At 50.1% G+C, this 62272-nt stretch overlaps 2 protein-coding genes across 3 annotated transcripts; one reads left to right on the forward strand and one right to left on the reverse strand.

Annotated features, from left to right (window-relative positions):
- Positions 1 to 16870: 16870 nt before the first annotated feature.
- Positions 16871 to 27025, forward strand: LOC133283170 (ficolin-1-like). The gene is given in 10 exon segments (XM_061479685.1): positions 16871 to 17996; positions 18796 to 18809; positions 18811 to 18928; positions 19668 to 19721; positions 20900 to 20933; positions 22246 to 22283; positions 23741 to 23868; positions 24262 to 24415; positions 25327 to 25461; positions 26349 to 27025. Coding segments are annotated over 10 exon segments (1062 nt in total). The 5' UTR covers positions 16871 to 17857; the 3' UTR covers positions 26597 to 27025.
- A 3407-nt stretch (positions 27026 to 30432) lies between these two features.
- On the reverse strand, positions 30433 to 60662 carry LOC133283199 (dual specificity testis-specific protein kinase 2-like). Of its 2 annotated transcripts, XM_061479787.1 has the most exons (9): positions 60606 to 60662; positions 44331 to 44530; positions 40946 to 41067; positions 40752 to 40800; positions 39908 to 40057; positions 37852 to 38025; positions 37217 to 37300; positions 35457 to 35543; positions 30433 to 33940 (listed from the first exon to the last, which is right to left on the reverse strand). In XM_061479787.1, exons 2-9 carry the CDS (start codon positions 44517 to 44519, stop codon positions 33839 to 33841), a joined length of 957 nt encoding a protein of 318 aa, XP_061335771.1. In that variant the 5' UTR covers positions 44520 to 44530; positions 60606 to 60662; the 3' UTR covers positions 30433 to 33838. The 2 variants fall into 2 exon arrangements, with proteins under 2 accessions (XP_061335771.1, XP_061335772.1); XM_061479788.1 differs by lacking the exons at positions 37852 to 38025; positions 60606 to 60662 and having other exon boundaries at positions 44331 to 45067.
- Positions 60663 to 62272: the final 1610 nt, after the last annotated feature.

A 62272-nucleotide genomic window follows, 5' to 3' on the forward strand; every position in this document is an offset into this window, starting at 1 on the left:
AGCTCTGTCCCCGAGCAGGATGTGGCCACCCGGAGGGACACCGTGAAGCAGACGCTTGTCCTCAGGCAGCCACTTGGAGCTAATTGCAGGGACAACAGAGTTCCCATGGCAACAGGAGAGATGTTTGTTCTTGTCATCCCTCCTGTCTGTGTGTAGCTGATAAGCTTTATTTGCCTAGGGCCAGGAAGTGCTGGGGTGGTCACGGTGCCCAGCTCCAGCCCACCCCATTTCCCATACTCTGCAGGCCCCAGTCTGGTCCAGTCCCCATGTTGCCCCAGGGGAGCCCAGAGGGAGCCCTGCTGAGCCCCACTGTGACATCAGAGCCGCCAATCTTGACTCAGAACTGGGCACCCATACAGCGTTGTGGGGCAGGGAAAGAGCCCACAGCTGCACGTGACTGTTGCCCCGGGCAGGGAAACTCCCGTGGAAGGGCAGCGTGGAGCTGCTGCTGGAACTGGTTTTCCTGAGGAGCCCAGACTGCTGAGGCTTAGGAGGAAGAGCTGAGCAGGGAGGCTGCCTTTGCCCAGAGATGGCAAGCAGAAAGGCACCACGGAAAAGAGACCAAGAGACCTTAAATGTCTCCTTGGAGACCACAGCTGACCAACGGTCAGCACGAGAGGCTGCAGGGCGGAGCCACAGCCAGGCGAGTAGGTACGAAGTTGGCTGCTCGTGCATGGGGCATCAGCTTAGGACGGTAGCTGGGACACGGCCTAATACAGCCAGCAGGTCACGGATCAGCATGGGGAAGCTGACAGACGCTTCTGCGCAAGAGCCCTGTGCATTGCCCGCCCCCCTTCTGGTGGGCCGTGGCTGAAAGCATGGCTTGCTCTCCCAGCAAGCACTGCGAGCAATCGGCATCTTTTTTGTTTTCCTCCCACAGGAGCCTTTTCACAGAGGTGGAGCTGGTGAAACGCCTTCCTCAGTCCACTCCCAGCTCATCCTCTCCAGGGCCACCCAAGCGTCATGACAAGGCCACTGCACTTGCAAGTAAGCTCAGCACTGGTTCTTGCTGCAAAGTCCTTGGGGTGAACTCCGAGCGCTGCACTGTGCCAGAAGTCTGGCAAAATGTCACAAGTGGCTGGAGAAATGCAGGCTGCTCTGCTCTTCACCCCAGAGAGGTGGTGCCTAGGCCTCAGTGCTTGCCTCCCTGCAGGGAGCCAAAACGCTCTTGGCTGAGCATCCTGGAGAAGAGACCTCAAGACAGAGGCCTAACTTTTCCCTGGTTTCTTTGCCCAGGGACGGTCTTCAGCCTTGTTTGCCATCCGGCAGGTACCCTTGCATCCCTGTGGAGATACCTGCTGATCGTGTGTATCTTCACTGTGTACGTACTACCTGTTTCTGCTGTTGGGCTTTTGGGGAGGCGGTAGCCTCATGCTGCAGGGGTCAGGGTGCAGGGAGGGAGCGGGTGAGAATTGGGCTGTGCTGCCGGCTGTGCTTCGAGCAATGGGGACTGCTGCTGCCGCCCCCAGCTTCTTCCTGTTCCTGCGCTGCAGGCTGCATCTTTGCTGTCAAGCAGAGATGGGGAAAGGAGTACGTATGTACTCCGTGTTTCTGTGTTGGACATGGGGAGAAAGGAGATGTCTGAGGGCCAGTGCAAGCAAAGGGGAGAGCAAGGGGTGTTCCTCAGCCAGCTCCCCACTCTCACAAGCACTGCTCATGTTGTGGCCGTTCTCAGGGAGAGCCAAGAGTAAAGCCACTGGGCAGTCTCCCTGCCACACATTCACCAGAGGCCCAGACTTTGGTCATGGTAGGACAACCTGCTGTGTAGCCAGACGCAGGGGTGCGGAGGCGGAAGTCTTGATTTGCTCAGCCTCTTTACTTTCGGGGAGTAGTGAGTCCTGGAGTTCTTCTTTGGGGGAAGAGCTGCTGGCAGTTTTGAAAGGTGTGGACAGAAAGTGTTCCTCCTGGGCTCTTCCCTGGCAGCTGTCTGTCAGCAGCAGGCTTCCAAAACAGTGGCTTTCGTGCCTGGAAGTGGTAATCCAGCTGGTTTGCTCGAAACCTGGCTCATTGACAGACATAGGACACCCTCCTTTTTCAGGCAAAAGATGGCCGTGCACAAGAAGAGGTTCTTGAGATTCATTGTCTTCTTGCTTCCAGTGGTTCTTGGTGAGTCTGTGTGAGCAACCATTTGAGAGTAACAGCCTGGTTGTGCTGGGTGCCAGCTTTTCTTTTTGGCCCATATGTGTGGAAACTCGCATGGTCCAAGTGCTTCTGGTGTGCATCCTTGACAATGACTTGCTTTTTAGCTACCAGTAAGACTGGTAGCTTCCCAGCCATGCTGCTGCACTGGCCACAGGACCAAAGGGCTTGCTTAGTCTCCAAGCCTGCGAGAGAAGGGAGTATGTATTTCCAAGCCTGAACTGGGGGATACCCAGAGGGGCTGTGCAGGGTGACTGATGCCCCTCCTGATACCTCTCCTGGCTGATGCAGCCTGGTCTCAGGGCTCACAGAAGCAGTAAGGGGAAATGGGAAAGAGCTCTGGGTCACCGAGCACACCTGAAGCTCATGGCTACACAATGCCCTGAAGCCTGTGGTGATGATTTCCAGTCAGAGGCACGTCCTGTCTCTGCACCCTGTGTTCCCCACCTCCTCAGCTTAGCTGCTGCCCCATCCACAAGGCAACCAGGAGGAGACCACGGTGCTTCAGGGACCACTAGCAACCCAGGTCAAGTGACTGTCTCTTGGTGATGTGAATTGCAGCTGGTGTTTACTGTGGGACCTCACTGCCAGCGTGGACAATGCAGGCAAAGGCACAGAGAGAGGTTGGTGGACCCTCTGGGACAGGCAGCTCCTGCAAGGGAGCATTGCTGACAGTGGCTGGCTAAATCGTGGGCTTTTCTGTGTCCACACAGAGTGAGCCAAAGAAGCAGTGGCTTTTGCCGGGGCTTCCTAGGGAAGCCTCTCCTGGGAAGCCCCAGCAGCTCTGGTGGTGGATACTCTAACAGAGAGTTTTTCCCTTTCAGGCTCTGACACGGGCAGCCGCAGCAGAAACAAAGATGCTGAGGTAAGAGATGTTTCCTGAGCTGGAATTGGACCTATGCAAACAGCATCAGCCAACCTGTCATGGTTTAAGCCCAGCCCGTAACTCAGAACCACGCAGGCGCTCGCTCACTCCCCCTCTTCTCTGTCCCCCTGCTCCCCGAGGAATGGGGAGGAGAATCAAGAGAATGTAACTCCCGCGGGTTGAGACAAGAACACTCCAGTAACTAAGGTGTAACACAAACCACTGCTGCTACCACCAGTAATAATAATGATAAAGGGAATAACAAGGGAAGAGAATACAACCGCTCCCCACCGGCTTAATGGTTCCCAGCCCGACCAGAGCCGTGATCTAGCCCTTCCGGGTAACTGCCCCGTTTATATACTGGGCATGACGTGCCGTGGTATGGAATACCTCTTTGGCTAGTTTGGGTGCAGTGTCCTCTCTCTGCTTCCTCCCGGCTTCCCCTCCTCCCTGGCAAAGCATGAGACTCAGAATGTCCTTGGTCAGAGTAAACATTACTGAGCACCAACTAAAACCAGCGGTGTTATCAGCGCTGTTCCCAGGCTGAAAGTCAAAACCACAGTGCTGCACCAGCTACTGAGAAGGAGAAAAATTCCTGCTACGGCTGAACCCAGGACAACCTCATGCTACCTGCACCCATTTTTCTAACAGCCACGGCTCCTGTACTTCCCTCTGGCCATTGCCTTTCTTTCAGCGTGGGGAGGAAGGGAAGCATTCACAAACCAGAAAGCCCTGTGTCTCTGCTCCTTGCAGAGGGAATGGGCTGCTCTCTGACAACATCTGCTTTCCTGTTCCTGCAGGAATTTGCACACCTTGTTGACAGAGCAAACCCAAAAGTTGCAGCTTCTGCTGGAGGAGGTGGCTCAGCTGAAGGTGGAGATAAGCCGTTTGAAGAAGGTAACCCTGCATTTTGGAGAAGAAGGCTTGGCTGGGCAGAAGCCCTGAGGAAGCACTACCTGGGATTAGTAGTGGGCTCAGCCTACTGAGCGCAGCAAGCCAGCTTGTGCCAGGGGATTGCTGGGTGAGCTTTGGCACTGCCCAGGCCCTTCTCTGGGCCCAGGTTAACTGGTGCTTCAGGCAGTAGGAATCTTCCAGCATTCTTCCCTTGGCACGGGCACCTTTGGCTGCTCTGGCTGGGCCCTGAGCAGCAGGGAGACCCAGGCCCACTCCCATGGCCAGCCTTTGTGGACATGGCCTGAGCATGGAAGGTGGGAACAAGGCAGTGAGGACCCCATGGTCGTGGCCACATATACTGTGCTTGTGGCTCACGTCAGCTGCAGTCTCTCAGCTTACTGGACAAGGCTTGCCTTGTGTTTCTGACACTGACCCTCTGCCTTTCTGGGTGCTGGTAGCCATGCTGAACTGACTGCTGACGTGCTCATTTTCTGTGCTTGTTTGTGTCTTTCCCAGGAGAGGCAGGAGGTGAACCAGGCAGCCCTGGAGTTGGCTTCGGAAGTCTACATCAGAAGATCTGACTGGGCCCTGAAAAGTTCTGGTATGGACACAGCAGCCCATTCTCCTTGCCATGCACTTGTCTGTAGCACTCACCAAAGGAGGATGTCCTCCAGGTGCTGCTCTCCTAAGCAGGGGAGCTGAAAGCAGGGGAGCTTCATGAGGTCCGAGAGCATGTCTGTGGCAGTGGCTCTCTTGGATTCCCTCCTGGTCCCGCTTCTGCACAGGTGCCTCTGGCACTGCCCCCCCCACATTCCAGGGCTGACGGAGGGGCTCTCTTCCTCATCAATGCATTTGGAAAGAGAACGGATGGGTCATCCTTTATTGCCCACACAGCAAGCCCTCAGCTTTGGTCTGCCCTCATTCACCAGCACCCTCAGGCCTTCTACTTGTGGCGCTGAGAGGAGCAGACACTAGGCATATGGGTGCTGTCATCCTGCTCAGCTAGGCACCCCTACCAGCATGGAGATGAGGAGAGGACTGACAGACGTGGAGCTGTCCAGCAGCATCAGAAAGGGCGTCTGAGCACAGGGTCCTCCTACTCGGTGGCCTCGTGCAGTCACCTGCTCTCCCTTCCTTACAGGTGCCACCATTGACATGCAGAGAACTTCAAAGACCTATGACTGCAAAGAGAATTGGGGCTGCAGGGTTTTGTGGTTCTTCCACACTCCCAACCCTCCTGATACGATTTTGGAGGTATTGTAGCAGAAACCACCAGTGCATGTTTCCTTCCTGCGAAGCTGGGGACTGACCTTGGGCATTGTCCTCTCAGTCCAGTGGTAATGCTCAAGCCCACAGTGCTGATCTGTTGCCTGAAGCCAAAGCTTGGACTCAGGGCTGGCCTCGATAGAAAGCAGTGGCTCCCCTCAGGAGGGGAACAGAGCTCAACTGCGGCATGTTGCCCACAGTCCTCAGTCACAGCTGGGTGAACGACTTTCTCCCTGGTGACCTCATTTCCATACTCAGCCCTAACAGTTCCTTTCTGGGGTGGGAGGCAGGGGGTCCTCTGCAGAGCCACTGGGCAGAGAGCTGTGTCTGTAAGGGCCTGACTAGGTTGGCTTAGTAACAGGTATTCTCCTCTTTTCATAATACTGAGAGGCTGCTGCTTGTGTCTCATTTTCAAGCCTCATTTTCAAGCTGGACTAGACCCCCCAGACACACCAGCACCTGTGCTTCAGGCTACATGAGCAGCTGTGTTGAACTGAACATGGGCTCACGTTTCATTAACTCTCACATTCTGATTGCAGCCGGATATTTCCCCAGGAAACTGCTGGCCATTACAAGGGCACCAGGGCCAGGTGGTCATCAGGTTGCCAGCACGAGTCCATCTGACTGCTGTCAGTGTGCAGCACACCTACAAAGAGGTCTCTCCATCTGGGACCGTCACCAGTGCCCCCCGAGACATCGCTGTCTTTGTAAGTCTCTGCTGGGTGCTTCTGGCTGGCACGTGGCCCTGGGGCAAAGCCGTGACTGGAACTTGCTTGCTTTGTGCAAGCTTTGTGCAAGCAAGTCCTTGGAGATTTGTGTCCTGCTTTCTCCTAAGCCCTGCAGTGCACTTGCAGGATACTTCAGGGGCTCTAGGGGTTCTATCCCTCTCAAGACTCATTCTGGTGAGAGCACCTCAGGGCTCTTGAATAAAACACAAGGTGGAGACAGTGCTTAACTACTGCTAGAGCCCCAGGAGAGGCTCAGTAGGTAACAGCCCATGCAGTATATGCTGATCCAGCACATACAAACATCCTCTTTGCCGGGACAAGTCTGAGCTTCTCTCCTTCCTCCTTGTGCTTTTCCCTTGAGGGATTGAATGCAGACAGAGAAGAGGAAACTCTCCTTGGGATGTTCGTGTACAACGTGGCAAAAGAGGCTATTCAAACCTTCCCTCTGAAGGTACAGTCTGTGCATGAAGGCAAGATGCCCAGGAGAAAACCAGCAGTGCCTGCAAGTCCGTGGCAGGAAGAGCGTGAATGCTCTCTCCCCTGGCGCAGGGGCCCAGACCACTGCCGAGGAGGCCTGGTGGAGCTGGGAGGACTGAGTAGCATGCCGTGGGGGTAGCAGCAACAGGTTTGCAAGGGCAGGGTTGTTCCTGTGGGAGCTTAAGTCCTGAGAGACCCCTGGCTGCAGCTGCTGCCTTCAGCAGAGCCAGCTGCACACATGGCCTCTCCACCAAAGCAACATCTTCGTGCCAGGAGAAATAGGGATGCCTGGTGGGGAAAGCTGCCGGGCAGCACTATCGCTCCACCCTGTGGCCTGCTGACAGGCTGGACAGTGTCCTTTCCTCCCAGCACAACACGTCCCTTTTCTCCTGGTGCCCCCACACCTGCCAGGAGGAAGGCAGGCAGAGAGCATGGCGGGAGCTTAATGAACTTTCACACCAACTGTCTCACGCATAGGAGGACCTCCCCAGCCTCTCTGTCAGCACACAGCAAGCTGCAGAGGGAAAGGGGCAAAGGGAAGGGAGGCGCAGTCCCCAGCAGGCCAGGTTCCAGAGGGTGTCTTCTCCCTTCCCGTGCCTCCAGTCTCTGCAGGAGCCCTGGTACCAGCAGTGAGCCTCAGATGCCTACAGCCACTCCTACCCACTTTTGGAAGCTTGTTCCTGAGCAGGAGCAGGGCAGGCAGGGGGAGAAACGTCAATTGCACCGTCACACTTAACACCTCAGTTTTCTTGTCACTCTCTTCACAGAACACGCACAGAGCCTTTGCGCACATCAAACTTATTGTGAAGAGCAACTGGGGAAACACGGCCTACACCTGCATTTATCGAGTGCAGGTTCATGGAAAGATGGAAGAACAAGAAAACCTCAGCTGAAACCAGACAAGAAAAAGAACACAAATAAAAAAGAGAAATGGGGGAGGAGGGATAAATGGTTTGTCAGATCAGAGTGGTGTAGAGGATGTGTCTCTAAAGTAAGGTGTGCAGGAAGGTCCACTGGGGGATGGGTAGCAGCACCCGCTGACAGGGCTACAGGGCAGCCTGCAGGCAGCGGATGTGGGTCACCCACAATCCTTGGGACAGCTCCTTGGGGCTGCCAGGGGCTTGTGAGCTTCCTCTTTTAATTTCCCAGTAGCAGGGCTGGAGAAGCATTGGATTCCCCAGTGCACCATCAAAGGGGTGTGTGTGATGCCTGCCTTCTCCCGGGGGTGGTTTCAGGGGTGTGCAGCCAGCTGTGCAGCCAGGGGTACCGCGGGTTGTCATTCCAAGTAGGGTCCCTGCACCCCAGGGGCTGCGAGTTGGAGCAGCCTGGGTGAAGTCATCTCCCTGCTGAAAGAGCCAGCGCAGGGCAGCTGAGACCAAAGCTGATGGACAGGTGAGATCTTCTGAAAAGCTCTTTGATATCTCGTGTGAATTTCATTTGACACAACAGCCCCATATGCGCTCCTGCCGTGTTCCTCTTTCCTTACTGCTGGAGGGCAGGACTGGCTCTGCCAGAGCCCCAGCAGAGCCCCCTCCTTCCAGGGACACCCTCAGCCTGCACCAACCAGAGCTCATGGAAGGGACCTGCCAAAAGTCTTCCTGAAACCAGAGAAGAGGCAGTTTCAGGGTGCTCTGTGAGAAATGCATCAGGTTTCACCCAGAGAATTCTCCCCTAAATTGTCACTGTCCTTTCCCTTTTGGAAAGCCCCCCATAACAGGCTCAAGCAAATGTCCAGTGGCAGCTCCGTCACCCACTTCCTCCTCCTGCCATTTGCAGGCACGTGGGAGCTGCAGCTCTTGGATGTCTGACTCTTCCTCGGCATCTACCTGACTGTACTCCTGGGCAACGAACTCCTCATCACCACCACAGCCTGCAACCAGTGCCTTCACACCCCATGTACTTCTTACTCCTCGACCTCCCCGTGCTGGACCTGTGCTTCATGTCCACCACTGTCACTAAAGCCATTGCCAGGTCCCTCTGGAACACCAGGGCCACCTTCTTCCTGGGATGTGCTGCCCAGGTCTTTTTCTTTCTCTCTTCAAACACAGACGAGTTTTATCTTCTCACCATCACGCCCTACAACCACTATGTGTCCATCTGCCAGCCCCTGCATGACGGGACCCTCCTGGGCAGCACAGGTTTTGTGTCCACAATGGCAGCAGCTGCCTGGGCCAGAGGGTTCCCCAGTTCTCGGCTGCACACTGTGGGACTTTGTCACTTCCCTCTGCTAAGGCAATGCCCAAAGGACCAAAGCTGGGGGTGCAGAGTGGGTTCCTGTCCCCTCTCTGCCTGTTCTGGGACAGTTCTGCCACTGTCCAGAAGCTCTGGGAGAGCTTGGGAGCCCTTCCCTGAGGCCATGTATGAGGAGATCGGTTACAGCTCAGCATGGAAGAAGCAGGCAAGGTTCAGTTGCCCATGTTCAGTGGCTCCCCTCCATGGGGCACATCTGCCAGGCTTTTCCCCCTTACTCCCTGTCCTGGGTTCAGCAGTAGCAGTCATTTTTCTCCTTCTTGGTAGCTGGTGCAGTGCTGTGTTTTGACTTTCGGCCTGGGAACAGAGCTGATAGCAATGTTTTGGTTTGGCCAAGGACTTTGTGAGCCTCATGCTCTGCCAGGGAGGAGGGGAAGCCGGGAGGAAGCGGAGACAGGACACCTGACCCAAACTGACCAAAGAGGTATTCCATACCACAGCACGTCATGCCCAGGATGTAACTGGGAGTTAGCCGGAAGGGCTGGGACTGCAGGGTGGGAGGAGGTATGGGTCGGTGCTTGGTCGGGCCTGGGGGGTGAGTTATCGGTCGGCTGGTGGTGAGGTGATGTATTCTCTTCCCTTGTTATTTCCTTTATCATTGTTGTTATTGGTGGTAGCAGCAGTGATTTGTGTTATACCTTAGTTACTAAACTGTTCTTATCTCAAGCCGTGGGAGTTGCATTCTTTTCGATTCTCCTCTCTGTCCCTCCGGGAGTAGGGGGAGAGCAAGAAGGGGGGGGAAGTGAGTGAACAAGCTGTCTGACTGGGTTTAAACCACGACACTCCCCCACCCATGGCTGACCCCCTGCGCTGGGGTCTGCGGGCAGAGCAGCAAGGTCCTGGGCCCAATGTCCTGGGCCCTTCATCTCACCAGTTCTTCCTGTCCAAGCCAGGGACAGCCCCTGTCTGTGTGCTCCTGCCTGCTGCGTGACACCTGAGGGTTGAGGGAAGGTCCTGTCCCAGGGCAGCTCTGGGAGACCCGTTGAGACAGGGCTTGTCCCAGGGGAGCAGGGCGAGTCCTGAGCCCTCCTCCCACTCAGCCTTTTCTCTGTGGGTCCCCCCAGCAGCGAGCACAAGCTTCGTCACCAGAGCACATCCCATAACATCACAAGGTTCCTATTCAAAGAGGTCCCCGACTTCCAAGATTCTAGGAGTCTTTCAGACTGTAATTTGCGATTCTCTCTCCTTAACTGTTGGTGTTCCGGGGGACTTGTCTGTGGCATTTAACCCATGGCAAAGGTCATGCAGAGCATCTGCGCTTCTGGCTACACCCTTCAGAGAAGCCACCTGTGTGCACTGCAAAGGGGAGTGTTGAGATGGGCTGTGTCCTTGGCGAAACCCCTGTTCCTGCGGGATACACAGCCCTGCCTGGGAGAGAGCATGTAGAGAAGGGCTGTGCTGCATTCACAGGGCAGTGTTTAGCTCCACTCAAGTGACATGATGCTCTCAGAGCTCTCTGCCTTGCTCACGCTGCTCCTCTCCCTTCGTCCTCACCTTGCTGGGTTTTGGCTGCGGCACAGACATGGAATGAAGACAGACAGTCATCCTCAGCCATGCACACCCCCTCGCACTGCAGCTGAAGGCAAGAGACCAGCTCTTGGGGAGTGTTCTTTATTAGACTCATATTGGAAGTAGTAGAGGAGCCATGCAGAGGGAATGTCGGAGGCCAAAAGAGAGAGCAGGTATTCCAAAACTGAATACAAGAGACTGTATAAAATGTCAGTGTTCAAATGTCTCCTTCATTCATCTTTTAGAAAAAGAAGAGGCTACTTTATATTAAAACACGGCTCACTGTTGCTCTGTGGGAAGGCATATTGACCCTTGCAGGAATACGAATGACTTGCCAGCATGTAAAAAAAATCAAGCCATTTCTAGAACTGCTCACTGTAATTTTATTTATGTCAGAAATTCCCAAATTACTCACTTCCAGGGTAACTGCAAGACATACCTCCTCTCTGGATTTTAAAGAGAAGTCTGCTGAGGACAAGGCCTGCTGCATGCAGTATGTTTTGGAACGAGGTTTTGGTTTTCCTCTACTTTTTGTTATGGAAGCTGCTGCTCTTTAGCAACAGCCCTGCTGAATTCCTCACCCTAGGGACTGGTGGTGAAAACACAAACCTAACTGGAGATCCTCCAGCACTCTGGTTCTACTACAGTGCTCAGAAATAACCAAAAGACAGGGTCTACAGCAACAAGAAGAAGAAAAAACTGATAAATTAATCCCTCTGGGTAGCCTAAATAAGTGTATAGCAGCATCCTTTAACAGCATGGTACAAGACCTCCCACTGGAGAAGATACATGCTCTCTATGAGCCGTTGGCTGAGCAGAGGAATTCCAGCAAAGCATGTTTTGTCAGTTTGGGGGCATCAGTAAGATGTAGCTTCTGTTTTCTTCACGCTCAAAAGTCCAGTCTGTGAACCTGTGCCACAAGCTACACACAGCATCATATCTAGAAGACATGTACCTTCCATTTGGAACATCTGGATTTCTCCTTTAGAATTAAAAAAAAAAAAAAAAGTTATCTCTTTTGCTGGAGAAAGTGTTGTGTATTTTCTGAAAGACTGCAAAGCACCTCAAACCAAAACAGCAATTGTCACTTACAGGAGTTAACCCTGCAAGCCGTGTGCACTCTGAAGGGTCCAAAGGAAGGCTATTGGCTTTATCCTAGCCCAATTTCAGCATAAAGTACCAGAGCTCAGGGAAGGGACCTGCCAAAAGTCTTCCTGAAACCAGAGAAGAGGCAGTTTCAGGGTGCTCTGTGAGAAATGCATCAGGTTTCACCCAGAGAATTCTCCCCTAAATTATTACAATTTCTGTTATTGTTGGTATTATTTATATTATCACTGTATTTTACTTGCTTTCAATTATTAAACTGTTCTTACCTCCACGTACAGGTTTTCTATTCTTCCGATTCCCGTCACCGTCCCACCAGGGGATGGGCGAGCGGCTGCCTGGTGCTGAGTTACCAGCTGGGTTTAAACCAGGACAGAGGGACGCTCCAGTTTGCCCTCATCTGCCCTTACCTGGGGCACACGGTGTGTGGGAAGGGAATCTCCTTTACACAGACACCACAGGAGCCCACACTCCCTCAGCCACTCTGCTCACTGTGGTGATGCAGCCAGAGAGGATCCAGGCATGCGGCCGCTGGCAGAGGAGAGGGGGCACAGACACAGGCACACAGAGCGCAGCTTTGCTGAACGGGTTTATTGATCATGAGAGGGAAATGGCCCAGGGCTCCCCAGGGCTCAGGTGGGGTCCTCCAGGGACGACCACCTCCTCATGCCGCTGGAGGGGGACACGATAAGGATGTCACCACCACTTCCGGTCCTGAAAAACAGATCCCAAAATGAAACAGTCGCCCATGGTGTCTGCTGGCACATGAGAGGGGCCTTGTCCCCAGTGTCTCTCTCTGCAGAGACCTGGGGAAGGAGAAGGGAATTGGAGACCCCAGTAAGCCTAGGATAGGGCTTGGCTCTTGTGAGATCCATAGGGCACCCAGAATCCCTTACAACAGGATGCCTTGAAACCTCCCGGAGCCCTGCCCAGCCCTCACGGTGATCCTGGGGGTCTGCATGGTACCAGAGCCCTTGCCTGTCCGGCATGGTGATCCTCTGTGTCTGCAACGTCCTCTTGCAAGTAATAGAGGAGCCAACAAGGAGAGGTGCCATGCTTTATCTTGTACTCACCAAGGAGGGGCTGGTTGGGAAAGGGATACTCCAGGGCAGCCTTGGCTGTAGCAATCACGAGATGGTTGAGTTTGAGATCCTCAGGACAGTAAGAAGGGTATACAGCAAGCTCACTGCCCTGGGCTTCACGAAAGCAGACTTTGGCCTCTTCTGGAACCTGCTTAGTAAGGTTCCACAGGATAAAGCCCTGAAGGGCAGGAGGGCCCAAGACTGCTGGTCTATATTCAACGATCAACCGGCTTGAGGAAAGGGATGCTTGTATCCTGACCTACAAACTCAGGAGTGTTGTGTAAGGACTAGAAGGAAATGTGGCAGGAAGGCCAGGAGACCTCCATGGGTGGATAAGAAACAGCTGAGAAAACTTAGAAGGAAAAAAGAAGCTTATAAAAGGTGGAAGCAAGGACAGGCAGCCTGTGCAGAATACAGGGACATCGTCCGGGAAGCTAGGGACCAGGTTAGGAAAGCTAAGGCCCAGTTAGAATTAAATCTGGCAAGGGATGTGAAAGATAACGCGAAGGGCTTCTATAGGTATGGAGCAAACAAAACACAGACTAGGGATAATGTAGGCCCTCTCCAGAAACTATCAGAAGAACTGGCTACCCTGGATTTCGAGAAGGCTGAGGTTTGCAATGACTTCTTTGCCTCAGTCTCCACCAGCAAGTGCTCTGACCACGCTGCCCAAGTCTTGGAAGGCAGACACAGGGACTGTGAGAATGAAGACCTTAGGCCCACTGTAGGAGAGGATCAGGTTCAAGATCATCTTAAGAACCTGAACGTGCGCAAGCCCATGGAACCTGATGAAATCAGGACAGAGCCTTGGGCGACATGATCTAGGGTGAGGTGTCCCTGCCCATGGCAGGGGGGGGGAACTAGATGATCTTCAGGTCCTTTCCGTAACTATTCTATGATTCAATGATTTTATGATTTGTACTGGACTACACATAAGAAACTTCTAGACTCTGTCTTATACAAGACATGATAGCAGAGTGCTCTGGGGCACCAGAAGGATGTGTTATTTACAACTTAATACAATAGACCTTGAACTGACTTTAGTTTTGGGGTTTGGGGGGGGTTTGGTTTTCTTTTTTTTTTAAGGTTCTTTCAGTGAAATGCAAAGCTTTCACTATAGGAACAGGCAGGCAGTAATCTCAACTGCCTGCTCAGGTCCTCTGCAATCTGAATTTCAAGAGCTGAAAGATGAGCTCAAAAAGCAACATACCTTGTCTGGACCATTTATCTCATTTCCATCTTCTGCCCTTGCATTAAGATCTGGGGCAGAATGCAGGAGGTACTGGGTTACCTGGACCCCTTCCTCCCCAGGAATCGATGCAGCCATGTGGAGAGGAGTTAACCCCCCTAACTGAAAACACAAACATAGCATTAAGACTCCTGTTTACCAGAAGCAGCACTTAAGTAGTGATAACTATTATTTTAAGAATAATCCAAGCTCACTCTTCCCATACGCTGTGCCTCATGAATGGAATGGTTGCCCAGGGAAGTTGTGAATGCTCCATCCCTGGCAGCACTCAAGACCAGGTTGAACGAGGCCTTGGGTGATATGGGTTTAGTGTGAGGTGCCCCTGCCCATGGCAGGGGGGTTGGAACTGGATGATCTTAAGGTCCTTTCCAACCCTAACTATTCTATGATTCTATGATTCAATGTTCCTGTTCATCTTTACAGCAGTTCACTAGGGTAAACCATCACAGAACAGTCAAGGACTGAGTGGAAAACCACTTGTTTCTTAACGGAAGTTCCTTCATGTCCCAGTGCCTTTTCTGATTATTGATGAATTTGTATTTTGCAGCACTGAAAAACTATTTATATATACTATTTGCACAGTAAGTCTCCAGCCACCACTGTAGGTCTGGAATCAGAACTGAATACTGGGAGTGACAACTGGATCTCAGTGTTGGGGAGCGAGGTGGCATAAAAATACCCCACTGGAGAGGAAGGAAGCAAATATTATTATGCAGCAGTCACTAAGAAACTGGGACATTTGAGGCCTGAATGGGCATAACAGAAGTATATACAAAACCTTCCCCAAGAACCAAATAATTCACCTCATGCAGGTATAACTCCCAGCTGTGCGACATCTGTCTGGTCTAACAACAGGCAAATAGTAGAAAAAATTATTCTGCCATTTAGCCCTTGCTGTCCTTGCCCTTTTGGTGTGCATACCCTCACCAGATGCCTCTGCAGCAAAAGCCTACTTTGCCCCCTCCCTGAGCACATGGCTCATCCAACCAGTTGTGCCAGAGCAACCAGTCCCACCTATGTCTCCACTGCTCTTTACCTAGGAAAATTAATATTAGGAAAGAAAAGGGGCTTAAGTACTCCTTAGGATTCATTTGAGCAGGGAGGGTGCAGGGCAGCTTCTGCCTACCCTATAAATCACCTCTGCCTTTTTTCCCTTCTCTCATGAACGGCTACAAGCCTTTCACAGGTCAGAAGAGCTGTTACTGGAGATTATAAAATAAGTGAAAAATGGGATGCAGCAGGAAATATCTCGTTGAAACAGAGGCTGATAGAGAGGTTGGTAGGAAAGAAACCACTAATTGAAATCCTTTCTGGGTGGGCTGTCCCAGTGTATCACCATAAAGAGAGTTAAGCAAGGCTCCCCCACACCAGCTCCTAGAGGAAACCAAGCAAATGCCAAACCAAAGGTTCAGCAAGTGCATGCAGCTGGTGTGCAATAACTGATAGAGATCTGTCCTAACTGAAATCAGGAAACCACTGTGCCCCAAAATCAGTGTGTAGAAATGTGGGGAAGAAGCCCCTAAACGCAAGTTCAAAGTGAGTGCTCTGTGTTCATAAATCACTGCACTGCCTGGCTGCCCAGTACTGAGACATGCTACAGCCATCACCAACTATGGGAAAGACTGGTTTTCCTCTGCCCAGCAGGAAGGGTCTGTGAGCACCAGTGAAACCCGCAGCCTGACCTCCTTACAGCCAGGAGTTTCCACTGAAGCTGCAGAGAGTGAAACCTTGTTTTAGCAACACAGCATGTGAAACACAAGGGTGAGTGTGCTTCCCCACATTTCCCCCACTTGGCAAGGACAACTATCTTTAGAAAACCTACTAGTTACCTGTGCCTTTTTGAAGCCTCAGTAACTCATTTGAACTAGTTTTGTAGTAAGGATGAGGGAAATGTGCAGCAGGGCTGTTAGCACTTAGGAGCTCAGGCACTCAGAGGTGCCATATGTTCACAAAACCTAGAATCAGGAAAGGGAAACCAAGAAACATATTTTGAAAAAACTGCTGCCTTAGCTTGGGCATATGTCCCCACCACAGATACTAAGAGTGGTTATGGACTGAAGTCTGCTTTGAAAATACAAATGTTCATCAAAAAAATCCCTGAAAACTCAGTTATTCACACATAGTGAAGAGTTATAAATAGCACAGCCGACAAAAGGTAAAGCTAGAATATCTTTTCTTGTTGCTCTGGGTGATAACCCATCCTTGCAGGTTGACATTACTCCTTTCTCAGCAAGGCAAGTCTCCAAACCATGTGGAAGCTCCCCTTCAGCACCTGCAATAGTGCCAACTCTCGAGCAAGCTCTTACTTCACACCGGTTAAAGTCAGATCCGTCAGAGTTTACCTCCCAGCTCCCCCGTGCCAACGGTCTGCCCTTCTTGTAGCTTTAGGAGTTGTATAGCAACGTCCTTAAGTCAGCACAGAGCAGAGGAATGCAATGACTGGGCTTGCTTGTTGGTTTAGGTACTTCCAGCTTTTGCAGCTTTCCCCATCCTCCCCGCGCAGCTCTAACCTCCTGGTGGCAGCAAAGCCCCAGGACACCACTAGGAGCTAGGATTTCACAGAGAATTTTGCATTAATAATTTCTAAATCTTCTGTAGCACACATTATGATGCTCCCATGTGAACTTTTTGAAGCTCTTCTGTCATCTTGCCTTCTGCTTTGCCAATCTTAATTTCTTGGGGATTTGCAGATCAGTTCAATTCTGGGGAATTTGCTCTTGCATTTATGTCTCTAGAGGTGAAGTGACAGGTCACAGTGTTCAGAGGTGCTCCCCATAAACCAGTGTGCTGAAAATCCTTGTTTTCTCATCCACAAAGTGATCCTGGACTTTCAAGACTCACAGGGGAAATTTCCCAGGGCTCGAGGGAGAATCTACAGATGGTGTAAGTGATCAGCCCTCTGCAATCTTCACTGGGTCATGGGATGAGGAAAAACAAATAAGGACATATTGATCACTGGGCCAATTTCAAAATCTGCCTTCAGGGGCCTGACCTACTTTGGACTAAGCTTGTTTACTGGCAGTTTCTCCCCGTGCTCCCTGCATCCACAAGGACACTGCTGCTTTCCTCAAATGGAAGCAGGGTGATATCTCCAGGTATCCCCCAGGCTGGATGGAGCCACAGCTGATAATACCTAACTGGATGCATCAGGATGAGCAGATATATGACATTTGCCTACACAACATGCTTCTCAGCCCAACCCAGACCTAGCCATCCAGCTAAGTGAGCATCAGAAAGAGCAGAGCAAAGCCATTCTTACTACTGGTTTTGGCAGGAAAGATCTAGCAATTATGACAATGCAGTAATCCATAAGGCCATTGCTTTTTTGAGTGATAGATCAAGTGAAACAGCTGAGGACAGCAGCTTTTGCCTCCATAGAGTTAAAACAAGGTACTGCAGCCTTTTTCAGGCACAGAGCACAGGATATGAGGCACTGGGCAGAAGGCTTCTCATGCTAGGTGCTGGCTCTTCTTCCTCTCCACCTGCTCCATAGGGCAGACATGAGTCCATGTCTCTGAACTAGCTTTCAACAATAAGGAGGATGAAAATGTTAATTCTGGCCTCTTCTAAAATTCATATACTTTACAGGCTCTGTGTCTGAGGGTAACATGGGGGTCAAACTGAGGCAGTCTGGACCTAACACAAGTGAGCAGAGCACAAGGCATATAACAAAGCAAAACCAAAATCCTCATCACTATTACAGTGAACAGGGACTGGAGAAAAAGAAAAACAGGAGGGAAAAGAAAAAATCGGGGAGGTTGTGCCCACCTAACCTTGCCTGGATACACAGTGTTTTCACTCTGTATCAGTCATGGATCATGTATAAATTGAAACCTCTGCTTGAAGGACTGCAAAGTGATGCTAGGATGCTAGACAGCATGAGCTAAGGCTGTGAAAATTCTTTCTGCCAGTGGCCTCAGCTGACCTTGTGCTTTTTGGCTCTCAGTGCCTTGGTTTCCCCATCTACACACTAAGCTCTTTGTAAAGAGTCATTTGTAGCAGGCAGGATGAGGGGAACTGCCTGCACTTAGCTAAACTTATGATTTTGCTGGTTCATTTCCTTTAGAAATAAAACATGGGAGGGAAAAGCATCCAAAATCTGCAGAGGACAGAGGCGAGGCAGGCTGGAGCAGCAGGACAAGAACTTTCCCATCAGACTTGTGAGAAGTGGCTTATTTGAGAAACACTTTGGGACCCAGCTCAAGTCCCAGACCTGAGAGCAGGCAGTGGGCAAGCGCAGAGTTGGAGCTTACACTGTTTTTTTTTGTTAGATATAAAAGGCTTAGGTGGATCAATGCTAACCACAGTGCCTGGAATGTGGATGAGGGGAGCTGTGCAGAGAGCAGAGCCTGCCATGGGACAGGCAGCCCAAATCTTCCTGTCACTGCTCAGCCTAATAGCAACTATTTGTGATGCCCAGGACACCTGCCCAGGTGAGTGAGGCACAAATCCTACTGCAATCCCACTGAGATAGCCTGCTTCAACTTCCCCCATAACACAAGGAGATTGGGTGAGGGTGGAGGGATGTGATTAGTTTCCTTCCGTGCTTTTCTTAATTCAGCTGTAAGTGGGAGGAGGGTAAGGGAGGGGGCTGACATCTCAGCAGCCACTTTACAAAACTGCTAGCTCCAACCAAAGATGTGGCATCCTCCTCAACTTACCAGTGTCATCTCCAGGAACAGGCTATCCCAGTTGAGGTTTTTCCATCCTGGTGAAGGGGTTTTTGTTCACGGCACCTTGGCCCAGTTACTAAAGGAAGCAGTGCAATACAGAGGATTGGTCAAGTGCTTGCTGGGTGCCAGGAACCCTGGCAGCTTGGGGATGCTGCACAAAGCTTTTTGTCTATATTCCTTAGGAAGGCAATAAGGGCGATTTCCAACTGACCTGCTGTCAGGAAATTTAGTAGAACTTTTACTGTCCACAGATCCGTCAGTGTCACTTACTCTGCTGTCCATACTCCCTCAGGGCACCTCTCAGGTTTTTTTTTAATTAAGCTACAGTGTATTTGTCATGATTATAATGTCATATATAACAGCCTCCTCTCCTACTGAACTCCCCTGCAGCCAGAGGTTCATTGTGTAGATCCTCTAATATGAGAGCTCTCAATGCCATCGGTTGATCCACACACCTCCAAACTCCCACCCTCATTTCTTTTGCTTGCACTGTTTCTCAACTCCAGAGGGTTCAGTTTCCTCTCCAAAACATTTCAGAGCCCTAATAATCTCCACAAAGACTGTCTTCATTTCCTCAGAGGTGAGAATAGTGGGACTTGGTGATGCTGACCAGCTTGCCATTCTCCAAGGATGCCCAGGAAACCCAGGTGCCTCTGGTCCAAAAGGAGAACCAGGTCTCCCAGGAACAAAAGGTGAGACCCCAAAAGCCACCAGTGAACACTCTGAGATGAAGTAGCTTTGTTACTTTGGGTAGGGGAAGCTTATAATGGAGCAGTGGCTGTCCTGGCACTGGCTTCTGCAACTGGAGAGTCAAGAGTGGAAACACTATGTCTAGAGATGCACTGGTACACATGGAGTCACCTTTTTTTCCCTCAGTCCTGTCACAAGTCTGAACTGGTCCTGGGGTGTGAAGTGCTATAACTCAACTCATTTGTTTCTTCTACGGTGAAAACATCTGTTTATTTTCTGAGCCTTTATAGAACTGGTGGTTAGGAGGGAAGCTGTGATGCTCCTGCGTGTTTACCAGGAACTGCTGGGGAGCTGTGCAGGTACCCCATACCCAAGGAAGCAAGGGAGATGGGAGTCCTTAGCGGTTTCATAGCCAAGTCATGGAGAAGGTGAATCACATTAACAGAGGGAAGAGATCCACAGCAGCAGAATCCATGGTCTGGCTCCAGGATGCACACGGGTTGTAAGAATTCCTACATGAACTGCAAATTAGGATTTGCAATGGCAGTACCAGTGTAGTGTAGCTTCAGCAGAAGAAAAGTAGTTAGGTTGCAGGATTGAATCTAATTAGATTGAATCTAATTAGCAAAACCCAGCTTCCTTGTTCCTGTGAAAGCCAAGGCCCAGCTGCCTGGGCTTCTGTATCCCCTCCCCTCTGGTCAGTTTGCTATGTGCATGTACAAACTGAGTCTTTCCTTGCAGGAGAAAGGGGAGCCCAGGGACTCCCTGGGAAAGCGGGACCACCTGGTGTAAAAGGTAATGTGCAACGTATTCAGGTCTAATCCATAAATCTACCCAAGTTCAGGACATACTGGGACACACAGTCTATAGAGATGAACTGTAGTGCTGGTCATAGTCCAAGAAAGAGCCCTGAAGTAGTGTTAAGTAAAGCAGAATTTGGGGGTATGGATCTTGCATGTGTGATTAGTAGAAAGAGTGTCTTTAAGTGGGGCCATATTACAGAGGAAGACATTACTCTTCTTATCAAAGTTCCCCACTGACACTGTCCACCCTAAAATCAGACCTCTCCTCATTCCCACCCTACCTGCCTCTACATGGCAAACCTGCCCAAAAGCCTCCCCCCTTTGAAGAGCTTTGCCATGCTTCCTCCAGGATGCCTGATGAAGAGACACAATGCCAAGTGTTTCCAGCAGACTCCAGGCCTGGTCTTGGTGTGCAATGCATTTGTCGGTTATTTGACCAGGAGGATGGGATCAAAGCTCTAGGAAACAGTTGGCGCAGGGTGAAGCAAGGATGGAATGGGGGTTCTTTGCAATAATATGAGCCCCTGAAAAGAGGACAATGTGTGCTGAGAAATCAGCTTCCACTACATCCAGGCTGTACTTGAGGTCTTCAGCAGGATCTGTATGCTGCAGACATTGGAAAATTGTCTCTTCTAGAGAAACCAGTTCCCGGAAGAAGGTGGCACCCAGGAACTGAGCACAGATGCACTGACTAGCTGGGAAAACAGCCCTTTTTGCATGCCGAATATGTAGCTGGCCAAAAAGCACTAAATATTTCCTGGCCAAAAGCACTAAAGACTTCAGCTGAAACTCCAGCAGGAGATGAATGAACCCACTGGAAAAGCAGCTATTGCCCCAGATTTCACAGGTGCCTGACTGAAAATGGGAAGTTCCCACAAAAAGTCACTGAGATGGAGTTTAGAATCCCTGATACACTCCAGGAGATGGAGAAGCATTTCCCTCTCCCCTCTGTCCTGCTCCTCCTGAGCTCTTCTGAGAGATGCTGCTGATCAAGAGAGCAGACAGGCTGGGTGGCAGCACCAGCTGAGACACAGGAGAGCACCATGGCTTCGCACCACTTGAGAGCACATTTGGGACATACATAGGGGGTGGAGCAGATACTTGGGGAGTCACAGTAATCCACTTGCTTTGAATCGTCTGTGATGAACATTTTCATCCTGTGTCTTGCAGGTTCAGCTGGAGAGCCTGGCTTCCCAGGTAAATTATGCTGTGCTGAATTTATTATGTGAGCTGGTTTAGTTAAAATAGTACTCTGTGATGTTCAGGAACAACACACTAGGTGGAGAAACTACAGAGAAAAAAAGCCCCCCACATGGGGGGCTCTTTGGTGGTAGTTGTGCCTCACTGTAGGCTCAGCCGTGGACCAGATGGTGTAAGCAGCAACTCTCCCAAACCAGCTCTTCATCAACAGGGGCTGCCCTCAGTTCCCCATGCTGCTGAACAGCACCATCACCTGCAGAAACCACAGGGCTTCCTATACCCCAGCCTGCAGGAACAGCCAGATTTGCACAGACCTCTGACCTTCCTGTGCTATGGCAAAAGGCAGAGGCTCAGAGGAAACTCAGTCGCTGTCAGTGCCAGGGGAACAGGGGAACATGTCTTTCTACCAGCACTAGCAAAAGGGTAGAGTGGAAACAAAGGTTTTCCTAATGCCACCATCCCACATGCAAGGGTCACTGGCACCCGTCACGGAGCACTGGCTGCACTGAGGCTGCCCTACAAGTCTGGCTTGTAATAGCTGTGGACCAAACACTGCTGATCTGGTGGCCCGTTCAGCACAGCTGTCTCAGCTGCTCCCAAGCCATTGACTTTGCCATCAGCAAACATTCCCATCTTGGGGCTTTGGCCCTGCCTTCCCACACCCATCCGCTCATGTTGTGTTTCCTCCTTCCACACCCATCCGCTCATGTTGCAGCCCAATGGGACTCACTGGCATGACGTGTTGATACCCAAATCCATGGGCTGGCCAGCATCAGGCAGAGCAAGCAGGTCCAACAGAGGCACATCTTGTGTCAGTCTTGCCATTTGGACCTCCCAGTCCCAGATCAGATGTCAGGGGAAAATATATCATGCTGGGTCCAACAGTCCAGGAGACAAGGCTGCTGCTCCTTGTGGATCTATAATGTGTCCCAGCCTCCTGGTAGCCACCCTGTGTGCCTGTTGCTCCCAGTGACTGAGGGTACTGGGTATCACTGCTGTAATAACAGGACTCATGACTTAGGTTCCCACCTGACATTGTACCTCTGTGCTCTCCTGGGTCTGTGCAAATGGGCTGGTGGGTCTCCTCTGGTGGGCACAGAAGCAGCTGGGGCAGAACTTTTATTGAGTTACTCATCCTGCCTGGTTTCTCTGTGCCTCTGTTGTGTGCACAGATGAGCTAAACCCTTCTCATAACATCACAGCTCTCTACCAGTGCAGCAGGATTTGTTTTGAAAAGCAAATGATGTCACATGCTGGTGGAGGGGAGAGCAGGGTGTGGAAGGTGAAGAGCAGCTGATTGGTGTTGTGTGTCCAACAGGAATGAAAGGAGAACCTGGATTTCCAGAAACCTGGGGTAAGTTTCGTTCTAAGGTACTTCATTACACAGAGCAGATAGTGGTGGAATCCCTGAACCAGTCATGATAGTGCAGTAATAGTGACACTGAAGGACAGAGTAAGGAAATATCACTGTTAAGCCATTTGCTTCTGACAGCCATATGCAGCTTCTGTGTGTCTACTCTAATCCAGCCAGGGCAGAAAAGTCCTGTCCTCTGAGCACTACCTGAGTCACCTGCCTTCTATGCGTCTTAGACATCTGTCAGGTTTTGAGAGCCTCTGTGTCCTGGTTTCCAAGATGAAACCACTAGAAACAGCTCTACAGACATGCTCTCACTTCAAAGGTAGTTATATCACTATGCTTGGAGTGGAAGGTACAGCAGATGCAACGTTCACATGTGTGATAGTGCTCAGGTTAACTTAACCATTGGGAAAAGAAAGAAAGAAAACAAACAAGCTTCAGTTGACCCATCTGGCTCCATGAGCTAAAGCCAAAGCAGAACTACAACACACTCTGGCTACGCTTGGATGCCATACGGCCACAGTCATGTGCAGAGACACACTCGGGCACATCAGAGCTGTTGTAACACCAGATGCCAGTGAACTGGCCCCTTGCTGCCCCAGACTCTCCTCTGTCTTTTTATATTTACTGGGCATGTAAAAATATTTCAGTAATAAGGAACAGGACAAGTCCAGCACCATCCCTCCCTTAGGAAGGACACCCATGCCCACAAGACAGCCTGGTACAGCTCTGCATTCACTCGTCAAACAGCACACTCAGACCCCCACTCCACCAGCACCACTGTCTCAGGTCATCTCCAAAGGCTTTTCCCTGTGAAAGCCACAGAGGCAACTGGAAGCTGGGATGTTCAAAAAGGACCATTCCAGTCAATCCTTTCAGAGCTGTGAATCTGAGTTTCTATAATCAGGTGTGTTTTTTGGGAGGAAGAATAAATTTATACATAATATATACTAATATGGTCAAAAGTGACACCTGTCCAACCTTCAGAAGTGACATCTGTCCAACCTGAACACTGTTTTCTCTGTTTCAGGTAGGTGGTTTTCTGTGTCACTCCTCCTTTGCTGCTAACTACCCAAACACTCCCTGTACACCCCCCCTACACACACATTCCTGAGCCTGGGCAAATTCTTGGAACATGAGTTTGTCATCCTGCTCAGAGCAGCTCCATCACTCACACCTCCAAAAGAGTCGCTGCAGGTGAGGGGAGCCTGAGCACCTTAGGCCATCTCTTAGAATGTGCCCATCTCTGCTATGACATACAGATTACGGACTCAGAAGCTGCAACGGGGTTTGGCTCCCAGTACCCATGTGCCAGAGTCCTGCAGTGCAAAGAGCCAGCTGGGACGCTGAAGGGCTCAAAGCCTCAGGCTTAGGGCATGAGGTTGATGTGCTCCCTGGATGCATTGAGCACATTGTAATTCTTTCCACTTGATCTCTTTCCCTGATTTGAACAGAAGCCAGGAACTGCCAAGAGCTGTTGGGTAGAGGCAAGATCCTGAGTGGCTGGTACACCATCTATCCCCAAGGCTGCAATGCCACCACCGTCTTCTGCGACATGGACACCGATGGCGGAGGGTGGATTGTGAGTAGGATGAGGAGAGGGCGGTTTCTAAGTTCCTACAGAGGTTTTTATTAAGGCTGCAAAGGATGGCACAGAAATAGAAACAAAAAGGGAGGAAAACACACACTGAGGGGACAGCCAAGGCTCATGTCAGTAAGCCTGGGTGAATCCCTGTATATGTAGGGGGATTCTCCTGGGAGAGATCTCTGGGAACAGGCTGGGTACAACAGACCCATGCCCTGCTTAAATCAGAAAATCATTTCCTCCTCATTTCAAAGGGCAGACGGAGGAGGTCTGTGAATGACAGATTCCTCTGGAGTTTGGTCCCCAGAGACCTGCAAGAGTGTCCTGACACAGGTGGAGCATTTGCTGGGCCATCTGGGTGCTAAGGATGCTTTTGGGTGTGGGTGGCAGGCCTGTGGTTCTCCTTTCCTGCAGGTTTTCCAGAGGCGGTGGGATGGGTCAGTGAACTTCTTGCGAGACTGGGATTCATACAAACGAGGCTTTGGCAACCAGCTGACTGAGTTCTGGCTGGGGAATGACAACATCCACTTCCTCACCTCACTGGGTAAGGTCTATCTCTGTCCTGGACTGGGGCTCTCACAGTCCAACTCCCTGTAGCACACTCAGTCATTAAAGGACTCTGAACTTCCTGCATCTATCTGAGGTCTCAACAGTTAATCCTAAACAGCATACAGGCCCTTGCAGCCCATAGCACACAGGAAATTGCATTCTAAAAAAAAAAGCAAAACTAGAAGCCAAGGAAGAGAATGAGCTGGTTACATGACCTATCCCAGAGATAGGCCAAAACATCTTCTCATCTTCCTACTAGGACTGGTTGTGATGGCAGTCATCTTGTTCACACACAGCCTTGGAGTCACAGCTGTGTACAAGAGTTCTGGGTGTGTAGCTCTCATTGCCCATGACTACTCAACATCAGAGCAGAAAAGGTGCTTCATAAGAAAGCTATCAATGCTTCTGTAGGAATTTCAAATAAATCATGATCTTGAGAGACAGTAGTAGAAGCTCCAATTAAGTTCATAGAATCATAGAATCAGCTGGGTTGGAAAAGCCCTTTAAGCTCATCCAGTCCAACCACTCCCCAGCACTGCCAAGGCCACCACTAACCCACGTCACTGAGGGCCTTGTCTCCATGGTGTGTGAACACTTCCAAGGGCAGTGACTCCACCACTGCCCTGGGCAGCCTGTTCCAATGCCTGAGCACCCTTTCAAGGAAGAAGTTTTCCCTAATATCCACTCTAAACCTCCCCTGGCACAGCTTGAGGCCGTTTCCTCTTGTCCTATCACTTTTTACTAGGAGCAGAGACCAGCCACCTCCTGGCTCCATCCTCCTGTCAGGTACTTGTAGAGAGATACAACTTTCTTGTTAGCTCAGAGCTTCTTAAACCCTTCACCCTGAAATCCAGGTGTGTGGTCACCAATCAGCCCTGCACCACTGCTGTCCATCTTCTCTTCTAGGACTCTCTGAACTCCGCATTGACCTGAGAGACTTTGAAAACAACTACTATTTTGCCAAATACTCTTCATTCAGAGTCTTAGGAGAGTCTGAGAAATATAAACTGGTTCTAGGAGACTTCCTTGGTGGAAATGCTGGTAAGTCAGCAGCAGCACACTGGGAAATGCTGTTTTCTAGACCATTTCAGAGGTGTTCAGCATTTATGGTGGAGAGCTGTATTATATAAACTCCTTGTACCATATACATTTTGGGTCAGTCTTTAAAACTGGCCATGGTACCTCAGGTGCTGAGTGACCTTTGTGTGAGGGAAGGACAGGGACCCCCCTCACCCACAGGAGTGTGACCTACAAGCCCAGCCACATGGTTTAGCAGCAAATGTGGAGCCTGATCCTGAGCAGCACCTCATCCAACGTAACCGTCCCAACAGCTCTGCAACAGCTGGGCCAAGTTCTCCTTACAGTTATATTAAAAGGAAATATTTATACACAAGGTTTGCATTTCCAGGGCTGGAGTGCTGTTAGCATCCCAGTGCATCAGCACTGCATCCTCTTAATGCCTGATGTTCTGCTTTGCTTTAAAAAACAAACAAATCCTTGCCAAAATTCAATACCCCTCATTCAGAAATGAGTGAAACCAACACAGGAGATAGCAATGTTCTGGGTTTATATGGCTTTGTACACTGCAACTCTGTCTGATAGTCCAGACCTCAGGATGTCTGCAGAGAATCTGAGCAACAGAAGTGAGCTGAGTGCAAGAGAAGTGATTCCTGTGTAACAGTGAGGAGAACCTGGTCCATTTGATTCAGAAGCATAGATACGTTCTCTGTGCTTTAGCAGTCCTGGAAGAGCTCAGGATGGTCTGTTTCTCCAGGACCAAGAAGGAAACCTGGGCAACCAAGAGAACAGCAGGATTTATAAAATCTGCCTCGCATCCAGCAAGGCCCACTGATGCCCTGCAGTGGTGCTCAGACATGTCAGGTTTTGTACTCTCTATTGAAGTAACTGTGAATGTGTACTCTCTGCAGGAGACTCCTTATCATACCACAAGGACATGCCATTTTCAACCACAGATGAGGACAATGACATGAGCTCCTTTAACTGTGCGATGGAATACAAGGGAGCATGGTGGTACAATGACTGCCATTACTCTAACCTGAATGGGATGTACTGGTTGGGTGTTCACGGGAGCTATGCTGATGGCATTAACTGGAAGACAGGCAAAGAATACCATTATTCCCATAAGCGAACAGAAATGAAATTCAGGCCAGTTTAACATGGCAAGAGAATGTCTGACTACCACCATCAGGTGCCATTTAACAGCCTAGAGTAGGCACAAAACAATGTTGAGGGCAAAACTGGACCAGGATGGATATTACAGGTTGTGCCTTCAGGTTAGAGCAGACTTTTAGAGACCACAAAAGACTGGTGCTGATTTGAACTCCTGTAAGCACAAAACTCTCACCCTGGACTATCCCCAGCAGCCCCACAAATGCTGACTGAGCCTGAGCATCTTTTTCTGAAAAGTGCATTGCCTTGATTTAAAGTGAAGGTGAGGCTACAGCGTCTCAGTAAAGCTTTCAGATATTGTCACTCTAAACGGTGATTACTGGCAATTTTCGGTCTTTCCACATACATGAAGCTTCCAGTGCTCTTGCAGCCTGTTTTTCTGTTGGACCCAAGAGCCATATGAAAGGCACTGAATACCCAACAGCCCCCTGCTCTCTCCCTGCTGGCTGTGACAGAGCCACGATGTAAACCAGCGTGGAAAGAACTGAGCTTCCAGCACAGGGCTGTCAGCACTGCCACCTGCCTCCTTCTCTCCCTACTGCCTCACAAAATCCATGCTTCAGGACCTCAGCTTCTGGAACCACAGGAGTGTTGCCCAGCACTTCCCACCATGACACAACTTCTCCAGGGCACATTTCTAGATCTCATTCTTTAGCCACTGTGGACCAAGAACTGGATACAGAACAGTCTGTCCAGCAGTATTTTTGGTACCAGGACACTACAGTAGTCCCAAGTCAAGCCTTGCACAAGTGAACATAATGTAAATTGCCAGGAGGTGCCAGTATCTTCCATTTCACCTTCTTTCCAGCGGCATTTGAAGATGGGCTATCTGCTGGCAGATGGAGGCAGTTCATAGTTACTGTGATGTTGTATTTGCCTATTAGCAGAACTGGTTAAAGGGGCTCTTCTTCCTGGACTCCTCCTCCATAGGGGAGGAGAGCTTGGTGCTATCTCCTTACTACAGGGACAGACCAGAGCCAGTGGAAGCAGAGTATTTATTTGTGTATGTTCCTAATGGACCCAGGTTTGTCACACAGTTATTGCATATGTGTGTAGCAATGGCAGCTACAGCCCTACAATACTGAATCCAAACTTTGTGGCTGAGAAAAGCAAAGAGGTCACTAATCCAGCACACCAGAGCCAGTCAACGATGTGCTAAGAAATAAATCTGAGGCCTATTCACTAGGCCCTGTCCCTGCTTACTTCTCTAAGAGCTGTGTTTTGTTTTTCTCTTACTCTCAGTCAGTTTGATGCGTCCTCAGCAGGAGCAGCAGCAAGGTCTCAAGCATCCAGCTGTGCCTCACCCAATCAGCCACTGATGTTGTCTCAGAGATGCCCAAGGTGCCAGTTCTGCAGAACCACAGACTCCTCTGCAGAGATGGAAGAGCTGGTGCTGACAGTCAGTTTTAACTTAGCTAAAAGTGCTGAATACCCTTTCTCTGCTCCCCTCTATCTTCTCCTCCTACTACACAGAAACCTTCAACATTTAAATTTCATCTGTGAAGGACACCGATGTTACAGGGATTAAGAAGACACCCAGATCAGTTCACACAAACCCATCTAGTTGATATTCCCAGACCGCCATCAAACTCCATGGAGGAAATATTCAGGTATGACAAACCATCACCAGTGCTAGGTGCTTGGCTGCAGAGTGAAATTCTCATGCATCCCCTAAGCTGGTGCAGTAAACCATGGGTTGGCAAACCACTTCAAGGCAGGAAAATGCTTCCTATGCTGATATAGGCATGTGGGGGAGAGGGTCCTTGGGCTTGATGGTCCATTTCAGGCACCATGCCTGCAGCAGTCAGAGAAGGTTTGTGACTCCAGCCAGAAAGAATTGAACCTCTAAGGTCAGGATGCAGTTCCCTAGATACATACACATACCACCAGCCTGGCACTCTCACCTTCCCCCCATCAGCTTTCACATCTGACCAGTGGGGGAAGAGGCAGGGAACAGACCTGAGATGTCCTAAATAATATGCTCCCCAAACTGTCAGGATACCATCCAGTCCCTCTTGCTTTTCCTTTTGCCAAGGGTCCCCAGAAGAAAACCAAGAATAGTCCCAGTCAATCTGTGACTGCTCCCAGCCACTGCTCATCTCAAGGCTTTTTTTTCTCTGTCCTGGAAAGCTCTTTCTGTGTTTGAAATTTTGTATTTGGAAATCCTCTTCTGCTCATCAGCGGACACAGAAAGGGACAACTCTGAAACCTAGGAATTGCAACGTCCCTGGAGCTTCTCCAGACATTTCCCTTGCTGCAAATAATGACAAGTGAGGCTGCAGGAGTCACCAGCAGAGCAGGTGAGCCAGGCTATGAGGTGTGGGGAGAGGACATGGTTTCTGCAATATCAGGGAGCCACACACATGATAAGAGGTTGGCAGCATCTCTGATGGCTTGTTGATGCACAGCCATCTGAAAGCAAAAGTGGGGCCAAACTAGTCCTCAAGTCCCACCAAGTCCAGTCTCCTGGCCAGATAGAGGCTGCCTCCAGCAATGCACTCCAGCATTGTCTGGGACATGGGAAGACTCAGGAGTCTGAACCACCCACGTGATTGCTGGCAGCCTCCAAGGGCTGCAATACAGTTCTTTCCAAGGAGGAACACAGCACTTTGGCGATGTGCAAGTGCCCAGAGGTTTCGCAGCTGTAAATCTGAAATCTGACTGACTCCAAGAAACTGGACTTTGGAATGAAAGGTCTTCCTCTGAGACAAGGAGGCACAAAATTAAATACAAACCTTTGTAAATAAGTAGAATTAGTTCGAAGCAATGTTAAGTTTGATGTCTTTGTAACAGTAGTAATGGAAAATAACTGAGGTACATGTTTCACAGAAGAAAAAAAAACAGAGTGCAGTTAGAGAACATAATGAGAATCCTTGTATAAGATAAACCCTTGTAGTTGGCATAGTTTTAGGTCCTTATGACCTTAGTACAAAATAAGTGTAAGAAAATAGGATAGAAAAACAGGGCGCGAAGATAAAGAGTATCTGAAACTAGTAGATGTCCAGGATGGGCTGTAGGTAAACTAACTGATAAGTAGAAGGACAGGATGATTGCTATGTCTGCAGTGTTAAAGAACCAATTAAGCTGGTGTATGCATTATCTACTGCATGTGCTTCAAAGGCTGCTGGAAGTGATGAAGATTGTTGGAAGAAGTAAACGACCCTCAGAGACCAGCACCACATTTTTGTACGCATGTGGGGAAACTTTCTGGAAGAATGATGTAATCCATACGCAGCCTCATGAATATGCATGTATGTACATAATGAATATGTATGCTTAGTGACTATAGAAGGACAGCTTGTTTAGCAATTCGGGAAGACACGCTAGGGGAACTATCCCCCGTGTCTCCCGGCGCCACAATAAAGAATACCGGCTTGTCAGCTTGAAACCTTTGTTGGCGAGTTCTGGGTGATTTCTCCAAATAACTTCCTACCTAACACTGATGAGAGTTGCTCAGAGAACTGAGTTTCAGCACTGCTATAGGATTTGGGTTTGGAGGCTGCAGACCTGGTGGTCCTGGCATTGTGAATAACTTCCTCAGATTTTCTGAGGTGTCCTTGTTGAGAGCATTGCATCTGAAGAGTAACTAATGGCCACGTGTGAGACAGCATGAAGCAAGCTGCAGCCGGGGACAGGAAATCGCTTCACTGCGTTTGGTCCTTTTGGCTTACAGGCTGCTGGGGTGGAAAAGATGAATCCTACATCCTTTGCACTATGTTTGTGCTTCTGCTGTTACCTTGTGCCCACCCAACTGAAGTGAAGGGGTGACTTAAGACACCAGCTGACCCTGCCACAAACCAAGATACTCAGAATACCACTCTGTCATGGGTAATACTCTTCTGTAAGTTACTTTAATTAAAGGTTTATTATGCCAGGCTGATAGAGCACAAAGCTGTTCATTTAGTTGTGTTTGGTGCCTCTGCTTGGAAACATGACATTTCGGCAGCACCACTCAGCAGACCCAGGATGATTAAAACACAGCAGCCAGGGCTGATGTAGAAAAGACCCACTAGAATTTATTCCCAAATAGCATTTATAAAAGCAAACAAACAACAGAGAATGTAGGAACTCATGGCCCATGGGGAACAGCATGGCCAGGTCCACGCCATCAGCCACCTGCACAGCAAGTGGACAACAGAAGGAAGAGGCAAAGGCTCCTGGTCTGGTCCAGCAAAGGGGAGCCTGCTGCACTATCCTGGAACCTCCACCGACCATCACAGTTACTTCAGTTCAGTGCCAGGACTCCCAAGATATGAAATTCAACCACTGACCTGGTCTTTGCATCAGACTGGCATGGGGAAGTCAGGCCCTGCACTCCCAGCACAGGGGCTTGTACCTGGAGGGCATCTCAGCAGGTTTCCCATGCTCACATCTCACCAGTGAAGAGAAACTCTTAGCCCATAGGATGAACTAGGCAAGTTCCCAGACCAGTTCTGTTCTTTGCAGGCTCCCCAGTTGGTTCTGCTAGTCCACATGGTGACTGCAGAAAGTCTCAGTGCCACCTGCTCCTGCAGCAGGTACTAGAGGTCCTTCTAGCAAGGACATGATATCCTTCAGTCACCTATGATCCAGAGTATGTCCCCGTCATGAGAGTGGATGGGGCACATGGCAAATCCAGAAGAAACACAATCCTTACAGCTCAGACTGTGCTGGCTAATGCTGTGTGTGCTCTGTGCAGAAATTATCCGCACACACCCCTGCATCTGTTTAATCCTTTAGCAAGCTTCTTACCCCCAAGCAGATAAACAAAACCAAAACATCTTCCTTCCTACCACAGCATCACTGAAGTACACACAACTCCACATACCTCTTCTGCTGTGTCCCAGTCCCACAGTTGTCATTCTGCAGGACCAGAGTCAGACATACGGCTGGAGGAAGGATGAACCCAGTCTCTGGTAGGGCACCACCAGCACCAAGCCTTGCTGGTCCTGGGAATGGGGTGGCCAGCAGAGGAGCAGCCTTGCAGGGAGACAAGACACCTCCACCCCATAAGAGGCCATATGAGGGATTGGTATGTTGAGTATGTATGATCTTCCTTTAGTCTACTCTTTTGTAGAGGAAGGCAGAGGAAGAATAGGCTGCAGCTTGACTGACCAGACAGTGGGGAAGGCTGAGGAAAGGCTTTGTGAAAGCAATGCATCTAGCCAGGGACTGAGCCAAGGTGGACAAGCTGTCCTTCATCCATAGTGGCCTTTGGAAAAGCCTTTGTATCCTTAATGCTTTGGTTGTTAGGACATACTGTTAAGACTACTCAGTCTCAAGCCTATCCCTATATGAAAAAAGTGCCCAGGGGAGCCTGTGAAGCTTTGGAAGGTTGCAGTTAGCTCCTCAGGTCTATCTCCTGGCAGCCAAATATACATTCTGTGACTCTCGTCCAACACATTGCAGTGATGCTGGTGGTCACTACCTCTCACTGAAGACACACATACATATCAGTGCAGTCTGCACTGATGCTGCAGTCCATTTCATTCCACTGATGTGAAGTCACCAAACTGGTGTGATTCAGAGTGGCTCTCTCCTCCAGGTTGAAAAGCATCTGTTATTTTCAGTCTTCTACTTCTCAAGGCTTTGCTTCCCTGACACTGACAGTATCCAGCTGAGATGAAGGTATCTGCTGGGCAGTTTAGTGCTGAGCAGGAGGTTTCTTGTGCAAGTAAGTCAGTATCCCACAAAAGCACAATGGCACCTTTGGGGAATGAGGAGCTGCAGATGCCTCCAAGAGCCCCCTGGCTGATGTGGTGACCCTGGTGCCACTCAGTGTGTTTCCTGACAGCTTACAATTCCTTATGATCCCTGTTAAAAACGCACCATGCTCCTCCACCAAGTCTCTGTCCCAGCACACCACTGACACTCCCTTGTGCAGGCACCATGGCACAGAGATGTTAGATATACATGACACTAAATCGAGCTCCAAGAGCTTGAGATGAGGCCCCCAGGCATGGAAGGCCCCCATGCTGGAAGAAGGCCCAATTGGCTACATACTGTACAAGTACATTTTGGTAGACAGATGAATGATCCTTGCTCCAAGGGCTTACAGTCTACAAGAACAAAGCCACAGCTCCATCACTAGACAGACATTAGACCTGTTTACACCCACAAACATTTTGATCCTAGCAGAACATGTCTTTCAGACCAATGGCCCAGCAATCAGCTGACCTGGAGGCAGGAACTCGATTGCTCACCCCCTTTTCTTAATTTGCAACATCAGACCATTTCTAGCTGTTACTCTTTCCACCTCTGGTTGGGGTTCACAGCCCCAGCACCATCCTCTGGCCCATAGAAGAAAACATGGTATCAAAATGAAGTCCTTTCCTGGCTGCCTGAGCCCTGGTGCCTGTGAGGGTGTCCCACATTGCCAAGGAGGCAGAGAAATTAGTGAGATGCTGAGTGGTGCTGGATCCAGCTCTCCCTGATTTCACCTCACAAGCTGTTGGCAATTTGCTCTTTGCAATGGGACAAGAAGGAGGGAGGCAGAAGCCTCCATCCTTGAGCCCCAGTCAAGGGCAGCTGGGAGAAATCTAGGCTGCTGTGTCTGACAAAGCTTTTCTGAGAGGAATGTTAGTTGGTACCTTATTAAGGCACACCCTCCCCATTGCTTTGGCTGCCACAGGTTGGCACCCCATGAGTGGCCTTGTCTGACTCTCCAAAGCCTTGCCCAGAGCCTCCATGCCTAGGTGAGCCCTGACCCAGGCAGAGACCTTACAGAGCATACCTGTCCTGCAAAGCTGCTGGATGGGTGCTTTAAAGCTTCGAAATACAAGGTGACTCCAAGCCTAACTAAGCACCCCAAAGCCCCTCTACTTCTCGTGGCCAGACCCCAGCCCTCCAAGGCCTTGCAGATGAAGAAGGGGAAGGCCCTGGGTCCAGGGGCCACAGGGAAGCAGGAGAGGTTAATGTTTCTATCATGGATCGGAAAGCATCCTTAAGGGAATTCAGGGTCCTCCAGGATCATTTGGTTTTAACAAGCAAACAGACAAAGGCTGCTTTGTGTCCTAATTACACGTGTTAAAAAATTTAGCTAGGAAAAATATACCCTTGGTAAGTCCCTTCTCCATTTTTAACCCTGTTTTCCATCCAAAAAATTAGAGACCAAGTCTGTGATTAAATAAATTCCAGCACATCTCTTAGCTCTGCCCTTTCCCACCTTTCTTCTTCACTCCTGACCCCCCCAGGCAGTTAATTTACAGTTTGGGCAATTCTTTGCCAAGCTTCACAGGAGGCATGCAGCTCAGCCCAAAAGCAGATTGTCCCTCCTAGGTTCCAGGCTCTCCATGACATCCTCCAACTCATCCAGGATTTCGGAGAATGATGGTCTCTTAAATGCTTCCACCTGGAATGAGAAGAGAAAGCTAAAGAGGACACCCTGGAATGGAGGCAGCTGCTCTGCAGCAGCTCTGTTGGCTCCCCAAGGTTGGGCAATGGCATCCATCCATCCATCGTCAGCAGTGGTCTGGGTCACATGGCTGCTGATGAAGCTTTCTGTCACCATCACCTGGTGATCCAGGCCTGGGCTGCTGCAAAGAAGCAGGTGCAGAAAAGGTTCCATGGTATGATACAGCTCAAGCAGAGGCAGTGAGATGCTGAAAACCAGCCTGATGTAGAATCGTAGAATCACAGAACAGTCTGGGTTGGAAGGGACTTTAAAGATCATGAAATTCCAATCCCCTGTCATACCGTGACCTGGACAGGGTGTGGGAAATGCCCACCCAAACAGTGTAGGGGCAGGTGTTGTGCAAGGAAAGGCTGCAGGTAGGTATCAGAAGGGGATGTTAGATTATTCCAGAAGTTTTTTCACAAAGGTCAGGATTTGTCTTGTCTCCCTGATGCAGTTCATTCTCAGTGGGCTGTGTATTTTGGGTGTACCCAAAGTGAGGGACATGGCCAGGGACACCCCTATCCTGCACCTCAATCCATGCCCCCCAGGCTGCCCTTTATGCCTGACCCCATGAAGCCAGACTGGGGAGCTGCACCAGAAACTCTCCAAACCTGCACATCACAAAAGGGCTGAGAAGAACAGCCTCAAAGGCCATTTCTGGCAGAAGCCCATTATTATATCAACTTGCATTAGAAAGATGCCCCTCAGCGATACAATATCTGAAGACATGTATGTCTAAGCTAGTTCCTGATGTGAATCCCTCCTGTGATTCAGGGCAAGTTGTTCACACATCCTCCAGCCCCATGCAAGGATTTACTTCCATTTGCTGCCTTGAGTTCCAAGCAGTTAGGTGCATTACAGTCACCCAGCTCATCCACTCTCTGCCTGATTACTGTCTTTGTGATTCTCTTCCTCTCAGAGAAGATCTTGGATCCTCACTTTCTCTCTGCTTTATCTCCTGAGGCTTTGGACAGCATGGGGAGGCACCCCTCATCTTTCACCATTAACTTCTATGCTAAAGCAAGAAAGGTTGGAGGAATATGCCCTGATGATATCTGTAATGTCAGGGCTACTAATACCAAGGCAGTACTCTCCAGAGAGAATCAGCCAGGTGCCTCTGCCTGCAGACTGGCTTAGGGAGGGATTGAAAACCAGCAATATGCTTCCCACTCTATATTTGACATGCAAGGGAACAGGCAGGACCTTAGGATGTTCTGGGCTCTAATCCATAAACAATACACTTTTCCTACCAGCAAACTGCAGGGTGAATTAAAGCATTAAAGGAAGATCTCATCACTTCACAGCTTACAGCAGAGCCCTGTGTGCTTGTACCTAGAACAGCAGGTTGAAGCTCTCCACGACTCACAGGTTTAGTCTCTGCTACACAAGTGTGATACAAAGCCAACAAAACCAAAACAGGAAAAAAAAAAAAAAAAAAAGAAAAAGAAAAACAAACTAGCAAGAATCTCACCCAACAGCATCTAGCAGCAAGGTCCATCACCTGCTTGGGACATTCACTGATCATCCCCTGGAAGGCAGCAACATCCAAGCCGTAATCCTGTCAGGAAGGACAAAGAGTACATAGAAAAGACTATAATGTCCTTTAAAAACTCTTCATCCCTCTCAAAGTGTTAAAGTGTAAAATACTCGTGGTTTAAAGCTTTTAGAGTCTCCATCACAGCTAATTTACTGATGGCTATGCAAAGGTACCAGGACAACATCAGCTCTGCCAGGACTGCACAGATAGTAAACCATTAGCAGAGCTGGGAGACTGCAGCATCCTTTTGCTTGATTTGTGCTATCCCTGTCCAGGCAGTATGTGTCCTCCTGGAAAAGCTCAGACTAAGGCAACGAGAGCCACAAAAGGCAAAACCAGAAGAGGAACCAGCACCAGGTGCTGAGCAGTGGCTGCCAAGGACAGGAACTGCAAACAATCTGGTCTTCCAACAGCAAGCGAGAGTCGAAGGGGTCCAGCCAGCAGTCAGCTTTGCCCCTCCATACATCATTACGTATCATTACTATGATATATAATTCTCCTTCATCTCGTTAACACAGATAGAGCATTATTTCCTGTTCAGTCTCACAGAAACATATGCCGTGGTTTAAACCCTAGCCAGACAGCTTGTTCACTCACTCCCAGTGAATGGTGCCAGGCTGGAAGCAATCGAGGCCCCCCCTGCCCCGTGGGCTCTCCCCTTCCCCGTTCCTGAAGGGATGGGGAGGAGAATCGAAAGAGTGCAACTCCCACGGGTTGAGACAAGAACAGTCCAGCAACCAATGTACAACACAAATCACCACCGCTACCACCAACGACAACAATGATAAGAGAAAATAACAAGGGAAGAGAATACAATACCACCCGCTGAGAAACGAGTCCAACCCAGAAGCCTGTGTCCTTCTGGGTAACTCCCAGTTACCCCCCCAGGCATGACGTGCTGTTGTATGGAATACCTCTTTGGCTAGCTTGGGTCAGGTGTCCTGTCTCTGCTTCCTCCCGGCTTCCCCTCCTCCCTGGCAGAGCATGAGCCTCACAAAGTCCTTGGTCAGGGTAAACATTACTGAGCAGCAACTGAAAACACTGGTATTATCAGCACTGTTCTCAGGCTGAAGTCAAAACACAGCACTGCACCAGCTACCATGAAGGAGAAAAATTGACTGCTACTGCTAAACCCAGGACAACATGGAATAATCTCTGGTCACTGCAGGTTCTTTGCATTTGCTCCTTGGAAAGCAGCAGTTTGCTGTTTTCCTGCTGGGTTTTTCATCCCTGTTCAGGATAAACTTTCCCTTCTCACTTTACAGAAGGGAAACGCTGCAAATATTGAAACATAAAAAAACCATGTTTTTAGGGAAGCTCGCTGTTTCCACGTGAATTGTGAATTAACTGCAGCATATTGGAAAATAAGTGTATGGGATGAAAGTTGCATTTAACCTGCCACTTCAATGTAGAAGATGAAATGTCAAAGCAAAATGAAGTATTTAGTATTAAGGTCTTTAAAAGGAAGTACTTAATCTGAAACTGTTGATCTAACATAAGTTTTGAAACTACAGGTACACTGAACTCTTGTACACTGAAAATTCTGAGATCAGATTTTATCATGGGAAAACCTCTAGAGAGAAGCCTGAGTGTGATCCATATACACATGTGTACAGGTCTGTCTGGTCCAGAGTGAAACCACACTCTGCTACTATGGAGACAACACAATTGAGATTGGCTGCAGGAATCATTACCTGAGTCCTGGGAAGCACTTCAGGGTCAGCTGGGATCCTGCCCAGGATTTCACAGAGGACAATGCCAAAGGAAAACACATCCACCTGCAGAAGGGGTGAAAGAATGGGAGGTGGGACAGGACAGGCACAGAAGCAAAGTGTAAGAAAAAGGAGTACCAACAAGGTCCTCAAAAAAAAACCCACAAATGTTAGACACAGAGGCAGCAAACTCCTAAACTTCTGGGCTTCTGAACCCACCCAGAAAGACCTCATCTTTGGAAAGCCTGGTCCCATGCTCAATTGTTCAATATGTCTGGTGTTCCTACCACAGCTCTGGCTCTCTGCCCCAGATCCTGCAACAGGCTCATGGGGCTGTAACTCACCAAGCATATTCCTCAGAGAAGCTTCACTGTGTTTGTCCACAGCAGCAGTCCATTTTCCAAAAAGTTCAACTTAACAAGGCCACGTAAGAAACTTGCAAGTTGCTAAGTAAAACATTACTGAGTAAAGGTCCAGGTAGCAGAGGCAGTGTTTCCCAGGGAAGGAGGGAAAGGCTTTTCTGCTGCTGGGACATGTCACCAGCAAGCAGAAGAGAAATCTCCAATGCTCACTTGGGGGCTCTGGGAATGAACAAAGAGCTGGAAGCAGTGCCATACCTTCCGGTCATAGGGCTCTCCCCGCAGCATCTCAGGAGCCATCCAGAAAGCTGAGCCCACCAGAGAAAGCTTCCTCTCCACATCCTTCACAGGCAGCTCCACTACCTCCCTGGCCAGCCCAAAGTCAGTCACCAGTGCCTCGTGGCCCCGCGGCGTCACTCGAATGAGGCAATTCTAAAAGGAGCCAGTGGGACATGGCATGAGATGCCTACTGAGGAAGGGCCTGGGCACTTCACTGAGGAGCACCTCACTAACCCTTGGCCCAACCTCGCTATCGCAGGCCCTCCCCTCACCAGAGACCTGCATCCCAGCAGCAAAACTGGAGTGCACAGAGCAGATATGGGATGAATGAATCACATCTGAAGCCAGGAAAGGTACTTGGAAGAAGCTATTCAACGAACATGATCCACATCCTTTTCTCCGAAGGAGACCTCGAAATCTTGCATGTTGACCCCCTTCAGCTGTGGCAGGATCACAGCCACAACACTTCTCACTACCCATGGCTACCCACCCCTAACACTGCTTTCTGGAGGAATTCCTATAAAGTTTCCCCAAACCCCATCAGTTTCAGCCTGTTCAGGTTCCCAGGATTTCCTCCTCAGCATCTGCTCCCAGGGAACTAGCTTTCTGCAGATGGCTCTCACTCAAAAACTAGATTTCAGGTACGCATGTACACACATCTCTCACACATCTTCCGCCATCTGCAGGTTTCTTAGGTTTCCCTGGGGAAGGATGAACCTCTTCCAGGGGTTCCTCCACAGCAAGTCAGAAAGGACTTCTAGCACTTTGTACAAGCAGATCTGGAAAGCTCCTGAGCTCACCAGTCACCACCAAATAGGAAATTACATCTCACCTGACTTCAGAGCACATTGGCCAAGAAATCTATAGTCAGAGTGAACCAGGTTCTTGCCTTGTCATCAGCCTGGTAACTGAGGCAAGTAAACAGCCTGAGAATACATAGGTGAGTTTTATTCCTGTGCTGATGTCTCTCAAAACTGTATCACTTGACTGGCTTCCCCACTGCTGACCTTCATCCATATTTCACATTTTTCTTAAAAATCTCACTGAGCACCAACAAGAACAGCTTTAAGACATACCCCACTACCTACTCAGCATCAACTGCAAGGACTTGCAGGCTCCATTTCAGTGAGCCACTAAGCCTGCCTCTGGCATCAGCTGACACAGACATGGCCCAGGCTGGTGGCCAGCCCCTCAGCTCACATTCCCTGTGGTATCATGGACATGCTACAGATCTGCCTGAGGTTTGGGTAGTTTGTCCAAGACAAAACAACAAGGCACTGTCCCACCATGTTCCTACTGCCATACCAGTAGCAGAGGAAGAGCCACATTATAGCCCATCACCATGGACAAACCTTACAATGGCAAACCCCAGTGCTCGTTCCTGCCTCCCTCGAGCAGCATGAGCCCATGCTGAGAAAAGCAGCCACCCGGGCACAGGGCTAATACATCATGAACATGATGTACCTTTGTGTTACACCCAAAGCCTGTCTCCAGATGCCAGACTGCAGAGTTACCGAGACCCATGGAGATGACCATCCTAAAATTGGTGATGTGGACCCTTTGGATCAAGGAAGAACAACTTCTCTGCACTTGAGGAAACACACATCTCCTGGTGCTCTGCACACAGACGGGGACCATCTCACATGGCATTCATTCCTAGAGCCCATGATGAGCTCCTGTTAGCAACAGCTTCCCCTTTTCTGTGAGCAGGAAACTCTAAATCTGGAAGAGCTTCTCTTGCAACTGTAGGCAAAGAAAACCATGTGCCATCCTGCACGCGTTTCCATCTGTTTCTTTGCTGAAAGCAACTGCACTAGGAGTAATTATTTTTATCTCTATATGGGTGTCCTGCTTGCCAAGTGATGAATGCAATGTAATGATGGGTTTTATCAAGAAAGTTTTCTTGCCTGCAGAGGGATTAGCATAGAGCAGAGGATCAGTGTGAGTCCTCAGGCCTCATGGTTACCTCCGTAAAGGGTCCTCTACACAATCAACTTCAGCAGTCCAGAGGAGATGTCCCCTTCCTAGTGCATACCTTGGAGTTGAGATCTCGGTGGTAGATGTTCTTGGAGTGCAGGTAGATCATGCCTCTGGTGATATCAGAAGCTAAGTCCACTTTTTCCTTCCATGTCAAAGCAATGTCTTTGCAGGCCAGGAGCTCCTCCAGGCAACCCCCATTCACATACTGTGGAACACAAACAAAAAGCAGTGGCTGTGTGGCCGGGCACAAGCTCTGCTGGAGCTCCCAAGAATCCCTCCTTCAGGTTGAAGGTTGGGAATACCACTGCGTGCAGGGGCCCCTGTGTGTGGTATGGTGCAAATACCCCTCCTGCCACAAGTAGTCACTACCCGTCTCTGGGCTCTGCCCCACTACAGGGATGCTGTACAAGCCAGATGCAGTCCTCCCTCACAGGCAACAAACTAGAGGCAAAAAGCCTAGCAGCAGCTCAGTGAATGCCATCTGCCACCAACAGCATAGGAACAATGTGAGACCTTGCCAGTACCAGCCCAGGCTTTTCCATTAGACCACACCACCATTCCAGAGCCACCATGGTGGTTCTGCCACTGTCTGCTTGACTTTCTATTCCTGCCTCCTCCCTGCCATCTGGCCCATTCTGGCCCTTTGGTGGTACCAATCCAACCTGAAACACATTTTGGTTATCCTGCCTGAATCTCATGGCCCTGCAGTGAGCGTGACCACCTGTGGAGGAGAAAGGACAGAAGCTCCTCCAGGGCAATCTTGCTGGTCTAGAGCCATTCACAAGCACATGAGTTGGAGAAGTGTAGGTATGCATTATAGAATATCTGCCATCCTCCCTGCCAAAGAATTGCAGGGTCATTGCCTGTTCACAGCACACTCACAAGCTAGAAATCTTTACCTCCAGAATTGGGTACAGCTTTTCATCCTTCACGCATATCCCTAGGTACCTAAGCAAAACACACCAAAAAAAAAAAAAAGCAAAGAAGTCATCAAGGTTCAGCTCAATCCCTCATTGCAGAACTGCCTTACAGACACCAACCCAACTCCAGCCCCAGGCAGTGCCCACTGCTCGTGGCTGGAGGATGTGCCCACCTGACAATGTTGGGGTGGGACAGCTTCTGCAGCAGGCTGATCTCACGTACAATCACTTCTTGATCCACATCATTCTTGTAGATCTTCACCACCATCACTTTAGAAGCAGCAGCCTGGGTCACCTGGAGCCAAATTTAGAGCAAGACACCTCATAGCTTCCAGAGGTCTGCCAGCCCCTCTGGAGAACAGCATCCAGTCCCAACCAAAGGCTTGAACCTCACTTCCCTGACGCCCAGAGCTTTTGCACAGTTATTTGCACAAGCGCAAAGTGCTCTCCCTTCCACATAAGCTCCACTCCAGTGATGCCTGCTTGGGTGGCTGCGGACAGCTACATCCCTCCTGTCCCAACACATCACAACACTATTTCCCTGCCAAAATTTGTGGGTTCTTGGGCTCTTGGGAGGAGTTTCTCAGCCCACCCTGGGTTACCACAAAGCTGTTCTCCCCTTTAATGCCTTGATTCAATGTCCTTTCCCAAACACAATCTGCCCCCCTATCTCCATCATTCCTTCCTACCTGGGCCTTATCACTGCCCCAGCTGCTGGTGACACTCCCCATCCCCAATTCCTCCTGTACCCCTGCCCATGGCTAGCTCCCCTCCACCCAGGCTCTGCCAGACAGACCCAACAAAGAAAGCACAGAGTCAGCTCATCTCTCCCCCACATCCCAGGACAGAGGTCCCATGTCTGCTTCCTAGCCACATGCTAACCTGAACCCCTGCTATAGAATACGACCAGACATTTCACTCCTAGAGCTTCCCCCAGGCAGGAATACTGGAAGCTAAAGAACAGCAATCAAAATGCTTTTCCCCTACCTTACAATCCAGCCACATGTCTAATCTTCTCTCATTTTGATGTTTGTGGGGTTTTGTTTGTTTTAAGGGAAGAGTATTATCACCCATTGCTCTCTGTTATGGATCACTTTACAGATAAGGTTATCAACTCAGTTGAGGGGAACAAAGAGCTAGACTTACCTAGGCTGAAAGGACAGAAAGGGTCATTATAATCAGGGTCACAAAGCAAACTGTCTTCAGCAACATGAACTGCTGCTTCCTTTCTGAAGGAACTCAACCTAGTAGTCAATGTTATCACTGGAATAACTCAAGCAGGTCATAAGGAAGCCAGAGCTCTGAACCCCTCACCTGATGGGACTTCATAGCCACAGACTGTAGGTCACCGACCAGATGTAACTGATTGTAATTGCACAGGCGTAAATATAAAGGATGCTATCAATCATTTCTGTGAGTGCCCTTATGCCCAGCACAGAGTACAGGGAGCATTTGAAATCTGGAAGATCTGAAAAACTTTCAGAAGAGCTAATACTGAGTTTCAGTGAGACCTACTAGCTCTGCACAAACTCTGGTGGAGACTCTGAGCTACACTCAGCTTTTAGGTGAGGTTGCATGTCCCAGCTGGACACCAGTGGAGTTCATAATTACACTGCCCAAGCTGGTAGAGTCAGTAGGCGCTGGAGGGGTTCCTGTCCACAGGGCAACGTAAAGTCCAGCCTGGTGTGGAAAAGAGATGACTGAAAAGCAAGGGTAGACCTACACACCAAAACCAGTAGCGGGAGAAACAGGCAAAGGTAACGGGCTCAGAAGGCCTCTTCTAAGACCACATATATTCATATATAAACAGTTCCCTATTGCACATCTGAAAACTAAGAGAAAAAGAGAAAGTACCTTGTGCCCAGGTCATACAATACATAACCCATAGAGCAGAAGGCTGTGCCAAGACCTCTTGAGTCTGAGTCACCAAGTAGAACTAAGTTCTCAGCCAAGCCACATATAACTCCTGAGAATTGGCTTACCCAAAAGAAAAAGGACAGCAAAAGCAACAGGCAGCCAGCACAGGCAGTGCCAGCACCACGGGGAATCAACCTATGTTCTTCCTGAGAGAGCACTTTGGAAGACACTATCTGTTGGCAAAGAGCTTCAAAGGACCATGGCCAGTGATGCTTCGCAGCAGGAGTTCTGGTGTTCAGGGCTATGAGTCCAGATGGGAGTGGCTGACCCAAAAGGACGACAAGTCATCAGAGCACTTGATTATGGTCATGTATCCAGACAAATGTCAAGTCTCCACAAAGGACAGTCCTTGTCCCAAATCCTCCTCCACTGTCTTTTGACTATTTGACCCATAGCATTTCATTCAAACTTTTTTTTTTTTACATTTCTTTTTCTGCTTCTGATTCAAGAAGTTATCTCATCTTCACTCAAGATCCACATCTCCAGCCTGCCTACTGCTGGAATTTCATTCACTGCCAGGGCAGGAGGAAAATGTCACACACAGAGGAAACAGCAACTGTTACTATGAAAATCTGCTAGATAAAGGAGAAAGTGATAGCAACAGCATGCTGTGTAGGTGGGGAAAGAAAATACTAGAAGGAGGCTGTAGTGGGAAGAGGTATTTGTCATGCATTGCTCTAGTGTGCAAAGAGCTGCCACACACCTTTGGCTGGAGATTTCCCTTGAACAGCTTTAGTGCACTGTCCCAGGACCTGGCAAAGTGACATGACATCTGCTTTCAGAAATGAAGGCTGAGTCTTACTTCCTAATGTGACACATCTCCTTTCACTTGCTGTTCACAAAGCCAAGGGCTGCAGGGAAGAGACCCAATGCCCATCCACTCCCTCTTAATGAAGCAGTGGCACTCCCAGGCTGAGGAGCAAAGCTAGCAGCACCCTGGATCCTGTCCTTGCTCAGAGAGGGTTAAACAAACTCCCACACAAATAGACCTTGATGCAGGGAGGAACTTGAAAGCCCCAGTGAGAAAAGCAATTTTATTTTGGTGACACACCAGCCTGCACTGGCTTGCAGGGAGCCATGAGTCTCCTGACACTAAGGCAGCAGAGGCAGAAGCAGACAGACCAGCAGCCTCTCCCAGCTTGACCCTGCCCCAGGCCCCCTGCTCTTCCCCAGCATCACCATATCACAGGGCAGCAGCTGGGGAGGGGTGACAGCACTGGCGTCTCCACAGCGTGTGGGTGGCAGGTCTTCCAGGAGACACCCACAGCTTAATTTTATGTTTTCTTTCTCTGTATATTTTGCTACACTTTTGGGAACAAACCACAGAGCATAAATATCCCCTGATCTCATCCAGCACCCAGGTTAGCTCCCTGACAAGATTGTTGCATGGCCAGACGACAGTATCAGTGAACACTGACCAGATGATCCTATTCCTTTTTCACTGTGAAAGGGGAGATGTGCATCAAAGACAATGTGCTCGGTGTGCAGAGGGGTTTCCTCCCTTACCTCATCCAACCTGCTAGAGAATGGATGAAGACTAGGAAATAAATTTGGGAACAGATTCCTCAGGTAAGGCACTATCTACACAGCCTCAGCAGCTACTCTTACACAAGGTCGTGGGCTGCCTGCATGTCAGTTTACCTTGTAGACCTTGGAGAAGAAGCCACTGCCTATCAGCTCGGCGTTGAAGTTTTCCCAGAACTCCAGCTTCCTGACAGCAGTGCGCAGCCTCTGCCAGCGGTCCACATGGTAGTAGGTGTCAGACGATTCACCATAGCACTGCATGGGGCCAGAGGGCTCCGGTGCGATCAGTCCCGCTTCACACATCATGGGAGCAGCAGCTAAAACACAGTGTGTTTCACAGTAAGCCGTCAGTGGTATTTGAACATCAAACAAATACCTGCACTAGAGACCAGGACTCAATAAAGCCTGAGGAAATGAGGGAAAGAAGATGTGGCACTGAGATGATGCACCCTGAAGCACGTATTGCACTAGAACCCACTGGAGTTAGGCCTGCCTTATGCAGGTTGTATTCAGATTTCTTTAGATTAGGACTTAAAGATGTTAAATCAGAATATACCTTCTTATACCTTCTAAAGGTTTACAGCAGGTCAGATGCATCACCTTCCAGACATGACAGTGCAGCCCAGGAAAAGTCTAGGGGTCTTGGTCTTGCTCAGCCAGCTTATGTTGGGTTAAAAGCCACTGTGTCTAAACTGGCCTTTCAGTATACGTCACATGCCACATACAAATGCCAAATCTGTTCCCCCAGAGCTCTAGACAGGACTTAGCTACTATTGCAAACACAGGGTCATGACTTGAATGTGGTAGCAGGAAACCGTCCTAAAAAGGTTTTCACTTTGGCAGGTGCCTACATTTCATTATAAGCCCTAAAGAATCACAGAACAAGGGCCCCAGCAACCCTCCTGCTGTCTGTGTCCTGAATTTGACTCCAAGTGCCTCTGCTGAACAGTCTTCCTCTTACACTCCTCTGTTTCTCACCGTTCCCTCTCCAGTCCCCTCACACTGTTCCCGTTCCTGCCTTTTATAGCACCAGACTCACACTCCTCCAAAGCCATATGCCATTCTTCTCCTTCTCTCACATCACTTGCCATTCCAAAATGCAGGGGAGGCAAATCCAGTAGAAAATAGGCTTTCGACACCCTGAGGGAGGCGAATAGGGTGCCACTTCCTTATAACTGTAACCAACCACTGGTCTGCTACAAAGCTGTCTGAGCAACTTCCACTGACAGCATGTGCCAATTCCTGGGGCTCTGGCGAGCTGCTTTACCATACTCTGACCAGATGAGACAACACACAACAAAGAGCAGTTTTTCAGTGCTTCCAGCTGAAGCAAATGTAAGCTCTGCTCTCCCCAAGCTTCTGCCCTAGGTCTTGCACCAAACAAGAAGCTCTATCAGCACCCTGTGGATTATTTCATAGCTACTTTGCTTCTACAGGGAAAGGCAAAATTTCCTAGAATCATAACCTAACAGTTTGGGTTGGAAGGGGCCTTAAAGCTCATCCAGTTCCAACACCCTGCCACAGGCAGGGACACCTTCCACTAGAGCAGCTTGCTCCAAGCCCTTGTGTCCAACCTGGCCTTATGTACCTTGGACATAGATCTCCTGAAGTTCTGGGCAACGTGTCAGGGGTTGGGGATTTTTAGTTATTAATTTGCACTAAAAATATTAATGACATTGATGTCAATATCAATAATACTAATTTCCACTGAGACATGCATAAAACGTCTGCACCAGGCACCTCGTCCCCCCACAGTCCTGCCAAGATCCAGAGCTGCCAAACAGGAACAGACAGATGTGGTGGCAGGGCTAAGTAGGGCAGGAATTTAGGAAGAGCCAAGGGCAGGGACATGGGGCAGGCAGACAGCTGGCACCAAGCAGGGCAAGGGCCCCTGACACAAACAGCAGGCAAGCTCCAGGCTGAGATTCAGGGAAACGCAATGAAGGAGAACAACAGCACAAACTTCTCAAAGCAGCCAGACCCAAGACTGCCACCACAAGACAGTCACACACAAACTGCAGGAATCCAGTTCGAGCAAAATCAACACGATACATGGGCTCCTACCTGGCAAACACCTGCAGGACCAAAGCCTTGGAAATGCTCATGAACAGAGGAACCTGTGGCCATGATCACTGGAGATCACTCAGATCAAAAAGGGCACATGAAAGAGATTACAGGGCCACAGTTTTACCCCTGCTATGACTCAAGGACAGGCAACTAAGTAACATCCCATGACAGGACACAGCTGCAGGGGCCTGCCTGGAGGTTTTTGCCTTGGGATGGTAACTGCTCCTTACAGCCAGGACCACTGAAACGAGGCCGTGCCCAGCCCCTTCCCATCCAGCCTGCACCCAGGCACCATGTACTGGCACCAGGGGAGAGGCTCATGTGGAAGCAGGAGACAGGATTCACCAAACACAGCCCTGCACCAAAGGCATTACATTCCGACAGGGATGATTCATCCAGATTCTGCAGAGATCTCTCTCTGGTGTACAAAACGGCCCAGCTCTAGCAGAGTTTGTGGGATGGATGCAGCAGGGCAAGGCACTGGGTGCACGAGCTGGTGGCAGGGTGCAGCAAAGGGCTTTTATTGCCCAATGGCATGCTCAGCATGCAGGGTCATGGCACAGCAGGGCAGACACAGGAGGTGCTGCAGCTCCAGGCCGAGCAAGTGGTGCTTCATGCTCAGTCAGCAAGACACAGAGAAGCTCCTCCGCATCCCGCACAACTGGCCAGGATATAATGCTGACAAGGTCTAAGTGATCCTTCTGACCCCAAGCCACCAATGAGGATGCACTCTCAGCATTTACCCATTCCTGCACCCAATCCTGAGACACAGGTTTGCCCTCTCCTGTTGTGTGGATGGCAAAACAGTAACACAGTGACCCACAGCCTCACTCCAGAGTGGTGGTCACTCACTGGCAAAGCTGTGGTGAGCACCCCCAGCTGCTGCTTTAGCTACCAGAGACATATTTACCCAGCAGGCTCTGAAAGCCTCTCCCTCCACTTTAGCACCCTTCAGTCACAAAGGAAAAAGGAGCCGTTCCCACCAGAGCAGCAGACCTGACCCCAGCCACCCTGGAGCCCCTCTTGCCTGCAGGGTGACCCACAGGTTCCCCTGGGCAAGGCAGGCTGCCTGAGGCTGCCTCTTCCACAGGGAATGGTTTCCTTTCCAGAGACCTCTCTGTTCAATGCTTTTCCCATGTACCATCTCTTCCCTCCAGGACCTAGCTCCTCAATTGCCTTCTTTGTCCAGTAAAGAATCCCTGCAGCATCCCCAGCACGCCAGGAATGGCCCCTCACATTATGCTGCTGAGTGGGAGCAGAGTCTTTATTTTTTGCTTATAAATGTGGCTGTTTGTCCCCAGATTAGTGCTGACACGTAGGCTGGGGGGAAAAATGGCCTTTCAAAATGCCGAGATTTATTTGAAGGCTTCCTAGGGGCTGTGGAGGACAGGGAGCAGGAAGGGCAGTCTTGGGGGGACAGCCCACAGCCCTGGACAGCAGGCAGGGCACATTCTCGTGTCACCAGCAAGGTTGAGAGCACCCAAAGCCCTTTTATCTGAGCAGGCAAAGCACTGGGGCAGCTGCCCCTATCTCCAGTGCTCCCAGATCAAATTCCACCGGCGGGGAGGACACAGGCTGAGGCACAGGAGGATGCTTGTCTCTTTGAGGCTGCCTTGCCTTAAGGGAGGGGGAAAACAGAGCCACTGGCTTTCACCACCCTCTGGGGAATCTGCTCATGTTCTTGAGCTTTCAGCTGCTGCCTCTGTACACAGCAGCCAACATGCACCTCCCAGCTCCCCAGGGTGGCAAGAAGCACCAAGGAAGCAGCTCACAGGCGGCCTGGAAATGATTGGATGCTGCAAGCTGTCACTGTAGGGAACACACGCCTTGACAGACTGAAAACATTACATTAGCAGTCACTTAGAAAAGCAGCCCTGGGACACCTTCTTCTGGGTCTTTCCTCATTGCAAATACCAGAGGTACCTGCTGCAGGGAATTTCCTCCCCTGGTCTGGCTCCCCAGCAGGGCTCACTGCCCCACCACGGGCTCAGCAAGGCTCCAGTACTGCCAGGGCTGACAGAGACCCTCAACAAGCCTGGGCATGTACCCCGAGAGGGCAATCACAGCCAAAAGTGTGGCTCCAGACTCATCACCACGGCTGGCTACAGTCAGGGAAGGGCATGGCAGGAGCAGGCAGGCACTGGGGGGCTTGTTCTGTCTCTTCAGCAATGCAGCACCCACTGCTCTCAAGTAAACAACCTCCCAACAGACCAGTAACCCCAGACAGCCCCGAGCAACTGCCCAGGCCCTGCTGTGAGGATACAAAGCCCAGGCTTCACACCCTTCCTCTAGACAGCCAATTTTCCTGAAGAAAAAATAAAGGAAGAACAGACTCTTCCTCCCCTCACCCACTGGACAGCCAATCTGCCCGGACACTCTTTCCAGGACTTTTCTTCCCATCATCAGGAAAGCAGAAAGATTCTCACCAGCCTCCTCTGCCAGTACGCTGGGCGTTGGACTGGGCTCAGAGATCTCCCTGGACCAGGAAGCCCAGTGTCTGATGGCTGGAGCTTTCCCCTCAGGAGCAGCACGTAACAGCTTATGTAGTGCTTACTAACAGGCCACACAAGAACCTTCTGCGATCAGAGATCACTGCAAACAAAACATCTTTGCCAGGACAGCAGGGTGCCAGCACTGGGGTCTAAAACAGGGGAACCCACCCTTCCTGGCAGGCAGGGGGGTGTGCTCTGGCGGTTTATGTAGGCATGCATGCACACTTGTGCACAATTTGGCCTTGAAGGGATCATATACGGAAGGATGTTTAGAAATCTGTAGATGCTCATCAACATTTTTTAAGCATCTAGCACTGGGGTTTAGCTGATGAGTTGCTGATAATGATTCTGATGCTTCACTGATGGCCAGTTGATTACATCTTATCAATAAATCAGTAAATCACTTCAGTCCCCATATGTTTTAAACCACAGGAGTTGAGTGGTCTTCTCTTGCAGCACAGGTGATAATGAGGTGCATGGGAAACGTTCCTACAGCCCTCTCCATCCTGCCCCCTCTGCGCTTGGCTCACCCAGATGGAGAGATGAGTGCTCCTCAGTTCCTCCAGAAAACAGTGGTAACATTAGATGAGATCATCTATCTAAGCCAGCTGAACAAAACACCTCAGTAGAGTTACTCAGCCTTTACCACTGTCACTAGAAATGGACTTTCTTCCGTTCTGGCTTTTTATAACAGACATCAACAAACCTTGTCGTAGTATAAGAACAATGTAAGTCAAGCAAAACCAAAGTGGATTTGCTGACCAATACTACGCTGCTGAACCCTAAGAATATGTTACCAGTATATTTGAGTTCTTGACCCACAGAAAAAGAATTTACCAAATACTCCCAGCCTGCGGAGGAGGCTAAACCACAACTCCTGCTGTCCAGCAAGAGGGTGGTTTCCCACAGTTAAAACAGTGACATTCACTAGTGCAAGGATGTGAGGAACAGCCCTGCAGCCAACAGCTCCCAGCATCAATGGAGATCAGCTCCCTTTCCCTGGATGCCAAGTTAGCAGTTAGTTTTTCGTAGACATCCTCACTTATGTGAGAACACCTAGTCTAAGTTTAGCTGTTTCTCTCAAGCCAACCCAAAAATACATGACCTCTCCAGTCAAAAAGACAATTTTTTGCTGGGAAAAAAAAAAACCCAACAAAATGAATCGGGAAGGCAAATTCCTCTCTGCACAGGAAGGCAAATTAAAGTAAATTATGCAGCAGGGATAAAGGGACACTTGCATTTCATTTGAGCGTAAACACATTCTCATTAAATGAAATAAATAAATACAGCCTGGAAAGTAAGACTTTAAAAGCTCGGGGTAAGTTTCTGACATGATAAATCATTTTCACTTTGCAAGTGCTTATTTTGCTGCCGTCAACAAGGACATCTGTGAGACACAGACTTGGATGAAATCCTGCCCCCCGAGGATGGCATCATGCTCACAGGGCTGGAATCATACCCTGGACTGCAATCCCAGCTTTGATTTAGCTGCTCAGATTTCAAACCTATCCCTCGCCAGGTAAGAAAGAATCTTTAGGAAAAATCCAAAAATTTGGGAAATCTGCTTCCCCCAGAGATTTAAACACAAGGGAAAGTTACAAGAGAACTGGTACCTGAAGTACACTTCTGCTGAGGGGAAAATGGCAAGTAATAGGGATAAGGGCATTATAAGACCCAGCAAATAGGAACTCAGGTGATCTAAGGACAGGAGGCTCTTGGCACATGTAAGTATAGGTCGTTACTGTAACTGGTCACCATGTGACATAAATACCCTCTGAAATCTGAAATAGAAGAATAGAATCATAGAATCATATCGGCTGGAATAGACCTTCAAGATCACTGAGTCCAACTGTAAACTTAACACTGCCAGGTCCACGACTAAACCATAGCCCTCAGTGTCACATCTACATGTCTTTTAAATAACTCCTGGGATGGTACATCAACCACTTCCCTGGGCAGCCCATTCCAATGCCTGAAAACCCCCTTTATCTGAAGACATTGCTCTTAATATTGAGTTTAAACCCGCCATGGTGCAGCTTGGGGCCGTTTCCTCTTGTCCTAATGCTTATTCCTTGGGAGAAGAGACCAGCTCCCTCTTGGCTTCATCCTCCTTTCATGTAGTTGTAGAAAGAAATAAGGTCCCCCCTGAACCTTCTCTTGTCCAGACTAAACATTCCAGTTCCCTCAGCCATTCCTCGTGGGACTTGTTTTCTACACCCTTCACCAGCTTTGTTGTCCTTCTTTAGACTTAGTTAAAAGCCTCCACACATGTTATACTCACGGAGGACCTAGTGTTGGAAAACCTGATCAGGACACAGTTTTGATCTAATCAAAAAGCATAAAGTTTCCAGGTGAAGATCTATGGCTGATGCTACCTACAAGGGGGAAACAAGCTTTTAAGATCTTCTGGCTCTAAAAATCAGTATTATCCTAAGGTTTTCAAGGAAGAGATTAACTGCCTGTAACTTTGGCTTTACCAATGAATGTTTTTGAAGGTAAGTGGAGAGAGACTTGCTCCTCCAGGAACTGGCTTACCTCCACCCCACAAAACAAGTCTACAAGGGAACGAAGACACAGGTGGCCCCTCCTCCAAGGAGCCCTGACCTTCAGCTCCTGTGTGCCCACATCCAGAGAACTGAGTCCCACATGAAATGGCTTTCATAAAACTGTTTAAGACTCATCAGGCGAGGATGCATAAAGACATTTACGCAGTTAAGATGCAGTTTGGCCTCTAGCAGGGTTAAGGATAGTCAGGCACCTGAGTTTCCAAAGAACAACCTTGCTGTTCTGATCTGAGTTTGGCGCAAGTTTAACCAAACCATCTATGAAGCTCTGTTCAGTGTCCTCCCCTGTAACACTCCCCATGCACAGAAAGTGCCACAGCACTGCCTGCCTGGTGGGAAATTAGGGGGTGTTTTGAAGGAAAAGAAACAAGACAAGTGAAAACATTCTCCAAGGCAGTCAGCAGAGGCTTCATGCTGGCTCACCCTGCAAAACAGATGATGGACAAGGCACATGGATTCATTTGAGATGAAAAGGTGCAGAAGAGAGTAGAAAAAAACAGTCATAACACTCAGCAGTCACAAGCCTGATCCCACACATTGACTGTCTGTCCCTGCTCCCTTTGCCATACTCTTCATGCATTTGTCATCTTTTTTTTAATTCTGAAGACTCATGCTACAAGATCCCTAAATTGATGTCATATGGCACTTATTTCATCAGCATATCTAAACCTCATTTCCTCCGATATTTAATTGACTCTATACAAATGAAAAAGCAGAGCAGGGCACGTGGGTGTTTAAAAGGAAGCTCAGTATGTGGGAACTGTCAAGCATTTCAGCTGCCTCGAACATCTCCAGCCCACCCTCTCCATCAAGAGAAATGCATCAGGATGAGAAAAGATACTGTGACCTTATTGCTGAAATGTCTGAGGCATCATCTAATAGCAATTACTCTAACTTGCTTCTTGTTACAGCCCACAGACAAAGGCTGGGGGCTATGGAGGGATCAAAGAGGGAGGTGGGAGCTGCACTCTCAAACAGTCCATCAAGGGGTGGACTCTTTGCAAACCCAAACATGCTCCACAGCAGGTAAAGGCCATGGCCTTTGCCTTTGGGATTTCCAACCAAAACCCACAAAATACATCTCAAATCTCAACCTCTCTGTATTGTTCCCAGAAGCTGAGATTATTTTTAGCTCAGGGATTGTTCTTGGTGCAGAGGGTCAGAGTCCTAAAGTTGAATAAAGGCTCAGGCTATCTGCCAAGCACTACAGGCAAATCACCCCACTGTGAATGAGCCTCTTCATTTCAGAGAGGACCCAGTGAACCTGAGACCCACGTTCCAGCCATATCTTCATCCCTCAGAGACAAGGGATGAGCTGGGTGAAGACAATAGCTAATGGGTCCTCACCTCCTGTTGATCACTGTATCTACAGACTCCCATGGAAAAAATAGCCTAGAGGAACTTTGTAGCATCCTCCAACACTGTGGTCCTGGCTGCTGTTGTGGACAGGGATAGCCTGGAAAGACCACAAAACCCTGCTCTGCTGATGCTGCTCCTAGGAAAACACTAATCATGATATAAACTGAATTAAACATTTTGAGGTCTTTGAAATCTGTAGGTGGGCAGACACCAGAATCACCAGTGTGACCATGCTGCTCCACGAGATTATCCATGTATGGCACAGAAAAATCCTGCAGAAGTGGCACAGCCCAAAAAGTAAGGAGCAGACTCAGGACACTTGGGCTGCAGCCTCAGTCAGCATCTCCTTGGCATCACCTTTTTTCCTCCTTCCTCTTCTTGGCTTTTCTCAGTCCTTCAGGACAGGGACTAGATCTTAACCCACACAGAGTTTGCAAATGGGACAAGGTTTAATGCACCCCATCTGAGGGCAGGGAGAGTAACACCACAGAAGGGTATCCCTGGAGGTGGCATCCATCTTCTTTTGGAAGTGTTGGTCTTTCTCCAGCAACTGTTAAAACCAGCAGAGAGACCCACTCAGACCAGGCACCCCACTTTCAGAGAACTAAACCTGGCAAGAGGCAACCCTAGGCCCCAAATACCCTCAAGGCTCCAGACCTTAGTTTACCCTTTCTCTGACAGCAGCCATTTGAGTGGAGAGGAACAGCAGCTGAGAAACACCTGAGGGAAGCAACATGGGGACTAAACCAAGGCAAACACTATTGCTCCCTACAAGTGCCTGACAGGAGGATGGAGCCAGGAGGGGCTGGGCTCTGCTCCCAAGGAACAAGGGACGGGACAAGAGGAAATGGCCTCAAGCTGCACCAGGGCAGGTTTAGATGGAGCTGAGGAACAATTCCTGCCCCAGAGGGTGCTCAGGCATTGGAACAGGCTGCCCAGGGCAGGGCTGCAGTCACCGTCCCTGCAAGTGTTCACACAGCGTGGAGACGAGGCCTCAGTGCCATGGGGCAGTGGTGGCCTTGGCAGTGCTGGGGTAAGGGTTGGACTGGGTGAGCTTAAAGGGCTTTTCCAACCTGGTTGATTCTATGGTATTTAATTGAAGGGCCATCCCCATTATGGCAAAGGATGATTCCCCAGCTGAGGGAGTACAGCCTGTACTTGCTGCCCACAGTCTCAGTAGGCACATCAGTCACACACAGCAAGCATCAGCATGCAGCGAAAGCCAGAAAACAGTGGCAATGCTTTTTTAACTCAGGCTCACACCAGTGAACAACCCACTGGATCTGATCACAGCAGAGGCATATTAAACAGCCTTGCTGTGCATCCCTCCCTTACTCCACCATCGCAGTTTCCCCCCCTTGCCATGATTCCCTTCTCATACAGCAATGCTTGAGCTCTGCTTTGTTTTCTCAGCTCTGTGAGACCTACAGCAAAACCAAAGCATTATCCTTCCATTAAGCAGAAATCATTCATCCTCTTCCCTTCCTGAAGAGACAGCTTTTCCCCTCTCCATATTTGAAGGTCACAGTGCAAGGATAAAGATAAGCCAAAGTGCTGCTGAGAGGACGGAGAAAACACAGCCCCCAGCCTCCTCACAGCAGGGGCATGAGCAGGCAGCCTCCAGCTATCTCAGCTTTGAAGCCTGCATAATTCAGCAGTGAATCTGACTCATGCTTCCTAACCCTGCCTCCAGAGCAAGATGCAAGTGCCTCCTTGAGGGGATGGCCTCAGTGTAACTTTAACTCTTCATCCACCATAAGAGGAAGGGCAAAGCTTTCCCTGGGCTGAGGCATGCTGACTATCCATATTCTCCAGCTTGACTGCCTCCAGAGTGAAGAGGCAGTCACTCAGCGGACTTCACATGCGCCAAACTGCCCTCTGGCCATGTTTCTCTGGCTCCATCATTTCCAGGAGCCTCTGGGGCACTATCCAAATAATTCACAGAGTAATACTGCATTCCCCATAATATCTCTGTGCCTCAATTCCCAGCCTGCACAAAGAGGAGGAAAAGCCTGAGCCTTCAAACCACTACATTCACTCCAGCACCTTTGCAGATGTACCACCTCAGACCAAGCCACCCCAGTGCTGGGCAGCGCAGCAACACAGATGAGGTCGTGGTGGGTCCCCAAGCGAGAGCCACCTTGGCAGCAGACCTGAACCCAACAGAGGACACAGACACAGTGGCAAAACTGGTGTGGAACCTTGCTGGTTCATCCAGTCATCCAGTCAGAGCATTTCAGACATCTTTTTTCCCAGCAGTGGAAAATTAATCACAGTAGTCCCATTGACTTCAGCTGGCTGCCCCCAAAGCTGGAGCTATGGTCTTCAGCAGCCAAAGGACTGATCTTTCCAGGCAGCTTAAAACAAATTAATAAAACACAAAAGATTTGTAGCAAATTTTCTCAACCTTTTATGGATAAGGGGCTTCTTAGCCTTCTTCCTTCAAAAAGCTAAGAGCAAAATTATTTCAGCAGGTCTGGCAGGGACTGCTGTGCTTTGAAGATCTTTCAACACTGGAAAAATCCATTTTCAGACCTGCTTTCAGTGCGTTCTGCAGCTTGTGCACAGAAACAAACCACCCCTCTCACACTGCACAAAGTCAGGAAGTGATGAATCCTCTTAAGATTCACCAGCACTGAAGCAGGCTCCTTTCAGGCGGGCCTCTTCTCAGCCTCATCTGCTGCCACACAAATCTTCCCAGGAGCTGATGTGACAGCCAGTGCTAGCGTGATGCCCTGCTGTGCACCTCTGCTACCCTGCTGCACCAACAGGCAAGCAAGGAAAACAGAGCGGCTTCAAGACTTTGTGTTGTAAGAAATGTGGCTGAGGCTCCACGTCCCAGCAGTGGCAGAGGATTCTGAACTGCAAACACAGGTATATTCACTGACTTTTGCCCCCCTCCCTGCAACAGATTCCTGCTCCAAAAAAAAAGGCACTTCAAGAACCAGCTGCTGATGGTGGGACACCAGGAAGGGAGTACTCCATGGGAGCTGGGCCCCTTCATCCCATCTGCACATGGGGATTAAAACCACAGTAACCTACCTGCCAGAGGCTTCATAAGAAAAGTAGGTAAGAGATCATTTTAAAGGTCATGCTTTGAGATGGAGGAAACCAGACTCACCTCGACACAGCAGGCGAGTGCATTCTCACAAGTTCCACATCCCTACAGCACTTGTGGGCACCATATCCCTGCTCTTCATATGGCCCTTGCCCTGACCCCCTGCAGCTAGGCTGTGCAGATGCAAGGGAAAATGTTCCCTGCTCCAACAGCCTCCAGGATTCATCCTGCCAGACGTGAGTCCTTCCCAGGGGAGTGAAGGAATGAGAGCTGAAATCCTGCTATGTCAGGGCAGGGCTTGTCTCCCCACCTCAAGCTGAGTTTGCCTCAAGCATCCAGGGCTACTGCCCCTTAACACCTGGCTCTCCCCTCTCTCTACTCCAACCCTTCCTCTGGCCATGCCTGCTGTATCCCATCCACCACTGGCTTATGAAAACCCCTATGACTTGTGAGAAGTTGAACTTCAGCTGATTTACAAATATCAGCTTAGCCCCCATAGGGAAGTCAGTCACTCTCATTAAATCCATTTCTCTGTGTAATGCTATGTAAACAAGCAGTATTTGCATGACAACACAGATTCTAAGAAGCTCTTCAATGCTGGGGACACTGAATGCAGTCAAGTCTCTCTCGAGGGTATCACACTCAACACCTCCCTAACTGCCAAGGAGAAAAATAGATCTGCACCTGAGATAAGCATTTTCCTATCAATCTAGCACAGCAGACTGAGCCCCTAAGGCAATCCCAGCTCCCTACACTTGTTATCTCTTACTAGTCCACTGTTACAAAGCAGGAAGACTTGGCTAGCACTGACAAATGGAAAAAGCAAGGCGAGTTAAGTGAGTTGCCAAAGGCCATGTGAGGAGCCAGTGTCAAGGTGGGGTGTCAAGTATGAGCTGTGAGAGGTGACAAGGGCACCCCTCACCCTTGCGCTCAGACCTGTCTGCTCATTTGCCTTCTGGGCTCCCACTTGTAGCTCAGCACAGAAGGTGCTGATACAGTGATTTGTATTGAATAGCTCTCAATGGATGTTTTCCTTCTATGAAGGTGCCCAGTAAAGCTTTTGAAACTACACAGGTTTTTAGCCACAGAACGCGCTTTGGCCAGAAGCTGCACAGCTCAGCAGCATGGCCTCCTGCATGGGGAGCAAGACTCAGATCTGCTGAGCTTGAACACCCACCTTGGCTGCACCTCTGTCAGCACTGCCCACTGCAGTGGCTCTTCACATCCCCTAATGCAGCTGCAGAGCCCTTAACCCAGCCCTGGAAAAACAGCAATGGGGTGAGCAGGCTCCCCAGCAGCCAGGATCATGCCCAGCAGGTCTGGATATGGAATTTGCACGCTGCCTACTTCTACACCAAGGACGGAGGGCAGCAAAGAGGAACCCTGGCAGCAATTGAGCAACTGAGGAGTAGGAGTGAAGAAGCAGCTCATGCAGCTTACCTCTCCTAGGACATCAAAGCCATTCCCACACCACTGTGACTTGTGGCTTCAGTAAGATTGTAGAAAATGGAGCTGATCCACAGTACCTGCAGGTCGAGGGAGGGGATTCTCCCCCTCTGCTGCACTCTGGGGAGAACCCCCCTGCAGCCCTGATCCAGCGGTGGGGCAGAAGCACAAGAGGGACGTGGAGCTGTTGGAGAGAGTGCAGAGGAGGCCATGGAGATGCTGCGAGGGCTGGAGCAGCTCTGCTCTGGAGCCAGGCTGAGAGAGGTGGGCTGGGTCAGCCTGGAGAAGAGAAGGCTCCTGAAGGGGAGACCTGAGAGCAGCTCCAGTGCCTAAAGGGGCTGCAGGAAACCTGGAAAGGGGCTTGGGACAAGGGCCTGTAGGGACAGGCCAAGGGGAATGGCTTTAACCTGCCCGAGGGGAGACTGAGATGAGCTCTTAGGCAGAAGCTCTTCCCTGGGAGGGTGCTGAGGCACTGGCACAGGGTGCCCAGAGAAGCTGTGGCTGCCCCATCCCTGGCAGTGTTCAAGGCCAGGTTGGACACAGGGGCTTGGAGCAAGCTGCTCTAGTGGAAGGTGTCCCTGCCCGTGGCAGGGGTTGGAGCTGGAGGAGCTTTAAGGTCCCTTCCAACCCAAACCAGTCTGTGTTTCTATGATTCAATGATTTACCTAATTACAGCTGTCACCAAGGACACAAGAGGAGCAGAGCACCAGCCAACCACTTGCTAAATAGCAGCAACAGGATATTTCATGTTTGGTGGCTAGAGATGCACACCTCTAGCCTTAAGCACTTATGTTGAAGATCATATGGGATAGGAGCCAAAGCATTTGCCATCAATGCTCAAAGTTGAAAGTTCCCTCAGAAACTGTGCTTCAAGTCAAAACCCCACAGCCTTGCTTTATGTAAAGCCAGGGCGCTGCTTTACATGAAGTTTTCATTGCAAAATCTGCCCTTAGGGAAGATTATGCAAGACTTAATCTGAACAGTAGGAGTAACCCTGAAGCATTTTCTTTAAAAGCCCTGATGTTTTAAACTCTGATTACAGGAAGCTGCCAGGCTTCCAGTTGCCAGCAGAAGAAAACCAGCTCCTGTGCTCACAAAGCAGCCAAGCAGCAGCTTTCTCAATATAGAAAGAAGCAGGGACGTGGCAGAAAAATCACAACTTCTGGCTTAAATGGGCTTGCCCACTTACACCCCATGCTCTCCAGAGAAATCCTGTGCCACTCTCCAGGTGCAGGTACATTTGGGTGCAGCCTGAAGGTGCGGAACTCACTCCCAAAAACTTTGCCAACTGGTGTAAAGAAGAGCTTTAGTAGTGACACGACCTTCAGTTTCAGCCCATGAGCTTAGATTGCTTTGAGATCCTCTGAAATGTCACCAGAAAGCACCAAACCTAATGATCACAGGAATAATAATTTATATAGAAAATAACAAGTGTGTCTACAGCAACCATCAGCAGTGGGGGCTGCTGAGGACTTACTATGCAAGGGGGACCTTGCCTGGTGGACCAGCACAAGAGAGAAACACAGCTGCATCTCAGCCCACACAACCCCCCCACTGTGTGAGCAGCTACACTCCTGAAAGAGCAAGACTGAATGGGAAAAGGACAAGGAAATATGTGCCAGGTACCCCGAGTGACTCAGCTCTGCCTCCTCCCTGTGGAGGGACTCTGGGCCAGGCGAGAACTCTCCAGCAAGGTCCCTGCAGAAGCCTGAGGGCCTCTAAGTGCTGCCTGGCCTTCCCCATGCTGACATCCCATGATGAGCTGACATCCCAGCTCCGCAGCATGGTGCATCCCTCAGCCTCACTGCTCGGGTCCAGCTTGGGTTTATATTCTTTTTTTGCTCAGGAATAGGAGCACTGCAACTCTTGCCTGATGAGTCAGAACCATCCGCATGCAGGTAGTTCCACTTTGAACACTTCAGCTCCAGCTGGCCACCTGTAAGCTTGTGCCATGCTGTGACTGACCCTGCATGGTAACAGCAATCTCTTCACTACACAGTACTAGCTTTTTACCATTTGTTTACCCCACAGCTTTACCTATGCTTTGCAGCAGGTTTTACACAGGCTCCAATTCAGTTTTCCCTCTTACCTGAGTGTTCGGGGATTTTTAAACAGAAAAACATAATACATTTGAGATCCTGCTGAAGGCAGCTTGAGCGTGCTTTCTCCTGGAAGCTGCTGTTTCAGCAGTGGAGATTCTGAACTTGGCAGGGAAATTGAAGGAGACCTGGAACTGCTATGCCACAGATGGGGGAGGCAGATTTAGACAGAGGGGAGATTGAGATGAGCTCTTAGGCAGAAGCTCTTCCCTGGGAGGGTGCTGAGGCGCTGGCACAGGGTGCCCAGAGAAGCTGTGGCTGCCCCATCCCTGGCAGTGTTCAAGGCCAGGTTGGACACAGGGGCTTGGAGCAAGCTGCTCTAGTGGAAGGGGTCCCTGCCCATGGCAGGGGTTGGAGCTGGAGGAGCTTTAAGGTCCTTTCTAAACCAAACCATTCCATGAATCTATGAATCCCTGCCTGATCCACCTGGAGCCATTCCTTCCCTTGGCAGGGCCACCTCCTGAGGCAGATCCATGTCTTCAAGCCAGGTGCACCAAGAAAGGGCAGGGGAAGAGGGACCTTTCCTGCAAAGCAGAGACCGGGCTGAAAAACCATCTTTCCTTCAGCAAACCAACCTGAGCCACTGTGTGCACAGAATGTGCAAGCAATATCAGAACAGCATCAAAGGCAAACTACTTGCTTGGACATGGGGAAAGGTAACACAGCAGCTGCCAAGGAACTTCGGGCCAAGCCAGTAGTCTATTTCCCTACCGTTGGGATCTACATTTTTCTTGCAGCCCTCCAAAAAGCCCAGAGCCCTTCTCTGAACCAAGACTAGGGACAGTGCTACAGGCTGTGAACCACCGAGCGAGTACCGAGGACAGCAGATGGGTAACCAGCCACAGCCCCACTGAGAACCAGGCCAGAAGAGCTGCTTCCAGGAGTGACTCCTCCACGCCATCACTCCCGGGGGCAGCTCTGCCCCATGAACTGGTCTGCTTAGCTGCTCCCATCGGGACAAAGCACAAAGCGGGCTCCCGGGACTAGACCTAGCTCGGACTCCATTTCCCAAGGCAGGAGCGGGTCCCCCAGCTGGGCTTGACCTATCGCAGTGTCTCTGTCAGCTCGTTCAAGCACCCTGCAAACAGCAGGGTCTCGGTACCGGAGGTATCGGCCAGCCGGGGCACCCCTGCTCCTAGAGAGAGCGTCCATGGGCGCTCGGGAACTCGGAGCTTCAGGGGGGATGCCCCTGTCCTGCAGGGTCCGGCCCGCCCGCTCCAGAGGCTGCCAGCGGAGGGCGCAGAACGAGCCAGCGCGGTAACGGCGGGACACGGCTCGGCTCCCCCGCCCGGCCCCAGCGCACTCACCTGCCGCGGGCTCGGGGCCGCTGGGCCCCGGTCCTGCAGGACGCGCTACCCCGCGCACGGCTCGGCTCGGCTCCGCACGGCTCCGCACGGCACGGCACAACCGCAACTCGCCCGGCGTGAGCCCGCTCCGCTTGGTTCGCCTCGGCCCCTCCCGCCCCACGGCAATGCGCCACTCCCCACGCCTTGCACCGCCCTCCCCAAGGAAGGCATCACCCCCTCGCGCACCCCCTCCCGGCGCCTGCAGCCCCTCCTGCCCCCCCCCCCCCCAGCACACAGCACTCCTTTTGTCCAGTGTGCGGCTCCGCACCAGTGGTTCCGCTGTGTTCCCCACGCCCAACCTCCTACGCGAAGCGCAGCAGAGGCGACCCACAACTATCCGCCCCCCCACACCATACCCCACGGTGGGTCACGGCGGGGGCCATGGCCGGCTGAGCCGCGTCCATCCACACCCAGGGCACACTGGCTCTCGGGAAATGATGGGGGCTGCACAGAGCAAAACCAGCTCAAACTCCAGACATGGTGCACAAGGACACGTGTGTCTCATGAGGATGCTGCTGTTAGACTCCAGACTATTAAATGGCAACAGATCCTAGCACTGGGACTTCCCGGAATTTGTACGAAGCCAGAAGACTTTATGAAGACCCCAGGCTGAGGAAAAACACCTTCTATTCATAGAATCATAGAATAGTTAGGGTTGGAAAGGACCTTAAGATCACCCAGTTCTAGCCCCCCTGCCATGGGCAGGGACACCTCCCACTAAACCATGTCATCCAAGGCTCTGTCCAACCTGGCCTTGAACACTGCCAGGGATGGAGCATTCACAACTTCCCTGGGCAACCTATTCCAGTGCCTCACCACCCTCACAGTAAAGAACTTCCTCCTTAGATCCAATTCAAACTTCCCCTGTTTAAGTTTTAACCCATTACCCATTGTCCTGCCACTACGGTCCCTAATGAAGTCCCTCCCCAGCATCCCTATAGCCCCCCTGGAAGGCTGCTATGAGGTCTCCACGCAGCCTTCTCCAGGCTGAACAGCCCCAACTTTCTCAGCCTGTCTTCATACAGGAGGTGCTCCAGCCCCTGATCATCATCGTGGCCTCCTCTGGACTTGTTCCAACAGTTCCATGTCCTTTTTGTGTTGAGGATACCAGAACTGCACACAATGCTCCAGGTGAGGCCTCATGAGAGCAGAGTAGAGGGGCAGGATCACCTCCTTCGACCTGCTGGTCATGCTCCTTTTGATGCAGCCCAGGGTATGGTTGCTTTCTGGGCTGTGAGCGCACACTGAAGCCAGCTCATGTTCATTTTCTCATCGACCAACACCCCCAAGTCCTTCTCTGCAGGGCTGCTCTGAATCTCTTCTCTGCCCAACCTGTAGCTGTGCCTGGGATTGCTCCAACCCAGGTGTAGGACCTTGCACTTGGCACGGTTAAACCTCATGAGGTTGGCATCAGCCCACCTCACAAGCGTGTCGAGGTCCCTCTGGATGGCATTCCTTCCCTCCAGGGTATCAACCCAACCACACAGCTCGGTGTCATCGGCAAACTTGCTGAGGGCGCACTCAATCCCACTGTCCATGTCAGAGACAAAGATGTTGAACAAGACCGGTCCCAACCCCGATCCCTGAGGGACCCCACTCGTTACTGGTCTCCAGCCGGACACTGAGCC

The sequence above is a fragment of the Pezoporus flaviventris genome, unplaced genomic scaffold, assembly GCF_033815535.1.
Source record: "Pezoporus flaviventris isolate CSIRO_AGI_PZ_B2104156 unplaced genomic scaffold, CSIRO_AGI_Pfla_v1 ptg000154l, whole genome shotgun sequence".
NCBI lineage: Eukaryota > Metazoa > Chordata > Aves > Psittaciformes > Psittacidae > Pezoporus > Pezoporus flaviventris.

Bases quoted from the DNA above. Each gene is read 5' to 3' on its own strand.
- LOC133283199 (XM_061479787.1), bottom strand. From the start codon at position 44,519: ATGATGTGTGAAGCGGGACTGATCGCACCGGAGCCCTCTGGCCCCATG. The intron at 41,068-44,330 runs GTAAACTGACAT...ATTTGGCTCCAG, and splicing joins TCTTCTCCAAGGTCTACAAG to GTGACCCAGGCTGCTGCTTC. The intron at 40,801-40,945 runs GTGGGCACATCC...TGTTTTGCTTAG, and splicing joins TCCCACCCCAACATTGTCAG to GTACCTAGGGATATGCGTGA.